Source organism: Prionailurus bengalensis, chromosome B1 (assembly GCF_016509475.1).
Source record: "Prionailurus bengalensis isolate Pbe53 chromosome B1, Fcat_Pben_1.1_paternal_pri, whole genome shotgun sequence".
NCBI lineage: Eukaryota > Metazoa > Chordata > Mammalia > Carnivora > Felidae > Prionailurus > Prionailurus bengalensis.
The window spans coordinates 205,595,102-205,662,164 of NC_057344.1; the positions used below are offsets into that span (position 1 = coordinate 205,595,102).

At 58.5% G+C, this 67,063-nt stretch overlaps 3 protein-coding genes and 1 long non-coding RNA gene across 14 annotated transcripts; 2 read left to right on the forward strand and 2 right to left on the reverse strand.

Moving 5' to 3' along the window:
- Positions 1-400: 400 nt before the first annotated feature.
- On the reverse strand, positions 401-12,898 carry TACC3 (transforming acidic coiled-coil containing protein 3). Of its 8 annotated transcripts, none has more exons than XM_043573185.1 (16): positions 12,608-12,898; positions 10,563-10,725; positions 10,252-10,394; positions 8,607-9,539; positions 7,550-7,625; positions 7,296-7,401; positions 5,592-5,644; positions 5,185-5,288; positions 4,783-4,870; positions 4,462-4,578; positions 3,753-3,829; positions 3,632-3,675; positions 2,959-3,119; positions 1,188-1,294; positions 932-1,052; positions 401-619 (listed from the first exon to the last, which is right to left on the reverse strand). In XM_043573185.1, exons 1-16 carry the CDS (start codon positions 12,619-12,621, stop codon positions 554-556), a joined length of 2,373 nt encoding a protein of 790 aa, XP_043429120.1. In that variant the 5' UTR covers positions 12,622-12,898; the 3' UTR covers positions 401-553. The 8 variants fall into 8 exon arrangements, with proteins under 8 accessions (XP_043429120.1, XP_043429119.1, XP_043429118.1 ...); XM_043573184.1 differs by having other exon boundaries at positions 4,783-4,900; positions 12,608-12,739; XM_043573183.1 differs by having other exon boundaries at positions 7,296-7,449; positions 12,608-12,739.
- TMEM129 (transmembrane protein 129, E3 ubiquitin ligase) lies at positions 10,718-18,561 on the forward strand. Of its 3 annotated transcripts, none has more exons than XM_043573192.1 (4): positions 10,718-10,829; positions 15,544-16,018; positions 16,693-16,852; positions 16,975-18,561. In XM_043573192.1, exons 1-4 carry the CDS (start codon positions 10,811-10,813, stop codon positions 17,221-17,223), a joined length of 903 nt encoding a protein of 300 aa, XP_043429127.1. In that variant the 5' UTR covers positions 10,718-10,810; the 3' UTR covers positions 17,224-18,561. The 3 variants fall into 3 exon arrangements, with proteins under 3 accessions (XP_043429127.1, XP_043429128.1, XP_043429126.1); XM_043573191.1 differs by lacking the exon at positions 10,718-10,829 and adding an exon at positions 13,268-13,571; XM_043573193.1 differs by lacking the exons at positions 10,718-10,829; positions 16,975-18,561 and adding an exon at positions 13,253-13,571 and having other exon boundaries at positions 16,623-16,852.
- On the reverse strand, positions 18,515-19,399 carry LOC122479140. The gene is made up of 2 exons (XR_006296240.1): positions 19,289-19,399; positions 18,515-19,064 (listed from the first exon to the last, which is right to left on the reverse strand). It is a non-coding gene; the product is annotated as an uncharacterized LOC122479140 (long non-coding RNA).
- LOC122479139 (stem-loop binding protein) lies at positions 19,240-34,174 on the forward strand. Of its 2 annotated transcripts, none has more exons than XM_043573194.1 (8): positions 19,240-19,691; positions 19,818-19,934; positions 24,065-24,169; positions 26,852-26,911; positions 27,204-27,341; positions 27,983-28,132; positions 29,923-30,004; positions 33,221-34,174. In XM_043573194.1, the coding sequence occupies exons 1-8, from the start codon at positions 19,633-19,635 to the stop codon at positions 33,335-33,337; spliced, it is 828 nt and encodes a 275-aa protein (XP_043429129.1). In that variant the 5' UTR covers positions 19,240-19,632; the 3' UTR covers positions 33,338-34,174. The 2 variants fall into 2 exon arrangements, with proteins under 2 accessions (XP_043429129.1, XP_043429130.1); XM_043573195.1 differs by having other exon boundaries at positions 19,532-19,691; positions 31,604-34,174.
- Positions 34,175-67,063: the final 32,889 nt, after the last annotated feature.

A 67,063-nucleotide genomic window follows, 5' to 3' on the forward strand; every position in this document is an offset into this window, starting at 1 on the left:
GGGTGGGGTGTCCAGGAGGCGGCGCTCGCAGAATCGGCCCACGGGGGCCGTGGGCTCCAGCCCAGGAAACCTGCCTTCTAGCAGATGTCTGTCAACTGCACTAGAGTGCCCGTGACACCTGGCCAGAGTTCCATCTGCAGGGACAGCAGTCTCGCAAGGGACACAGGCTGACCATCACCCAGGCTGTCGACAGTTTGCTTTTCCACATGAGAACCTTCGTCCGTTTGGGTTCTGACCTGTGGTCTCGAGGTGGACACTCAGTCCCCCGTGAGGACCATGGGAACCGAGTGGCCACGTGGAGGAGAAGGCAGGGTCGCGGGGGCGGCAGTGCGGGGTGGGGTCAGCCTCCAGCCGAAGCCAGAAACCTGCAATGTCATCAAAACCAAAGCAACTCCAACACTTGAACTGAAGGGAAACTTTATTAGTCTTCTCGTTAAAGCAATCTAATTTAAAAACGAGCTGAAGTTAAGAAAAAAGAAAGAACACGACACCTTCCACAGACAGACAGACAGACAGACAGACGGGGCAGGGGTGCTGGGAAGGGGCCTCCTGGTCAGATCTTCTCCATCTTGGAAATGAGGTCATCACAGATTCGGGTCAGTTCCTCGTTTTCCTTAGTCTGAAGGAGAAAAACAAATAAACAGGGGTTTGACTTTTTTAATATAAAGATTTTAGTGTCCACATCTAACGTAGAGCTTGAGCTCGCGACCCAAGATCAAGAGTCACGTGCTCCACTGCCACTGCCCAAGCCGGCCGGCCGGCCCGGATCCCTGGGTTCTACACGATTCCCGGGAGTAGACCACGGGGCCTAGAACTAGAAGGCCCAGTGCTAGAAGGGACTGGCGACCAGCCCCTGCTACGGGGCAGGTCCCCAAGCCAGGAGGGCCCCTCCCTTCACGTCCCGCCCAGGGGCCGGGGCCCCGGCGCTCGCCTTCTGCTCAACCGTCTTCTCCAGGGACTGGACGCGCGTCTGCTCCTTCCTCAGGCTGGCCTGGAAGGCCAAGGCCTCCGCCTGGGCCTTGCTGCGCACCTGGGCGATCTCCTCGTTGGCGCTGGAGACACAGAGGGCGGGGCTGAGATGGTCGAGGACCGGGGTCTGGGGGAGCTGGAGGGTCTCCCTCCCCAGGCTGGCCGGACTTTTCTCCACCCATTCCCAGCCCCGCTGGGCCCCTCCCGCCACCACTCACCGCTGGAGTTTCTCCTCCGCGTGGGCCTTCAGGGCCTGGTACCGCTGGGCCTCCTTTTCAATTCTCGCTATGTAATCCTCCACACATCTCTTCAGCGACTCTTCGTTCTTCAAAGAATGAGCAGACGGGAACCACTAACTCTGTTGGAGCCCGTCAGGCCTGGCTTTTGGGGGATCCCGGGTCAGGTGTGGATGCGCCCACGACCAAGGGGCTCTGGGGTGTTAACACAATAGCTCTGACAAGGCAGGCTGCGTGGACACAGCAGCAGGCCTCCCCTCCCGGCTTCTGTGGCTGCCCACGGCCCCCCTACCCACGCCCCTCAGCCTGCCCGGCGCGCAGAGCCCACGGGTACGGCCCCGTCTCTCCGCTGACCACGGGCGGACACCAGGACACGCGGACAGGGCTGTCTACCTAAGGGCCGCGTGGGGACAGCCGTGCGGCCAGTCTTCTGCCTGGTTTCAGGCAACGACAGAACCCACAGATGAGGAGCAGGGGTGTGGCCAGGGGGAAGGCTAGAGGCTGAGGCCCCATGCCCCCGGTGCCCCAGGCCGTCCCCTGGCCCCATGTTTAAGAACAGCGTTAGCTCCTAAACCGTCTCCCGGTCGTAGAAGGTTCTCTGCCGGCTCCCTCCACGCGAGGCGTATGGCCCGACGGCTCTCGGGTCCCCCCCTGCGTCAGGCTGCCTTACCCCACCGCCCCGGGCCCCCGCCCTGGGGGCTGCAGTCAGGCCCCCGCACCCCCTGTGCTGGTGCTTCACGGCAGCCGGGCTCAGCCGTGTCCCCTAAGTCATGCTCCGCCTTAGTCCTGGGCCCGAACCTCCACCTGGTCCTTTCTCGAGGGCTCTGCCGCAAGGACGCTCGTAACTACGGGGATCAGGCGCCATCGGCCTGTGGCAGTGCCTACCTGAGGACAGTGCGGGGGTGGACAGGCCTGGAGGGGAGGAGGCAGCTGGGGGGTGGGGGTACCGGCCCGGGTGGCTTCCCCCACCACAGCTGAGAGGTGCAGGCACACCCCACCCGGGTCCCTCCCCTGCCACCTTGTGGGTCTGTGTCTATGGACTGTGACCCTGGCTCAGGTGTTTCCAGTCTCCCGTGCTAACTATCTAGTCAGCTATCTTTCAAGCAGTTTCAAGCTTTAAGGACTTTCTTCTGCACAGCAGGAACACCACCAGCTGCCCCAGAGTCATGGTGAGACAGCGTGAGCTCGGCCTGGTCCCCGTCCTCCAGGGCCCTTCAAGTCCCCACTCCTCACGGCAACAGGCCCTGCCTTTCAGCTCTCTGTGTGGCTGGCTCCCTCCTGCCCGGCAGGTGGCAGCTTTCAGGCCCCGTCCGGCCCTCCTCAGGGGCCTCAGGCTACCGCTCCCACCCCCGACACAGGCCGGTCCCAGCGTCTCGCAGTCACCGGGCCGTCCCTCTTACCATGCGGGGGCCTCCCTCTGCCCTCCCGCAGGCCCACCGTGCCCAACGGGCCAGGCCCTCCTCCAGAAGGCAGCCGCCTACTCCTTGGGGCCCATGGGGCTCTGCCTCCAGTCTGGGCCCCTCGGCGCCCCTGCTCACGTGCCCGCACGTCCCTAGGCACACGGTGGACTCCCCCACCTGGGCCCACCGGCGAGGAAAGACACAGCCCGGCGCCCAGCTGAGTGATCTTTGTGGCGAGACTGCAGCTTCCTGGACAAGGTCAGGACCCAGGACAGGCCTGGTCGGGGGCTGACCACAGCCCCCCAGGGACCCTCTGGGGGAGGACAGGCACATGCCTGCTCGCCGCCACCTACCGTGCGGTACCCCTCGATCACCTCCTTCTGTTTCTCGAACCGCTTGAACAGGTCAGAGAAAGACTTTTCCATGGAGCTCAGGTCTGCAGTCAGCTGCTCTTTCTCCTTCAGAATCTTCTCGATCTCAGCTTTTGCGAGTTCCTTCTGTTTCTGAGCCTCCTCTTGAGAAAAGAGGAAGGGGCACTGGGGATCAGAGGAGCACAGGCGAGGGCAAGCAGGGGTGGAGGGGTGGAGAGGCAGGCGACCCCACCCATGGTCCCGCATGGTCCCATTAGTGACTGGGCGACTGGGCCCCTCTCTGGGGTGACCTTCCAGAGCAGGGCCTGGGGGGGGCACAAGCGCCCGGGAACAGCCGTTGCCTCCACAGCAGCCGCGGGTCAGGCGACAGGAACCTAGGGCCCCAAGGAGCCTGCAGCCACCGGTCTGTCCCCACTGTCCCCACTCCACGGGGCTCAAGACTCTGCCCCGGGTGAAGACTGGTGCCCCCTCCGAGCCCCGCCTGACACACAGCCCCCTGGGGGTGCAGGGGCAGACCGCAGAGACAGTGCCCAGGGCAGCGTGCTGCCCTGATGCCTGCAGGGGCCCCAGGTACCTGCCCAGGGTCTGGCCCGTTCTGGGGCTGACCAGCACCAGGCCCGCGGTACCGCCGGGGCTGCAGGGTGCCAGCACTCACCCATCGCCTGGTACACGATCCCCTCGAACCCGTCCATTATCTTCCTGCGGGGAGAACAGACGTGCCTGTGGCGGCCCGCAGTGGGTAGCCCGAGCTGCGCGGAGCCGGCCACGGGCCTTACCCCATTTCCAGGTTTTTCGCGTGGAGCGTCTCACACCTGCTCCTGAGCAGCACGTTCTCCTGTCGTGTGGCTTCCACCTGCACAGACCACACGGCAGGTGGTGAGGGGTGAGGGTGAGGGTGAGGGTGAGGGGTGAGGGGGGATGGGCGGTGGAGAGCCCTGCAGGGGCGAGGCCAGCTGGTACCCAGGGAGAGTACAAGTCCCCTGGGGGCATCGTCTGTCAGAGACGGGCGGGTCCCCCTTGGTGGGTAGGCACATAGCAGGGGTCCCCGCGGCCCCCGGGAAGTATGCCTGTTTGTGGGGGATGCCTCCCGCTATAGGCGAGACTGAGAGAGCAGCCAGCAGAAGGGACGGGGCCAGCTCCGAGCAGGGCCAGGGGGCCAGAGGACTGGACGGGCCGCCGCCGCTGGCAGACGATGTCCCCATCTGGGCCCCGCACGCAGGCCTCCCAGCAGAGGCCTGGCTAAACACTGCCCAGGGGACGGTGGGGGCAGCGAGGGGACTCGGGGGCTCGAGGTCCAGCGGTCCTGCCTTACGACCCCTGGGGTGGCTCAAAGCAGTGCCCTCGGAGGACACCCGAGACCCTCCGTGTGCAAACAGGTGCTCTGTGAGATGCCGGGTGGGAACACGGGAGCCCCAGCAAGCCGGCACCCACGACCCTCCCTGCAGCCACACGGGGGGAGCCGGCCGCCCCACGCCTCGTCCTCACCGCTGCGTCCATGTCCTTCTGGCTATACTGTGGCACCTCCACGATGGAGCCCACGATGGGGCCCGTGGGCAGCAGGGGACCCCCAGGCCCGAAGATGCACGGAGGGGCGTCCAGCACCTGCGGGGGTGGGGAGAGGGGACACGGCAGCTGGGCCACATGCTCTGACACGCACCTCCAGCTCTACCCTGCCATCGGGGGAGAGGCCCGCAGAGGCCGGGGGCCTCTGGTGCCGCACGGCGACCAAGGGGCCCTCGCCGCCCCCTCCCCACCCGCCCAGCATGAAGTCAGGCCCTCGACAAGATGCATTCGTGCGTCGCTTACGGCAGCGCCCGGGGCTCCTAGGAAGTCCAGGTCCAGCAGCTTCGCCTCGGGCAGGCTTCCCGAGGACGGCGCAGCCACGTCCTGTGTGCTGAGACCCCACAAGGGAAGGGAATCGCACCTGCTTCCCCCAAAGCCCAGAGAAGAACCATCCTCGGGTTCATGGGTCGCACGGCCTGTTGCAAGTGCTCAGGCTCGGCCTCTTGACGGGCACGGGGACGCGGGCACCGCACAGACACGGGACGGAGAGGGCGCCCGAGCGCCCACAGAGCCTCATGAGCAAGGCCCCCCGGCCGTCCCGCCCGCACCTGGCGGCTCCCGAGGCCGAGCCACAGTGTCCCCACTCGGTCCGGAAACCTCCCCTGCTGCACGGAGCCCACGGCCACGGTGGGGGGCGGGGGCTACCTGCTGGCGTCCGGGGCCGCGGGCACCGGTCTCTGAGGGCTGTCCTTCAGGAGCGGGTCGAACTTGAGGTACAGGGACTGTTTCCTCAGGGCTGACTCCTTAAACTGAAGGGACGGGCACGTCAGCGGGGTCGCACAGGTCCCCGACAGGGGGACTGCGGCACACCAGGAGCCGCCACCCCCCGGGCCAAGTTCACGTCCACACCGGGGCCCGAGACGGGGCCCCGAGGGGCCACCGGGAGACCCGCGCGGCCGTCACGACACCGGCCCCGCATCCCGGGAAGGTGCGGAGGCCGCCGGTGCTCGAGCGCAAGGACCCGCGTGACCTCGGGGGTGCGACAGTGGCACAGGCCGCTCTGGGAGAGCCGCGCTCGGGGAGAGGCTGCCGGGGCGGCGCCGGGGACTCACCGAGGAACTCCCGAACTGCTCCAGATAGTCCACGTCGGCCCCCGTGCCTAGAACTGAGAGGTGGCGCGTCGGCGGGGCGGGCCACCCGGGCCGTGACCCTCCCCCACCACCCCTGCGGCCGGGAGCGACCGCCCTTCACGTCGAAGCGGGGTTCCTGGCCTCTAACGGCGCCTGGGGCCACGTCACGCCGCTGGGCTGTCCCGTGTGCCGCAGGGAGCAGAGTGGCAGCTCTCCGGGCAGGACAACCCGGGGTTCCCAAGGGACCGGACCGCCCAAGTCGGGAACTGCTCTCTAGAAGCACTGTCCAGACTCCTGGAGTTCCTGAGGACATCCCCCCCCGTCCTTAAAAAGCCTAAGGGCGCCTCACACCACACGGATTAACCCTCATGAATCGAAAACCCAAACAGAACAACGCGAAAGCCTTAGGAAGCCGGTGGGCAAATCCTCAGTGTTGGATTTGACCATGGTTTCCCAGACCTCAGGCCAAAAGCACCAATAGCAAAAGAAAAAACAGATCAGACTTCCAGGTCAACGTTTGTGCTTCAAAGGACCGAGAAAGAAAAGACAACCTCCAGAAAGAACATTCTCCAAGCCCTAGATCTCACAGGAAACCCTTAGCGGGGACAGGCTTGAAACCCTGACTGGGTAACAAAGAGGAAGACAACAGAGTACCCAGAGGCCTTCCACAAAACCTGTGAGGGGACATGAAGAGATGCCGGTCCCCAGAGAGGCGCCGAGGTGGCACCTCACCGCCCCCAGGACGGTGGGCATCGAAGTCCGAGACGCGCAGGTGCTGACGGGGACCCCCAAACACCGCGGCTGTACGGTCGCCAAATGGTGCCGCCCCTCTGGAAAGCCACCCGGCGGTGGCCCCGGCACTTTCACACACCGCGACCCCGGACCCGGACCCCTTCCAGGTTTACGCCCAAGAGAGGCGGAAAGCTGACGTCCACACGAATCCGTGTACACGGATGTTCGCGGCAGCCTTCTACCAGCCGTCCAGAGCAAACGGCCCACGCGGCCACCGGCCGTTGAGTGCTTTGCAAGCGTGGTCCATCCACACAGCGGAACGATCTCGGCCGTGACAAGGGCGCGCCGACACCCACTACAACGTGGATGGACCTTGAGAACGTCACGTTCGGTCAAAGGAACCAGACACGAGGCCCCGCGTCACGGGACTCCAGGGTCCCCGTGGGGACGCGGGCCTGCCCTAGCCGAGCCTGTCCGCGGTTTCGGGACCCCCGTACGGTGAGGACCCTCGATCATCCTGCCACAGACGAGCCCTACGTGCCACTGCCAGTCTTCCCTCTGCCCGGAGGCTAAGCAACCGAAATGGAGACCCCAGCAGGTTGTGTCACGTCTACTAGGGCAACTCGATCCCACCCGTGTTGAAACTTCAGAGCTTCCGGTACATCAGCCTGGGTGCTCTGTCCTAACAGCAACTCTGCAACCCTGTGAATCTGCACAGAACCTCCTGCGTGACTCCCGCCTACTCCCCTGAGCCTCCGACCTCCGTTCCTAGAAGTCCTTTCGGTTTGCAGCTGTGCCCCGAGAACGACCGCCTTCTGCTCAACCCGAAGCCCCTGCGTGGATCACTTAAAGCCCAGGAGGAGAGCTGCTGGGAAGCCGCCGCCAGGTACAGGCACGGACGGAACGGCAGTCCGCCAGCAGGGACAGACCAGTGACCGGGGACAACGTACGTACCCTCAGCGGGGTCTCGGAAGTGCTCCTCATCCAGGTCCGAGGGGGGCTCCGGCCCGTGCGGAGGAGGGGGTGGCACTGACGCACTGGCACGGCCCGCGGCTCCCTCCTGGAAGGAGGGTGGCTCCGTGGGGGCACCCTGGGGCAGCCGAAGGTCCTGCACGGGACCCCTGCGTCACCCAGTCTTGTCTGGGCACTGTGTCCCACCCGGCCCCCGTATGAACGTGATGACAGCACACACGTGCACGCGGCCCTACCTCGCCCCCTGCGCCTGGGGTCCCTGCCGCGGTCTGCGTCACGGGTATGTCATCTGCTGAGGCCGAAGGCACCTGCCTGAAGAGATGGGGTCAGCCGGGCCTGCACCCCTGTCCCCCCACCAGCCAGGTGCAGGGGTGAGGCCTGCAGCCTGGCCCACCTCAACTGCACAAGAACCACAAACCTCAAAGGACACCCGGGCCAGGAGCTCCAGGGCTGTTTCAACTCAAAAAGCAAACCCCAAGCCTTCATTTTTCACTAGGAAACTGGCAAAACACACTGGAGGGAGGGGAAGTGGGTGCTGGGGCCGGGAGGCCCTCCCGGTGTGGTTCCAATACCGGGCAGGTAGGGTGCACGTGCCAGAGGGGCAGTCCCCGGATGCCCACCAAGGCCGTGTGTACAAGTGTGGGGGCCGGGCACCAGCTAAGCTTCCCTCGGGGACCCAGCACTTGGTGGCCACTCAGCAGCCGTCCCCAGAGAGTGCGAGAGAGCATGAAACACCACCCCAAGTGTGGATGGCCACTCCACCGGCTTTGGAAGTAGACAGAACTTGCTAGAAATCTTTCTAGGTTTCCAGGTTCATTACAGATAATGCTCATAAGAAAGCACAAAGACTTGGGGGGAAAAAAAAGTGCCTGGTTGGCTTTGTCAGTCGAACATCTGACTCTTGACTTCCATTGGGCTCTGCCCTGAGTGTGATGCCTACTTAAGAGTTTCTCTCTGCCCCTCTCCTCCTCTGCTTGTGCACACGCTCTAAAATTTAAAAAAAAAAAAAATTGAAAAAAACAAAAAAGTAGCACAAGAGTTGCCCACACCCCTGTGGAGTGGACGGAACGGGGCACGGCTGTGCACTCCCCTCTGTGATCTTTCACCAGCCGTTTAAGGTGGCCGTGAGCCCCCTCCTCAGTCTCAGGACCCACGACCGGCAGCTGCCTTGTGCAGCCTATGTATGCTCCGAGGCCCCTCCTCGGGGGCACGTGTAAGTGGCATCTCTGGCCTGGGGTCCTCTGGTGTGCTGAGTGACCGGCCACCCCACCGCCACCACCACCAAGTACTCACTGGCTCAGGGGGCAGTGCCCTGTGGCCTCCGGGCCGGCCTGCGGCTGCTTGGTCACAGTCCCTGCGGGCCTGCTCTGGGGGCACTCTGGGGGTAGGGTCTCTCCTCCACTTTCAAATGGATTAAAGTTCGGGTCATCCAGCTTGCTCCAATCCAGGTCGTAAGACCCCCGGGGGAGGGGAACGGGCCCCTCACCTGCCTCCTCGGGTGCCTTTTCCTGCCTCGGCTCTGGTATCCTAGAGGGAGGTTTAAGGCTGGGTCCCTTCCCCGCTTTCCCTCTGCTGACGGCATTGGCAGACAAATCAAATTCTAGCCCTGTGGGCCCGCGCCTCCAAGAGGCACCCTGCTGGCCGTCGGCTTCTTCCTTCTGAGGACTTGGGGATGTGGCCCCTCCAACGTTCAGGGGGCCGTCCAGGATGGTGTTCCCAGGACCAGAAGTGCCTTCAGGGCCAGCGGGGGCCTCGCCAGGCAGGTCTTCGAGGGGCCCTTCTCCACCTGCTCCTTTGAGGAGAGTAGCAGGGGGCAAAGTAGCCCCGGCTGAGGAAGCAGGGACCTGGCTGGAGCTGTCTCTGGCAGCCCCACGAGGACCTTCCGTTCTGTCCTGGAGAGCCATCTGGGAAGGGTCTTCTAGGATTTCTGAGGTGGATATAATACTTTTCTCGAAGAAACAAGAACAAGCATTTTCCTCCAAGGCTTGCTCAGGGCTCCTAGACGTTTGTCCTAGAGATGCCACTTGATTTTCAAGACTTTCTGGCATCTGGGGAGAGCTTGAGGGACCCAGGCTGGCCAGGGGAGCAGAGATGGGTCCACTGGAATACGGCGTATCTTCAGAGGCTGGTCTCACATCCCCTGGAGGCAGGCTGGCATTGCCCATCAATGGTTTCTGGACAATTCCATTGGTCATTTTGGTGTCAACTTCCTTGGTGAACTGTTGGCTTTTTAGAAACAAACTTAGTTAACGCTAAGAAACCTGTGAGCTTTTTCACTAGATTTTAGTAAGAAAACATGAGCTAAAGACAAGAAAAGAATGTTTAGTCGATCTTCTTCCTGGGATTAACTTTCTCAAGCGTTTCCTCGTAAGTCAACACTGCCGGGCCAACTAGGTCACGTGGGTTTCTGAGAGACGTAGACAAACGAATAGTCACAGTTAAGGTTTTCTGTGCTAGCCTATCTTCCCTGTTCAGCCGGGACCACTAGCTACGTAGTCAGGGACAGGGCACAGGTGGATCAAGGTTTTTCACTGCAGAGAAAGGCAAGGTCGAGAACTCTGCCCGCAGACACAGCAGGGTTTGACAGCGAGAGTGTCCAAGCGGACGTGCAAGCAGAGAGGTGACCAGGGGGGTGTGAAACCAGGAAGAAGCCAGAGTGTCCTTCCTTAAAGATGCGATCAGACCTTTCATGAAAGAAAAGCCCAGGCCGATTTGCTGGCGAAGGCATAGGAAGGGAGCAGCACGAAACTTAACCTTATCCTAAGCGTTTCATTGTCTGCTCTACTACTAACAGATGACTCCCGACGCGAGCGCGCTGCGCACCGCACTGCACACGCTTAGAGAGGAAACCAGGAGGAACTCGACCAGACAGAATTTTCCTGCCGCGTCTGCTGGAGTGGTTGCGAACGGCAGCACGCCAAGCAGCACCGACACTTACTTCTGTTTCTGGGCCCAGTTTTGGTGAGAATTTTCCAGCCCAACAGTGTCCTCCAGAGCAAAAGGAGCCTCGGGCTTGCTGCTCATGCCAGGGCTCAAGATGCGGTGCGTCTGTGGGTCTCGCAGAGGAGTCTGAAAAGTCACCTGTTGGGGAAGGAGGAGGCCCGTTCAACAGCTGGCGTCTTCACCACTCTGCCGGCAGTGCCCCCCCCCCCCCCCCCCCCGCCCACCCTGACGTGCCCAGGAGAACGAGTCCCAGGGTGGCCTGACATGTGACACACGGTAGATGTGACGCAGGCAAAACGTGCTTACTTTCGTAGCTTTGACTACGCTCTTGGGTGGCACATTTTCTTTCTGGGACAGACGAAGCACAGATAGTCTTCCGGGAGGTTCTGGTGGCGAAAACAGGAACTCACAGTTTTCTGCACTTTTGTCACCAGTGACGTTCTCATCGTTGCAGATCTGCAGACTCATCCTGGAAAAGCAAACAGTGCGTGTCAGCGTGAGGGCCGTGTAGTCCGGATGAACAGACACGACAACGAGCTAGCCCTGCAAGGCCGATGTCCCCTTCCTGCGCAGGTGGGTCACCTCTCAGGCAGCACATCTTCTGCCAGGCAGTCCTTGTGCTGCGTCAGGGGACCTGCCGCCTCCCAAGACAAAGAGCTAGAAGGGCCTTCGGCCTGCAGCGCAAAGAGGAAGAGTCGGGTTTTCAAAACAACTTGGGTTTTGTGGGTAAAAGTCAGAAGACGGGTGTGCTGGCCTCTCAGAAACCTGGGTCTCCCCTCAGGCCTCTGCTGAAGGCACCGAGGCCTCAGCACAGCTGGAGAAGGCTGCCAAGCTAGCAGAAAACAGGAAAGCAGAGGGGTGCTGTGACTTCTCTTCCACCACAGGCCGGGAATTGGGGGTACACCAGGGCCAAGGCCCAGAGGAAGAGCGGGACGAGGCAGCGACCAGCAAGGTGAAGAATTACTTGGTAGGGGTTGAGGAGCTTCTACATTGAGACTTGGGAGTCTAGAGACATGCACCAGGGACCTCCACTGAGGCCCAGGGGGCTCTAGAACAGTCCCACTCTGCCCTCCCAGGGTCCTCATGATGGTTACCAGCATCACACTCCCAACCCAGGAGTCACAGGAGGACCTAGCCAAGGGAACATCACAGGTGTTTTGCTGGAGGCTGAAGCTTGAAGAGCAAGGCCAGGGTGGCTGGAACAGAGGGAGCAAAGGTGGCCTGGAAAGAGGCGAGGTCAGGGTAACAAGATGCCCTGGAAGATGTGGGGATGGGGCCGTGTGTGTGGAGGTTGGGGAATGGGCAGGAGGGAAGCGTGGGGTCAGAAGCTCCTGCAGACGGTCAGGGGTTGAATGATAGGCTCTGGCTTGGCCAGCAGGCCCACGAGGCACTTGGGAGTGGGAGAGAACCAGGAGGCAAGGACGACTCAGGTCTTTGGGGAACAACCGGGGAAAGCAAGAAGGGGGCAGGATGGCTGTGGGGTGAATGAGGGAAGGGTCTAGAGGACACCTTTCTGGCATTCTCTCCCCTGAGGGAGGTGGCGAGACCTTGGCGGGGTCTGTCGGGTTTGGCTTCCGCTGACGATGGCCGCCGGGAGCAGAGGCCGCCAGCCCAGACGGCCTTGTGAGCTGAAGTGTGGGGCAGGAAACGGGGGGGGGGGGGGGGGGGGCGGAGCTGCGTCGAGCAGGTGGGGAGAATCGGCAACGCCGGGAGGGCTGGAGCCTAGGTTTCTGCGGCAGGTGCAGCTGGAGTCAGCCATGGCTCCCAGGTGGGGTGTGGAGAAAGCAGCACGAAGCTGCCCCGCAGAGCCGGGAAGGGCTGGAGATTGGGAGCCCAGTCTCGGACACCACGCGGCGAGCCGGTGGTGTTAGGGGTGGGAGGTGCACATTTGCAAGGCACGCCTACCGGTGGTATTTGAGGCTGGACGAGGTCAGGGGGTGATGGGAGGGGAGGCCAGCGGACCAGGCCGCGAAGGACCCTGACACATGGACCTCCCAGAGGGCGACGAAGGAGCAGGGAGGAGCCCACCAGGCGTCGGGAAGCGGGGAAGAAGTCAGCCAGCTCCACTCCCGGGCTGTGACCGGAGACCAACAGGACACGCGGGCTGCTAGGGGCCCCGGCAGGAAGGTGCCCCTGCAACGGCGGCCGTAAAAGCCGGCGGGCTGGGCTCAAGGGTGAAGGGGTGCCGTGTGGACAGGGGACACGGGAGCCTCCGGAGAAGCCGGAGAGGGAGGAGGTCCTGTCAAGGGCGGGCGTAGCCCTGCTGTCGCGGAGTCGGGAGCCGGGGCGCGGGACCGGGGGAAGAGGCGGGGATGGAGCCCCAAGCCCAGGACCCCGCCGCCGCCGCCTACCTGCCGGCGGCCATACAAAGCCGAAGGAGCGGGAGGCGCCGCCGAGTCCGGAACACCGTCCGCCCGCCGCCGATTCAAATACCGACGGTTGGCGCCCGCGGCCAATCAGCGCGCGGCCGGGGGCGGGACGCACGGGGCGCCGGCGGCTCCACTTCCGGGGGCGGGGCACGCTGGGCGCCGGAAGCCGCCGGAATCGCGGCTCGTCTAGCTTGCGGAGGGGAAGGGAAGGGTTGCTGGCGGGCGGGGAGGTGACCTGGGCTCGCCGTCGCCCGGGGATCTCGGGTTCGGCTACGGACGCGATTGGGTTCCGCGGAAAGGCCAGGGCATGACAGCCATTGGCCCAAGCCGCAGTTTCCCCAGTTGTAAAATGGGGCTAGCTGAAACACCGCCCCCGAGGCGGGTCGTGGGATAGAGCCAAACCCTCGCGAGGACTGTCGCGGACTCGCGACTTCGGGCTGTGCTGTGCGGGGCGCTGCAACTCCACTTCCCAGAGTGCCCCGTGGTAGACCTGGTGGCGGGACTCCATTCCCCAGGGGGCCCCGCGTCGACGTGACGTCTTCTAGAGCGTCCCACGCCGATCTGTGGGTGGGGACCCATGGCCCAGAATGCCCTGCGGGCGGGGACACCATCTCCCAGAGCGCCCCGCGCCGGCCGGCGCCCACCTGCCGGCGCCCACCGGCTCGGAGCTGTCGGGTCTGTTTCCCGTCGGGTGCTGCGGGCCTCTCTCCCTGACGGCTTCTTGGCGGCCGCGACAGCGCGATGGACAGCCCGGAGGTCACCTTCACGCTGGCCTACCTGGTGTTCGCCGTGTGCTTCGTGTTCACGCCCACTGAGTTCCACTCAGCCGGGCTCACGGTGCAGAACCTGCTGTCGGGCTGGCTGGGCAGCGAGGACGCCGCCTTTGTATCCTACCACTTGCGCCGCACGTCCGCCACGCTGCTGTGCCACTCGCTGCTGCCGCTCGGTGAGCAGGCCGGACCCTCCCCCAGAGAGTCCCCGGGGCGGGGCGCCGACCTGTGTCCCCCTTGGTGGACAGAAGTGGCCCCTCGGGCTCGCGGCCGAGTTCCGGGATCCCAGAGGTGGCTGGGCCGCGCGGGATTACCTCCCTGTGGAGAAGAGTCGGGGGAGAGTGAGCGGATCCCCGGTCGCCCCGAGCTGGGGAGAAACGGCTGACCCCGAGGGCCGAGGCTGTGGGCCGGCCGCCCCGTGCGCTCTGAGCCGGGCCTCTCGCGTCCGCTGCTCCCAGGAGTGGAGAGGGAGGGGCTGGCGGCAGCTGGTCGCTTGCAGGTGGCGGAAGTGTAGGCTTAGAATACTGGCGGGGAGCATAGTGATGCTTCGCCCAGCCAGGGCAGGTCGTGAGCTATTACGTGAGGCGGTGAGATTCCAACGGAAGGCGGAAGTGAGAAGGAGGCAGAGATGGGTAACCCCATGGGGGTGTCACAGGTGCAAAGGGCTGGGGCAAGATGCTTACACGTTGCCCAGGGGTTGGGCTGGGCGGTGATCCAGGTGCTATCGGGCCTCTCCGAGGCTTGTTTGCCAACTGGTCGGACACCGGGAATTGGCTGGAAAGCCGGTTGCTACCTGTGTGGGGGTGAGTTGTCTGGAGGATACAGAGCAGAAGCAGGTCTGGAAGGGCAGGTGGCTGGCTGGTAGGGGGCCCTGCCTATGGCTCTGTGGACTCCGGAGTTTCTAGCTGCCAGCAGGGCGCAGCAGCCTGGGCTAGGTGTGGAGAGCCACCTGGAAGGGGCTGGGCTGAGGCCAGGCATGAACAGGAGAGCTGCCTGCCTAATGGGGAAGGTGAGCAGAGGGGAGCCCATGGCAGGATGGAGACTGGGTCTTCGTGGTGAGCTGGTGGTCTCCATGACCAGCTTGGGCTCCCCACCTGCTGTCAGGGTAACTGTATGGCTTTCCCAGCCTGAGACCCCAGTACCCCTTAGTACCCCTCAGATGAGGAAAGTGCAGTTCAGAACTTGGGCTCCTGGGAGGGTCGTGGGTTGGATTTCTGCCCCGGGAACTAAGGACCCCCACAGTTTTCTGGAGTCCCTTTATCTACACCTTTCCTATAATCTGTGAGGAGCTGAGCCGTCACCATGCTGCAGACGGACAGAAACCAGAACTTGGGGAGCTGAGTGACTCATGCAGGTGGAGGAGATGATGCAGCCTGGCCTTGTGGCCAGTCCTGGAGTCTGTCTTTTAGGAACTTGTTTTGAAAAGCTTTGAAACGTTATTGTGTATTACCTGCTGCTACCTAGTAAGTTACCTTAAATGTAGCAACCTGAGCAACAGCAAACAGGTTACCATTATTTCTGGAACGTTAAGCGTGCCCACACAGCCCTTCACTATTTACTTTGTTTTGACATGCACATTGGCCCGGATCTGGCCTGCAGGGGCCCTGGAGCGTCCCCACGACTTTGTGCTGTGCGCCGTTATTCTTTGCTTACTGTTTGGCACAGGACCTCTGTGCTCCGGGATGGGCCACGCTCTTATTTGCCTCCTCAGAAGGGGTGGGGTTGAGAGGCCAAGGTCCCACCCCTGGGAGGGCCAGTGTGCAGCTCTGCCATGGGGGGGGGGACACAAAATTCTCGTATTCGTTTTGGCATTTTTAGTTTTTCCTATTTCAGTAATTGTGCACTACTTATGTAAAACTGAAGATGTAAATTAAAAACGTATTTTCCTCGTTTATTTTACCGTTGTCGTGGGCAAGGGTTGAACTGGGCCAGCCGTGGAGGCAGGTAAGGCTCGCCTGCCCTGGGGTGCCATGGCCTGGCTGTGGGAGCCGACAGGGCAGAGGGCCAGGCCCGGGGCTGGGGCTGAGGGGAAGCACCCCTCCCCCCTGGAGGTACAGGGACAGCACTGTGGCCCTTGGTGGGCACTGGGAGGGGAGAACAATGGCTTGGCAGTCCCGATTTCTGCTGAGACCCTCCCATCCTTTGTAGGGTACTACGTGGGCATGTGCTTTGCAGCTTCAGAAAAGCAACTCTACTCCCCCAGCCAGGCCCCGGAGACCTGGCGGCTCTTCCTCCTGCTGGCAGTGACCCTGCCCACCGTTGCCTGCACCCTGATCTACTACTGGTCCTGGGATCGGTGGGCCTGCCACCCACTGGCCCGCACCCTGGCCCTCTATGCCCTCCCGCAGTCAGGCTGGTGGGCCGTCGCCTCCTCCGTCAACACCGAGTTCCGGCGGATCGACAAGTTTGCCACAGGGGCACCTGGTGCTCGCGTGATTGTGACGGACACGTGGGTGATGAAGGTGACCACATACCGTGTGCACGTGGCTCAGCAGCAGGATGTGCACCTGACCGTGACAGAATCGCAGCAGCACGAGCTCTCACCAGACTCCAACCTGCCTGTGCAGCTCCTTACCATCCACGTGGCCAGCACCAGCCCTGCTGTGCAGGCCTTCGACATCCGGTAGGTGTGCCTGTGGCTAGGGTGAAAGTCTGGTGCAGCCAGAGGCGGCCGGTGCCCGGGTTCCAGTCTAGCGCCTCTCTGGGAGGCCATGACGGATAGAGCGGGCTCTTCTGGCCACCGCTCCAGCGGGACCCTCCCTCCGGGCGCCTCTCCCCCTCGCGCTCCCAGGTATTCTCTGCTGCTTTTTCCATGCACTCTGAGCTGCCTTCCACAGCTCTTTTCGGGGGAGCACACTGGGGACATTTGGGGGTGGTACAGGACCAAGGCTTGGTGGCTGCCTTGGCTCTGGGGCCCAAGCTGGGGTCTTCCCATCCCATTCAGGCTGCAGCCAGTCTGCTGTCCCTCTCCCGGGACCCACTTTGGGCCTGACCCCGTTGAAGGTCAGGCGTTCTGTGTTACGGCTTAACCCCCCCCTCGGTCCCTCTTTGCCCTTGGCTGCATCCCTTTGGGGCAGGTGGGTGGTGCTGGTTTTGTGGGCTCTGGCTTCAGGGCTGTCTTTGCTGGCTGGTCTTCATCAGGCAGCTGGGCTGTGTCTGAGCCCCCTGGCGTTCTGGGAGGTCGTGGGTGCCCTGTCACCCTAGAGGCGCCTTGGCATCCCCATTAGGAACGAAGCCCCGCCCTGCAGAAGGGCCTTGGTTCGACGGCCCCAGCCCACCAGTCCCCACCTTGTGCAGGCTGAACTCCACGGAGTATGGCGAGCTGTGTGAGAAACTCCGCGCGCCCATCCGCAGTGCGGCCAACGTGGTCATCCGTCAGAGCCTGGGCGACCTGTTCCTGGAGACATTTGCTTCTCTGGTGGAGGTCAATCCGACCTACTCTGTTCCCAGCAGCCAGGTGAGGGCCGGGCGGGGTAGGTGGACTCCCACAGGCCAGGCTCCCTCGGGGCCGGGGGGTCGGGGGTGGCCCCACAAGGCTGCGCGGCCACACTGCTCGTGACCCTCTGGGCCCGCCCACAGGAGCTGGAGGCCTGCATTGGTTGCATGCAGACGCGTGCCAGCGTGAAGCTGGTGAAGACCTGCCAGGAGGCGGACGAGGGCGAGTGCCAGCAGTGTTACTGTCGCCCCATGTGGTGTCTCACCTGCATGGGCAAGTGGTTCGCCAGCCGCCAGGACCCGCAGCGCCCTGACACCTGGCTCGCTAGCCGCGTGCCCTGCCCCACCTGCCGTGCTCGCTTCTGCATCCTGGATGTGTGCGTCGTGCGCTGAGCCGGCCGGCTGGGCGAGGGAGTGGCCTTGGGGACCCCACAGCCACCGTGAGGAGCAGCCAGGCCTGCAGGCCCGTTTGTGTTGTCAGCCAAGGGTTCTTTTTCCGGCATGACGTAGGAGGAGGGTTTTTGTTTAAAAAGGAGGTTTTCTGCTGCAGCTCTGGCAGTGACCGTGGGATGGGGCTTCTGTGCCTCTGCTTCCTTTGCTTCCTGTTTCACCAGGTGGGACAGGTGCTGGACACAGAATTCGGTGCGGTGTGGGGCCTGCTTCTGGAGCATTCTGAGGCCACCTGAGCTGTCTTCTGGGAGACCGGGAGTCTGCCCCTGTGGCTCTACCCTGAACCACTTGCCTTAATTTTATGCAGCACACTTGCCTCTTAGTTACGTACCAGACCCAGGTTTATCTAAACTGGTTGCAGTCTGTCCTCCGGGCTCCCGTCTCCAAGCTGGCTGCTGGCCTTGTGGTGTTGTGTCTCCTCCGCACCCCACCAGGCTGCTCTGATGATCTGGGGGAGAGTCTGACGGTGCAGAGAGAGGCCTGGGGTGCAAGTCCAGGGCGAGAGCACTGTCTGGGGCTTCCTGGTGGCTGTTCCTGGATGGGGTGGCCCCTACCTGCTCCCTGCCTGGGGGAGATCCTGGGCTTCCTGTTAGAGGCTGGGTGAGGGGCTGGCTTCTCTCAACTCCCGCTCTTTAGTTGCATGCTTGTGGGGTTGCCTATCTCTTGGAGAGGCATGCACCTCCCTGCCTCCTGCTGCCCCCATGAGTCCAGGGAAAGGCTAAGCTTCAGACTCCTGGTTAGAGGGGGCACTGAGCTGAAGACACCCACAGCGACGTCCTACGTCCAGGCAACAAGCTTGTTGGGACACAGCACAGGGCCGGCCAGTAGGGTCCTCCTGTGTCAGAAAGGGATGTGTGCCTCTTCCCAATTTCTGGTGGCACAGTTGAGAGGGCAGTCCCGGGCCCAGCTCTGACAGATGTGGTTGCCGGAGGGGGTCCTCGCTTGGAGCCCTCACATTCGTAGTCCTAAGCCCCCTAAGCCTGGCTGTTTTAAGCAGCGGTGATGGACCCAGCCGTTGGACTTGCCCAAGGCCACACCGGAACCCCAGGGATTTGGCAGTGGAGGTGGCTCAGTTTTGTGGACCCCCAGGGTACTCTGCAAATGAAGGCTGGCCATCAGAGGGGAGGACAAGCCTAGCCTCAGCCAGCCCAGTTTCCGGTGCTGCCAAAGGAGGGCTAGGTCAGGTTATTTTTATTACAAAAGAAACTTACTTAGTTTTATAAAGATAAACGTATTGTAGCTAAGCGATACGGTATTTAATAAAATGATAGTCTGAAAACATACCGACTTAAATGGAATACTTTTTCTTGATGTTCGAACTGGTAACGGGGAGAAGCCAGCTGAGAAGGAGCAGCACTGTGCCCACTTCAACGTACCCGTTTTTGCTTAAAATGAGAAGGGAGGCAGGCGCTGTAGGAACCTTACCCTCCGTTTTTCCCGTTGCAGGCCAGGGTCTCAAGAAGTCCGTTTCCAGGGCTCCCAAGGGGGTGGGCCCAGCAGTTCTGGGCCTGCGGTTCTGGGGAGGGGGTTGTGGCCAGGGCCCTTGGGGTCAGCGTGCAGGCACTCTAGATGTAGGGGCCCCCGCGGGAACGCTGTGGTGGCCCAAGGGCGTGGGTCCTGGGTGAGGCCTCCAAGCGCAGGGGTCGGGGTCATGGAGGGCCCGTGGAGCACGGAGGGGGGGAGGGGGAGGGTCAGAGAGCCGGAGGCGGCGCTGAAAGCGGCGGAAGTAAACTGCGCAGCGGGGAGGACTGACGGGGGCCAGCGGCGCCGGGCCGGTGCGGCGGCTGTGGGCCGAGACCGCAGCGTCAGCGCAGCCTCCCTTTCCGGGTTCCCGTTTCCCGCCAGCGCAGAGACCGCCCCCGCGGGGCCGGCCAATCAGACCCGCCGCCTGCCCGCACCCCCTCCCCTCCGGGAGCGCCCGCGTCGCGCGCGCGCCCCAATCTCCCGCCAAGACCCCCTTCCCCCGCCCGCGGAGGCGCGGCCGCTCCAATTCTAGGAGGGGGGCAACCTTTCTTCGGGCCTCTCCTCGTCCACTCGGACGGCGTCGGTCCGCCGCCTCCCCGAAGGCAACGTCGGGGCTGCGGGCCGGCGGCGCCCCGCCCAGGGTCGGGCAGCCCGCGGAGCGGGTTCTGCCGTCTGGACTCCCCCGCCCGCCCGGGCCCGATGGTTTCGCCCGACGCGGCGCGCGCGGGAGCTCGGAGGGGCGGGGCCGCCGGCGCATAAAGGCGGTTGGGGGCGGGGCGCGCGCGCAGAGCTTGTCAGCGCCGGCGCGGGAACGGTCGTGGCCTCCGGCCCCCGACCCCCGCCCGAGGACGCAGCCCGGCGCCACAGCACCCCGCCGCTGCGCTCGATATGGCCTGCCGGCCGCGAAGCCCCTCCGGCTGCGGGAGCCGCCGCGACGGCGACGCCAGGTGAGGCGGGCCGCGCGTCCCGGGGCGTTCCGGGCGGGCCGGGCCGGGGCGGGGGGCGGCGGGGGGCTCGAGGCCGCTCCCCCCCCGCCCCCCCCGCCCCCCACCGACGCGGCCTCTCGTCCGCAGCCCGCCGCCCCCCGCGAGGTGGAGCCTCGGACGGAAGCGCAGAGCCGACGGGAGGCGCAGGAAGCCCGAGGACGCCGAGGGCCCCGCGAAGCCGCCGGGAGACTGCAGACCCGACAGGTGGGCCCGGGCCCCAGCGGGCTGCTTCAGGCTCCTGGGGTCCCCGTCCTGATTGGTTAAGACGCCTGGGGGGACTCTGTCCTGACTGCCCAAGGTACCTGGGGTCCCCCCGTCCCGACTGGTTAAGGCTCCCGGGTTCCCCGTCCTGGCTGGTTATGAGTACCTCGGGGTTACCGCCCTGATCCGCTCGTGGTGTCTGTGCCTCGCGTTAGTTGATTGTTTAAGGGGCTTGTGGCTTTGGAGTCTGATTAATTAGGGTGCTCGGGGGGGTGGGGGGGTCACAACTCTTTGAGTGGTCGCGCTGCCAAGTCCTACGACACTTGGGTAGTCACGGCGAGTGAGGGTCACTGCACCTGGCTAGTCATGTCGCCTCTGGCGTAGCGCCTGACTAGTTCTAGTGAAGGCAGCTGTCGCCCCAAACGTTTGGTTAAGGTGCCCGCATTTTCATTATCTGTGTGAAGCACCCTGTGTCACGTGACCGAGGTAGGTGACGTTCCCACAGGACCTCCGGTGATAAGTGTCAACAAAAACGGGTCTCGGCCTCAGCCAGCGAGCCTTCCTGTGTTTCAGGGACACTGGGAAGCTTTTAGCACGTCTCAGTGCAGCTGGTTAGGTTGGGTCTCAGAAGACTCAGCTTAGAGAAGTTGGGCGGCGCACCGCAGTGAAAACGGCGTAGGTGCCAGGCCGCAGACCGAGATTTGAGTTCCAGATCCTTGTTGCTTTTTAAGTTTTATTTATTTAGAAAGTTTTTTTTTCTTTCAGTGTTTATTTATTTTTGAGACAGAGAGAGACAGAGCATGCATGGGGGAGGGGCAGAGAGAGGGAGACACAGAATCCGAAGCAGGCTCCAGGCTCTGAGCCATCAGCCCAGAGCCTGACGCGGGGCTCGAACTCACGGACCGCGAGATCGTGACCTGGCTGAAGTCAGACGCTCAACCGACTGAGCCACCCGGGCGCCCCAAGTTTTATTTATTTTTGAGAGAGAGAGAGAGTGCGTGCATGTGAGTGCAAGTGGGGGAGGGGCAGAGACGGGAGGGGGACAGAGGATCTCTGCACTGACAGCAGAGAGCTCAACTCCGGGGCTTGAACTCAAGACCTGTGAGATCACGACCTGAACCAGAGTCTGCACCTCTAGATTCCTCCTCCTCTTCTTCCTCCTCCTCCTCTTTTTTCGGGCACGTTTTTTATTCTCTGGAACATCAAATTCCTCCCTTCCTCCCTAGAGCCTTCTTTTCATTCTGATGACTCCAGGTATTTTCTCTCTGAATGAGCCTTTGCTGCAGCATTCACGTGAGTTGTTTCTAGAGCGCGTTGTGTGCTGGGGAGGTTAGGACACCTCGGAAACCACGCTTTCATTTTCCTTGTGCCTGTACTCTGATGCGGGTGGCTCAGCTGGTCAGGGTATTTCAGAGGGACGGGGTGTGGGTGGAGACAGGGCAGGGACGAGGGCTAGGGTGCTCTTGAGAGGCCACAGGGAAGGAAGGCCTTTGTTGGGTTACCTCTGTGTGGTGACGGGACAAACCGGCCCACAAGGATCCGTGTGCCAAGGCCCCCCCCCACCCCCCCCCCCCCCCCCGGGTGGGGATGCGTTTGGCCTGTTTGAAGCCTGAATGGAGGGGGACAAGGTGGGCGGGCTGTTAGGTTGAGGTGGAAGGGGATGGTGAAAAATAAAGATGGGAAGAAATATGTGGTTGACATTCTACTTTTTAAAATCTAATTTTATTAAAAAAAATTTTTTTTGATGTTTGTTTTTGAGAGAGAGAGAGAGACCATGTAAGCAGGGGAGGAGCAGAGAGAGAGGGAGGGAGACATGGAATCCAAAGCAGGCTCCAGGCCCGGAGCTGTCAGCACAGAGCCCGACGTGGGGCTCGAACTCACGGACTGCGAGATGATGACCTGAGCTGATGTCGGACGCTTGACCGACTGAGCCACCCAGGCACCCCTCACGTTTGACCTTTTAAGGCAGGATTCCTGATGTTTGCTGATGGGTTGGGTGCAGAGAGGGGTCTAGGATGACTCCAGTGTTAGCTGTGAACACCTTTGTTTCTTGTGGAACCGTGTGCTGAGGTGAGGAGGTTGTGGGTAGAGCAGAGCTGGCATGGGGGGGAGTCCATAGTCAGGCCGAAGCTTCTCCCGTGAGCAAGAGAAGGTGTCAGGAAGGTATTGAGACCTGAGGGTGTGGATGGGGAGGCCACGCACGTTTTGCATAAGTGTGAGTTCTATGCTTTTTAGAGACTTAGGACTAGAAGAGATACTTGGGAAGTGGTCTTGAGTGGGGGAGAGGCCCTGGACAGGGCTGGAGTGGATGTGAGCAGAAGCTGTCAGACATCGTTGAGGTCAGGGTCTGAGTCCTCCAGTGGTCTCCCATTTAGCTGAGGACGAAATGTTAAATCCTTACGTTGCCTTAAAAGTCTTTGGTGTCCCCGTGGGTTCCCCTGTAGCTCATTAGCCACGTGGGCCTCCTTATTCATCTAACGTGGCAGAAATGCCCTCGTGTCTGCCCTTGGCAGTGCTTTTCTCCCCGGTCCGCCATGGTGAGGAGTGGGGAGCGCATACAGGTGCCTGCGGTAGCTCTGTCGTGGGATGCGAGAAGTTCCTGTGGAGGGAGGTTAGCTTACTGTGTAAAATAGGCTTTGTTTTCTGTTCCAGCACCTTCCCAGAAAACGTGTTTGTTCTGAGATAGGGTAGGTTGGTGACTATGATGTACTTAATCTGAAAAATAGGCTTGGGGTGCCTGGGTGGCTGAGTCGGTTAAGCATCTGACTTCGGCTCAGGTCACGATCTTGCCATTCGTGGGTTCGAGCCCCGCGTCGGGCTCTATGCTGGCAGCTGGGAGCCTGGAGCCTGCTTTGGAGTCTGTGTCTCCTTCTCTCTCTGCCCCTCCCCCACTTGTGTTCTGTCTCTCTATCTCAAAAATAAATAAATGTCAAAAAAAAATGAAAAGAGTCTTCAGTTCTGTAAGAGACATTTTCTTTTTACGAAAATATGTGATGTAGCAAAAGGTCATTTGTAAGCACCCTTTAAAAGTTCAGGAAACTGCCATGGTGGAGACCTGAACCCTTGATAGACTAGTGAGAAGTCCATGTCCAGCTCTGGACAGTCCCCCCATTTGATTCTTCTCTGTGTCTGGGATACGGTTACTGAGTCACGTTAACTTTTGGTTCATTAATTTGACTTTAGACACTGCCACGCATTTTTAGATTCTGGAAATTTGCTTTTAGAAATCTAATTTTAGTTTTTCTAGGTGAGGAAACCGTAAGAGAATAAACAATAATTGCACAAAGAGATTATTCGCTCGTTACCGCAGTTGCGCTTCCAAAGCACGCTGTTTGGTTTGCAGCTCAGGTACCGAAGGCTGCTTAGAGCTGTAGCTGAAGTTCGCGTCCAGCTTGGCTTCGCCCGTGGTGGCCAGTAGAAAAAAATCAGTTCATGTCTAATCTACAGGTGATGGACATACCAGCAATTCTGACTGCCAGATTTCAAATTCCCTAATTTGACCAAAGATTTAACTTGGCCGAAGGTTTCCTTGATCTCTAGATAGAACTGAACCCCTAGTTTACGCTTAACCCAACTCTGGGGGGGGGGGGGCACTGTTATCAGTGCGCTAAGTTCTTGTAGCGGGGACTCCGTTGTAAATTCTTACCCTCTTGTTTTAATTATGTGCTATATTCCGAATCATTACGCGCATCTGAAACTAACTAGTATGCGCTGTTTATTAAGTACCTTTCACGTGCTGGGCACTTTGCTTAGTACGAAGTATTACCTGAGGGTTTTTTAAAATGCTGAAAAGTAGCTTCTCGTTTTACAAGTAAAGGAAATTGCATTAGGTGCCGTTCTCAGGGCTGAAGATGCCTTGTTGACTTTGCCTTCCCCCCAAGTAGACTTTTTCCTCCTGATTTAGCCAACCCTGGCACACGGTAGGTGCCCAGAAGTTCGATAAGTGAAGCCCAGAGAGGCTTTCAGTAAATTGCCTAAACTCAGTGATCTAGTGAGTTATGGAGCAGAGATTGGCCCAGAGCCCTTTCCCTTGGCACCCTCCAAACAGCACGTGAACGTTCCCTGACGTACTGTTTGAAAGGAGACGGAAAGCGTGTGCCGTGGTTCACATGTACGTTTTTATCTTATTGCAGTTTTACCACTCCCGAGGGCCCCAAACCCCGTTCTAGATGTTCAGACTGGGCAAGTGCGGTCGAAGAGGATGAGATGAGAACCCGAGTTAACAAGGAAATTGCAAGGTATACGTTGCAGACCGTTTTGGAATGTTGTTTATTGTGCTTTCAATTATGTGTTAAATCTGAGATGTGTCTTAGAATGATGATTTTTAAGAGTTTGGTCCCCACACCACAATGTTAGCAGTACCTGGGAACTTCTTAGGAGTGCACATTCTCAGGCCCCACCCCAGACCCGCTGAATGGCAAACTCTGGGTGGGGTCCGGCCAGGTCTTGAGGAAGCCCTCCAGATGAGGCTGCTCGCCAGAGTTTGAGGACCCCTGCCTTAGCGGCCGTCCCTCCACCGTGATGCACTCTGACCTACCGCGTTGTGCTCTGCCACGCCAGCGAAGTGTGTTGTCTGACACCTGGCTCAGATGTCAGCTTGGAAGTGGGAGGGCGCAGTGCGGGGTCCCCAACTGGGGGCCTCTAAACCCCTTGCAGTTGTACCCAAAATTCTTGTGTGTGTCCCGAGTTCTCACAAAGGCCAAGCCACTTCCTGTACTCTTAAACACCGTTTATTTCTCTTGATTACAAATTCTGTCCCCCCGCCCCTCCCTTGATATATGCCATCCACCCCAGCTGAATGAATTTTGAGTTAAAATACTGTGGCTCATGATTAGCTGGAGAATGTTAAACTGAGTCCATTGGTTCTTAATTCTTATGAAAATGTGTCCTCTCTGCAGAGAAGCAGGGCCACATTGCCTGTTGCACGTCTGCAACAGAGAGGGAAACACAGAATCTGCAGCTTGATGGTATTTCTAGCTGCCTCCTTAAGAAAGGCACAGGCAGTGTGGGAGCTGGTTATGACCACACGTGTTGTGTGTGTGTTGGGGGGGCAGTATACCTCTTGGAAAGGTGAGCTGGAAGTTAACAGGTATGGCTCCAGTGTTTTGTATCCAAAAAAAAAAGAAAAAAGATTTAATGTTTATTTATTTTAGACAGAGAGACAGAGACAGAGCATGAGTGGGGGAGGGGCAGAGAGAGAGGGAGACACAGAATCTGAAGCAGGCTCCAGGCTCCGAGGGGTCAGCCCAGAGCCTGACTTGGGACTCGAACCCATGAACTGAGCCAAAGTCGGACGCTTAATGGATTGAGCCACCCAGGTGCCCCTCCAGTGTTTTGAATTAGTTGTTCTATTGACGTAGATCTCGATTTTCCCAACTGTAGAGCTGGGATGTTTGATTTGGTCTGTGTAGTTTCTGTGCGATGCTCCTGAGGTTTATAACAGCTGTCATGGCCTCACCTGTGTGTCCTGACCCCCCCCCCCCTTCTCCCCTTGCCAGGGACTGTCCGCGGCCCTCGTGCTATGTGTGGAGATCCTGGTCTGTCTGGACACTCCTTTGGTGGCCCCTTCTCCTCAGTTGTCTCACAGGCCTGCCTCTGAAAGTTGTTCTGCTTTGCAGAACAGGCCTGCTCAGTTTTGGGCCACTCTGTTCCTGGATCACACCTTTCCTGATGGAAGGCTGCTGCTTTAGTAAGGCCTGGGTGGTCTGAGCTGCCGATGGTGGTGGCCCGCTGTACGTTTTACGAGAATTCAACTCACTGTGCTCTCAAGAGGGTAACACATACCACACACCAGCTCTCTGAAAATTGGGAAGTGAGTTTTAGTCCTACCTGAAGCCAGTCTTTTTCAACTAGAGTCACAGAGAGTGAAGCCCTGGAGAAAGTGATCCGAGGGCCTCCTCTCCGTGTTGTCACAGGCTGGTATAGAATTGATGTTTCCTGGGTTCACAGGAAGTAAACTCATTCATTACTTCCGGTGCCCAAACTGCTGGATGCCTCAGCAAACTTGGGGGTGGGGATTTTGGAAGGAGATGCAGTGATGACATACTTCACACAAATGAGCTTCTGGTTTGAGGGGGTTCGTGGTTTCAGTGGTAGATTGTGTACAGTCCTTGGGCCGACGTACCTGGGCAGAGCTGGGGTTTGGTAGTTGTTGCGATGATAGAAGTCAAATGCCTGGTGAAGTTTGCGGGGAACACAACGGGGGGGGTGGTGCCGTTCTCCTTCCAGGTATAGGAGGAGGTTCGCGGGACTCAGGCACACGCGTCTTGTTAGTAACTAACTAGTTGTGGTATTAGAAGTCAACTTTTTATTTCAACTTTTGTTTATTTTCTTTGAAACTGGGCTCTTACGACTTAACCTGAAACTGTTAGGGACTTTATTTGGTTCAGAGAACCTCTGCCTTACCACATGTGGTGCCCAAGGGCATTGAGGCAGCTGCTCATAGAGCCTGGTTGCCCTAAGCACTTGGTGTGATCTTGGTGTATAACTTCTCTTCTTATGAGAGAAGATGACTGAGGGAGATTGAAAATAAGCCACCCAGGGGCTCCTGGGGGGCTCAGTCGGTTGAGCATCCGACTTCAGCTCAGGTCACGATCTCGCGGTTCGTGAGTTCGAGCCCCGTGTCGGGCTCGTCAGGCTCTGTGCTGACAGCTTGGAGCCTGGAACCTGCTTCGGATTCTGTGTCTCCCCCTCTCTCTGCCCCTCCCCCATTCATGCTCTGTCTCTGTCTCAAAAATAAATAAAACTTCAAAAAAAAAAAAAAATAAGCCACCCAACGGTGCTGTTACCTGTACTCATTAATCCAGACTACACTGCTCAGGAAGAAGACCTTATTCTTGGGGGCTGTTTCAGTTCTAAAAGCATCGTATTCAGTTAATTCAGTTATGCCTTAAAATCAGTGATGTTTATTTTGCTTTCAGATATAAAAGAAAACTCCTCATAAATGACTTTGGGAGAGAGAGAAAGTCCTCGTCGGGAAGGTAAATGCCACGTAAAGGTTTCTTTTTTAATTTGATGGGCCTGCAGTCTGTTAGTAGAAACAACTGTGCATGAGGTGCTGGTTGTCTCAGTGGCATGTACTGGGTTAGTCCTTTCCTCACTGCGTTGGAAGCTGTACCGATTGTGTAGTAAATTCCCACACACACAAAGATTTCTAGACTGTTTAAGATTAACGTGGTTTGGAATCCAGAGGACAGATGTTCTTTCATGGTTGTGTTTCACCGTTTTCTTACGTAGGGATCTTAAGGTGTGTTCTGTTCCTTTCCTCTTCAGTTCTGATTCGAAGGAGTCGGGGTCCGCAGCACCAGCTGACTTAGAGACAGATGAAAGCGTGCTCATGAGGAGGCAGAAACAGATCAACTACGGAAAGAATACCATCGCCTATGACCGCTATATTAAAGAAGTCCCAAGGTAGTCCTGTCTCCCTGGCACATCCTGATGGAGCACGGGGCTTTGCAGCCTGGATGGTTACTTCAGGGGTGAATCTGAGTCTGGGCGTAGCTCACGTCTGCTGAGGAGCATTGAACAACTGAGGCACTTACATGAGTGAAGAGGCACGGATGGGATCCCCAGGGACTTGAAGATAAGAAAATACACTGTATAACAGTTCAGGGTGTTGGAAGACATTTCAGGTCTTACTTCACGTCAGACTTCTAGTGGTCTTATAAATGTAAAGCTATTAACATGCATGATGGGGGAGAAAGTAAAGTTCGGGTTGCAGGTTGTGAAGATGTTACTGGAGGAAAGCATGAGCGTTGCCTCGTTTTGTCCAAGCAGCACGCTCTTCCTGCCCTGCTCCCTCACACGCAGGTTGCAAAGCTTAGAGCGTCGATTTCTCAGTGGGACTAGGCTTCAGATGTAGTGTTTTGGAGCACACGTAGCAGAAGAATAGTAGAATCAAAGGGGCAGTGCTGTTGTATACGTTAGTTTTGCTCATTTTATAGAGTCTCCGTTGATCTGTATTTTTTGGTAACTCTGATCTCATAGTTTGGCTAACGTTCAAGCTGATGTGGGCAGAGTGTGTGTCGGAATAACCGCCCTGTTTCCTGCAGACACCTTCGCCAGCCTGGCATCCATCCCAAGACCCCCAACAAGTTCAAGAAGTATAGTCGGCGATCGTGGGACCAGCAGATCAAACTCTGGAAGGTGGCGCTGCATTTTTGGGATCCTCCACCTGAAGAAGGATGTGATCTGCAAGAAATGTATGTCTTTATTGCACTCTTGGCCTCTGTTTCTGCGACGTGTGCAGTGACCGATACCGCTTGATCACCTGTGTGGCACGCTGGCCTCGTACTAAGTGCCCCTGGAAGTTTTCTGAGAGCAGAATAGTCCGCTGCCCCGGCCTCATGTCTGTTTTCCCCATGCACACGTGTGTGCCGTTGCGTGGCTGCACAGGTGGTGGAGGGAAGAGTACGCTTCCTGGATTTACTTTTTGTAGCTAGAGAAAGGAGAGCTTGGTAATAATAAACCTAGTGATATGTGGGCTGTGGTCTGTTAAGTTTTAAACTCAACATTCTGAAAGGTATTTGAGTAACTTATGTTGAACTACGAAAATAAAAGGTCTCTTTTAGTCCAGGAAACCTTTTATCTTTTTCCTGTTGATTTTCTTTCTTTCTTTTTTCTTTTTAAGTAGTCTGCTTGTCTTCTTCTTTTTTTTTTTTTAATGTGTATTTCTGAGACAGAGAGACAGAGCAGGAGTGGGGAAGGGGCAGAGAGAGAGACGCACACAGAATCCGAAGCAGGCTCCAGGCTCTGAGCTGTCAGTACAGAGCCCGATGTGGGGCTCGAACTCAAAAACTGTCACCTGAGCCGAAGTCTGTCGCTCAGCCGACTGAGCCCTGCCCCAGGTGCCCTGCCCCTGTTGATTTTTAAACTGGAGCCTCGTTGGAGAGGCCTGAGGCCTGGGGTTTTGCCCTAGGGTCGTGTCTAGGGTTAGGGTTGGCTGTTGGACAGGGAGCTGGAGACAATGGTCTTGTACTTGTACCCCCTTGGAGCACCTCTTCTCAGCTCCCTCCTGACCTGAGCCTCTCCCTTGCTCAGAAACAGATTTGTTCATTTAGCAAACACGAGAGTTTTTGCTTTTTTTTTTTTTTTTTTAATTTTTTTTTTTCAACGTTTATTTATTTTTGGGACAGAGAGAGACAGAGCATGAACGGGGGAGGGGCAGAGAGAGAGGGAGACACAGAATCGGAAACAGGCTCCAGGTTCTGAGCCATCAGCCCAGAGCCTGACGCGGGGCTCGAACTCACGGACCGCGAGATCGTGACCTGGTTGAAGTCGGACGCTTAACCGACTGCGCCACCCAGGCGCCCCGAGAGTTTTTGCTTTGTGCTGGGGAAATTAATGAACTCATGTTTGAAATGATTTTTTAAGGTTTTGTTTATGTGAGTGCTCTCTGGACTCCATGTGGGGCTCAAACTCAGAAGTCTTCTGCTGCTCCGGCTGAGCCAGCCAGGAGTCCCCGAGATAATTTCTAACATGGCTTTACAGAGTTGGTCTCACAGATGTCACCCTGTCGTACATTTTTTTCCCACTGTGCCGCTGTTGTTCTGTGCTCTTTATGAGTGGAAAATTGGAAACATTAGTGATCATCTGCTGTATGGTTTGTTCTGGTGTGCACCGCCCCCACTGCCTCCCCACATTGGGCGTATTATTGCTGCTTCTACCCGGTAGGATGCCCTTGGGGGTGTAAACAGTTGCACCATAGTTGGGAGCGGGCAGGTTGTGTGCTCTGAGCCAGGTGGATGTCTCCGCTTGCAGTGACTGTGGCCAGTTCTCCCTGTGCTGGTTGACTGGGCAGCACTGGGGCAGGGAGGGTTCACTGAAAACTGTCTCGATGCTTTCAGGAGCAGAGGAGACACGAGTGACCATTGTCAGAGGGCAGCATGGTGTTGATTGTGCTTGTGTTTAGTGAGCAGCCTTGGAGCACCTCCCTGCATCACGTGCCTCCTGGCTTTGGTGACTGACTTACCTGTTTGATTGCACTTCGCAGACATCCTGTGGACCTCGGGGAAATGGAGACTGAGTCCGCAGAAAGCAGCTCTGAATCCCAGACAAGCTCTCAGGATAACTTTGTAAGTACCTTTTCTTGGTTTCCAGTTAATGGTTGACAATGTGTGCCACTTTGTAAACTGACATTGAGGCCAGAGTTTGATTTTGCTGCTTCTGAGTAAGGGGCTCCTTATCCCTTTCTCCTGTTGTCATCAGAGTATCAGATTGAGTGGAGTCCCTCTGTATTGGCCTAGTTAGTCCTACCATTTTCATTTTATTCTTATTTAATTAATTAATTAATTTGAAGTTTATTATTGCTTCTCGGCCTTTTGGCTAAGATCAAGTATAAAGTTTATTTTGAGAGAGAGCACACGCATGTGTGGAGAAGGGGCAGAGAGAGAGGGAGACAGAATCCCAAGCAGGCTCCATGCTGTCATCACAGAGCCCGACACAGGGCTCGATCCCAGGAACTGTGAGATCATGACTTAAACCAAAGCCAAGAGTTGGGTGTTCAACCGACAGAGCCACTCAGGTGCCCCCACCATTTTCAGTTTAAAAGTAAAAAGCCAAGGGGCGCCTGGGTGGCGCAGTCGGTTAAGCGTCCGACTTCAGCCAGGTCACGATCTCGCGGTCCGTGAGTTCGAGCCCCGCGTCAGGCTCTGGGCTGATGGCTCAGAGCCTGGAGCCTGTTTCCGATTCTGTGTCTCCCTCTCTCTCTGCCCCTCCCCGTTCATGCTCTGTCTCTCTCTGTCCCAAAAATAAATAAACGTTGAAAAAAAATTTTTTTTTTTTAAAGTAAAAAGCCTTGGGGCACCCGGGTGGCTTCATTCTCGGTCAAGTGGTTAAGCATCCGGCTCTTGATTTCGGTTTGGGTCATGATCTCACAGTTCCTGGGATCAAGCGCCACCTTGGGCTCTGTGCTGACAGTGCTGTGCCCGCTTGGGATTCTCTCTGTTTCTCTCTCACAATGAAAATAAGCTTTAAGAAGAAAAACGTAAGGCTTTTTTTCCCTTTGGTTGCAGTGCTTACGTAGGTCTTGTCACAGGCATTAATTTTAGGCTGTATACAGTTTGTGCTGGTGATTTGTTAGTACAAGAACCGTTTGCTAATTGTTATAAAATAAAGGTGTGTTTTGGGCCTAGGGTTTCCCCCATATTTTCCAATTTTTAAAAACGATGTGTTTTTGGAGGAAAAAACTACAAAGACCAAAAGCAAGATATAAAATTATCTCAGCTGTCAGTTGGGTAGTATTGATTGGGTAGCTGTTGGTTGGGTACATGTTCTTCCAGAGTTTTCTGCGCGTATACAAGCAGATATACGCACGAGCAGTTATGCTTTACGTGAGGTCATCCTGTGTGAGGTCGTCCTGCACTGTGTTTGAACAGTTCAGAAGCCTATAAAATAAACGTGCATAGTTGCCTTTTTTCCCTTCATCTGTGTCACCTCCTTGGTAAGCCCAGCATAGGTCCATCCCGTCTTGTGGACCCTCTGTTGACCCACTCTTTGTGACCGTGAGGTGAGCAATAAGGCAAATGTCAAACAATAGAAGACTAGCAAAGTCATGTTTCTGTCATAAGGTTTTTGAAGACTAATGATGCGGGAAATTGTTGAGATAAGTAAAAACAGGTTACTTAATGGTAGAATGATCCCAGTTTTATGGGTATTTATTCACACGTATGCAGGACTAAAAAGGAACCCATGAAAATGTCAACTGGTGATATCCTTAGTTTGGATGAAGAGGAACCCTTGTCCCAGCTCAAGAAACAGATTCTGAACATGCCACCTGCCAAATCAGAAGTTAGAGGGAGATGGCTCAGGCCCAGGGGACAAGGGGAGGGGGGACCAGACCGCAAAGATCAGGGGCAGGGGTCCTCCTGGTGGGAGGTCCTGGGGGGTCCAGGAGGAGGTGGTTCAGAGATGGCTGGGTTTGCTAAAGGAAGAGAAGCCTGGGCTGGGTACCTTATTTCATGCTGTGAACACCCAGAACTGTGTGTATCCCTTACCCACTCCACCAAGTCTGGACACAGCCACGGTGTCACTGTGCTCAGGAAATGCCATGTTGACAGAACACTGTCTCATCAGCATCCACATTTGGGTTTTCTGGTTGCCCTAATGATGTCCTTATTATAAGTGGTTTTTTGTTTTTGTTTTTTTAAATCCACAGTTGAATCAAGGACTACTTGTCTGAATTGCCATTTCTTACATGTTCTTTAACTTAGAATAGTCTTCCTGCATTTTCCCCCATGACCTTGGCTTTTTGGGGAGATTCAGGCTAGTTTTTATAATGCGGAATTCCTCATTTGGGAGTTCTGTTTCTTTAAGGACTAGATTCAGATCGAACCCTTTAGGCAAGAATATGACCATGGTGGGGGGTGTACCCAGGCGCCCCCCCAAAATAACTTTTTTTTGTTTTAACTTTCATTTACAACTTTGGTTTAAGTTGGATGAAACATTGGACTTCAGTGGGTTTAAATGCCCTAAACTGTAAACTCTAAGGTTTGATTGTATGACCTTGTAATTAAACTTTTTTAACGAAAAGAGCAACGCCTGTTTATTGAAGCAGTTCAGAAATGTATTACACACCATTACCAAATCAAGTGCCTTGAGAGCCACTGTTTGCGTTTTGTCTAGCTTTTCAGCATCTGTTCTGTGCTTGTAAAAGATGCACGTGGGTGTTCATATCTGGACTTTTTGTCTTACCCAGTGCCTTGTGTATGGTACGTAACGGTCCCTTTGGCAGCACAGTTATTAGAAAGAGTGAGCGAAGGCAAAGAGCTTGACGTGCGTTTTCTCTCACTTGATTCCCAAATGTGGGTGTAGGAAGTGGCCCCCGTGTTGGGGGTGAGGTGGGCTGGAGAAGGAGCAGCCAGGACAGATCCTCCTTGGCCGGTGAGCACGTGCCCTGCGGTTTGGTGCGATTCTGCGTCACAAGGCACGGTGCGTGGGTGATGGTAGGCTGAGTCCACTCTGCGGCCCCCTAGGGGTCAAAGGGCCGGGGCTCGGACGCCTTAAAGGCGTCAGCTTTTAGTCAGCCTCTGGTGGGGGTTGCTTAGCGGGTAGGGATTTGACAAATCCACCTCCAAGAAAGTGTGATGTTGCCTGTGAATTTGAAGTAGGTGATGGTTCGAATTCTCTCTCCCAAGCATCCTAGCGCGCATGGACTTTCGGCCTCCGGAGCCGTGGGCTCAGGAGGAGGCAGGCACCCCCTGCCTTGGGGCGCACAGCTTTGGGTTTGGTGCCAGCGGCAGCGAGACCCACGTGTCTTGGGGGCTAGCCGTGACCGTGCTCCTGTTTTCTAGGATGTGTACTCTGGCACACCCACTAAAGTCAGGCACGTGGACTGCGGAGTGGAGGACGAATTTGACTTGGAAGCTTGTTTAACGGAGCCCTTGAAAGATTTCTCAGCCATGAGCTAACTGGTGCCACCTAGAGGCCACTGGGAGCGAGAGTTGCCTCTGCCCGGCAGGTTGGGGACCGGCCAAGCATGTGTCCTGCATTTGTAACCGGATGGCTTCTGTTCATAGTTCATTATCACATTAGCTCATGGTGAACTGTTATTCTTGCCTTATTTTCTTAAGAAGCGTTAATTTTATGTATAGTGAGTGTATTTTGCATGTTTTAAATTGTAAATGGAACTAAATCCAAGGAAAATTGAACTTGAAAACTTAATTGCTTAATCTCTGCCATTCTCCAAGTTACCCTGACAAACATACTTTTAACTGGTTCTCCACCAGTAAGTTAGACACCCGGTCTCCACTTGTCAGGTGGCTGGTTTGGGTTTAACCACACGCTCACAGGACCAGTCTCATGGCGGCTCTCTTTTCCGGTAGCTGACTGAGTGTTCTCATAATTGGATAACTTGAATATCGTTACGGAAACTTAAATTTTGGGTCTTTTGTCAGTATGTCAAGGTGTGTTTTTTTGCCTCATCCAGAGCACTGAATAGTCAAAGTTACTAAATTGAGCCGTTAAGTTAATGGATTTTATGTAAGTTATACAATCTTAATTTGGTACTTGTAAATAGCACTAGGGAGGCCTTCCACCCGTAACACTCCAAGAGTAAGGCTGCCAGCAGAGGGGCTCAGAATGGATGTTTTTTTACAATCAGTTAATTCACCATGTAAAGTTGCTGTAAATGATAACGTGTACAGATTTTCTGTTCAAATACTCAATTGTAAACTTCTTGTTAAGACTGTTATGTTTCTATTGCTTTTGTATGGAACGATATTGCAAAAATAAAAAGAAAAGAACCTCGTTCAGCTGATTTATTGCCAGCTAGGCGCCTGCTGAGGTAATTCCCGCGTTCGCGTTTGGAGGATCTAAGTAGCTATCTCCTTGTCACGTGACGCTGGGGGACGGCACATGGGGGTGAAGGAAGCCTGACCCAGGATCAGGAAACTACCCGGTGAGGAGGGGACCTCATGGGTTTGGAGCTCTTGGGGCATCTCTGTCAGGCTGGAACCATCCAGACCTGATGCGGCAGGGCCCGGCCGCGTTTGGCGTGTGACCGGCGGATGTGCAGAGAAGCTGGGGGACCCAGGTTGGACGCTTACAGGGCACCTGGGGTGTCGCGGCCTTTCCCTCTTTCCGAGACAGACCCAGGCTGCACGTTCTACCCTGGAGCGGAGCGGGCAATGGACCTGGGTTTCGAGGGGTGGCCCCCCCTGCACGTACTCGGTACTTGTACACTTGAAATCCTGGAAACTCTGTCTACGGACCTTGCTGTTCGGCCATGGCCACGTGCCCTAAGGATGGTCCCTCAGAAGTGATGCTGGGGGCGCCTGGGTGGCGCAGTCGGTTAAGCGTCCGACTTCAGCCAGGTCACGATCTCGCGGTCCGTGAGTTCGAGCCCCGCGTCGGGCTCTGGGCTGATGGCTCAGAGCCTGGAGCCTGTTTCCGATTCTGTGTCTCCCTCTCTCTCTGCCCCTCCCCCGTTCATGCTGTCTCTCTGTGTCCCAAAAATAAATAAAAAATGTTGAAGGAAAAAAAAAAAAAAAGTGATGCTGAACTTGCTTCACGCCAAGGAGGGGTTTTGGCAACTTTGTTCACGGTTTTTCAAAAGGGCAGGAGGCCCTCTTCGTGCCCTTTGTTGAGCCCGTGCCGTGTCAGTTCTAGTAGACACTGGAGATGTGCAGGAGACGGGGTGCTCCAGAGTCTGCGCTCACACTCCCATGGGGACAGAAGATAGCAAATACGGAGTCGGGTTAAGGGGTGAGTGGAGACGGGCAGGGGGCAGGGGGATGCCCGGGAGGTGGGAGGTTGCCATTTTTTTCAGGCTGGGTGAGAGATGCCCGACAAGGTGGCGTGTGAACAGATGTGCTCTCCGGGAAGAACGTCCACCCCAGGAGGCAGCAGACGCAAAGGCCCTGAGGTAGGAGTTTGGTGTATAGACTGTTAGCAAAATCCTCACGTGTGGGACAGAGTTTGTAGCTGGTCGGGAGCTGGCGGGACTCTAGGGAGGAAAGTTCTGGGGGCTGCCTCGGGCTGTGGGGAGACCCAGTGGGGGTGGGTGGGAAGATGTGAGAACGTTAAGAACCGGAGCTGAGTGGGTCCTGACCATGTGGCAGCAGTTCAGCGTGGAGGTGGAAGATGACAGACCGGCTGGTCCAGACAGGATTTCGAGGCGGTGCCAAGGGCACCTCTGCGTCCTGCCACCGAGGCTGGAAGGCAGGGGTGGAGCGGGAAGCCGGTGACGGGGCTTGGGTGCACGGGAGCGGCACCCCTTGGCCGCCTCACTCTCCGCCTTCCCGGTGGCACACGGGGCTGACGTTCAGAAGTGGCTTTCGAGCAGACGTCAGCGCGGGGTGGCCAGGAAGGTCGGGTCTGTGACGAAGCTGTGGGCGTGCGGCGTGAGACCGCCGAACGGTAGGACCGAGGCGCTCCGGAGCTGTCCCTCTGCAGACCCCCGAGACCCAGGGGGCTTGTTTTGAGGAGACCTGTGCTTGTGGCTCTTGTGTAAGGAATCGTACCCCAAGAGGTTTCCCCGGAGACCCGGAAAGCTTTTGAGAGAATTGGGTTGTTAGAAAGCCGCGAGTTTGGACTGAGAGGCACGGGCAGCAGGAAATGAAAAGGGGCCTTTGGATCCTCCCGATTCACCTGGCAGGAGGCGGGCGGAGGAAGGCTCACGGCTGCAGAGAACACACGCTGCCTTTTGTGGGAAAGCGAGAATTCACAGGGTGGACCCGGCAGCCCAGAGGCAGAGCCGGGAAGCGTGGAGACCCCCTGACGGAGCGGGAGCCGCATGGCTGGTGGCGCCTGTGTCTCCACCCGCTCCGGACGGGTCCGGCCCGGCCCGCTGCTGTGCGGCGTGTGTGGCGGGGGCTGGGGATGGCCGGCAGAGCCGACGTCTCTCTAGCTCGGAGGCCTTCAGACTGAGAGGCCCTCTCGGGGAGGAGATTCGGGCCTTTGTTTGGGCTGGCGTGGGAGGAGGCGACTTGGAGGCCTTGAGGGGACTGTCCCTAACCTGTGGCCAGAGGGTGGACGGAAGTGGCCTTAAACGAGGGCGAGGAGGCCGGTTGGCTGGAGCCGGGGTGTTGCACACGTAGACTTGGGCTTTACTCTTGAGTGAGGGGGGCAGCAGGGGACGTGCCCTCTGATTTAGGTTCTAGAAGAATCATTTTGACTGCTAGCTTTTGCTTTGCGTTTGAATTCTTGGGGTGCCCTTAAGCGGCAGGGAAGTCACCTTTCAGGCTTTAGTTCTTGCCTTTTAATGCTGTTAACATAATCTAGTATTTTCTGTACGAGGTTACAAATAACCACCGGCTAGAATTGAGTCGTCTTTATTCTTGACTTTTGTACGTCGAACCTAGAAGTGTCAGAACTAAATTAAGTTTGTCTGCCATGATTAATTCCAGGCTGATGGCTATCTCGTTCCCATTGGTGACTCATTTCCCTATCTCCCCAGGCAGAGATGGGGTCCGCTTATCAGGGCTGTCATCCTCTGTCCCCAACTTACTTTTTTCCTGCATTGTGAACCATTCTTGTTTCTTGCCGGTCTATCTGGATCCTTTCCCTTTGGTAGGAAGACCTCACCGGAGCCCCTCGGGTGAGTCCGCAGTCTGCCTGAACCCAAAGCCTGCGCTGCTGGCTTTCTGGACCCATGCGGGTGGATCCTCTGGTCAATGGAGTGGTTACAGGGTCTTTTTATTCCAGGTTAGCAAATCTGAAAAGTCTGCTGGGCAAAGTCCTGTCACAGTACTTGGCAAACTGAAAATGCTTTGGCAAGTTAATAGTTGAGCTGCCCTCTCTGAACCTGGATTGGCTGGGTGGGAGGAAGTGTGCCTTTTTAAAAAAGTTGTTTTAATGTTTGTTTTTGAGAGAGTGTGGGTGGGGGAGGGTCAGAGAGAGGGAGACACAGACTCTGAAGAGGGCTTCAGGCTCTGAGCTGTCGGCACAGATCCCGACACGGGGCTCGAACCCACGAACCACTAGATCGTGACCCGAGTTGAGAGCAAGAGTCGGGTGCTTCACCGACTGAGCCACCCAGGCGCCCCACCTTTTTGATCCTAAAGCCTGCAGATTTTATTCAAGGGTGGTTTTCGTGTGTGTGCCTGCCATGCGTGTGTGTGTGGTTTCGTGCTGTGTTGTGGCCGTCTTGTTTGCTTTCTAATGTGTAGGCCCCGCTTGGACCTCCGCCACCTCATAAAACTCCCATTTCAAAGACGCATATGAAATTTTCCGGGAAAATAATCCCCTCAGTGTAGCACAGGGAGCCAGCTCCCCAGATAGCGGCACTAAGGGCTTTGGTGGCTGGAGCTGCAGCAGAGGCACCGACTGTGTACGTGTCCTCAGCTCTCCGCCTGGCCTGGCCCGTTGGGGGCCGTTCGGTGTGTGCAGTGGGGGCGGGGCGCACACCTGCCACCCGGTCCCAGCTCTGGCTTTTCCAGCTGTGGGGCGGGGCCTTCATGCCCCCATCTATAGAACTGGGGTAACAGCGCCTACCTCGTAGGATGTCTCTAAGGATTAAAGGAGACAGCGGGTGCCACATGTTTAAGAATCTGCTGTGGTTGCCGAGGGACCCGTTCAGTGCATGCCCACGGCCCCGCACATTGGCTCATTCCTTCGCTACCAGTCAGAGCGAGGATGGTCATCAGGCAGGCACTCAGGAAGAGGGACGTCGATTACAGAGACGTGCTAGCCCTTTCTTGGAGGCCGAGAGGTGGTCGGATGTGCCCAGGGAGGGGTCCTGGAGCTACTCCCTCAAGTGAATGCCAGGCCACGTGAGCAGCAAGTGGCATTTCGCCCGGTGGCCCTGAATGTGATTTTGAGAGTGGTTTTCAGTGTGATGGCCATTAGTGCACTTGCCGTGCTGCGTAGGGAAAAGGCAGAATTTGAGTTTCCTGAGGAACTTCCTCCCCCTCCTTGGGCAGAATTGCCAGGGTGGGGGGCCTGCCGTCGACACAGGCAGGCCCATTGCTGCACAACGGATTTCCCTGGAACTTGGTGGATCACAAGAACGGTATCTCAGTTTCTGTGGCTTAGTTGATCCTTTCGTCTGGTCTCTTGCAGGACTGCAGTCAAGATGTTGGCTCGGGCTGGGGTCTCTTCTGAAGGCTTGACCGGGGAGGGATCTGTTCCAGCCTCACTCTCGTGGCCGTTGGTCAGAGATGGCCCTCTGTTCCTCGGCATGCGGGCTTCTCCACATGGCAGCTTGCTTAAAGCAGATGCCAGCCCAGATGGGAGTCACAGGCTTGTATCGCCTACTTTTGGAAGTGACAGCCTGTCGCTTAGTTTAAGAAGCAAGTCACTGGCCAGCGGGCACTCTGGGAGAGGGGATCGCACGAGAGTGGGTCGTTGGAGCCGTTTTAGAAGTCTGCGCATCCCAGGGGGGCTTGCCGGGCAGGTGGACAGCCACGAGCCACAACCTAGATCTCACATTTGTACAAAGGCTCACTTAAAATGAGCCACAGACCTCAGTGTAATAACTTGTAGGAGGTCATTGGGACCTGGGGCTGGGCAGAGTTCTTAAGTCTTGACCCCGAAAGCGTGATCCATGAAAGGAAACATTCTTCAGATACACCTCATCAAAACTAAAAGCTTTTGCTCTGTGAAAGACCCGGCTGCAGGATGGAAAGAAGAACTGCAGACACACATCTGGCCACACATCTGCCCAGGGACTGGTGTATGGAGAATATAAACAGTCCACGCAAAAGTGAAAGACGTCTAATTAGAAAGTGGGTGAGGGGCACCAGGGTGGCTCAGTCGGTTAAGCGTCCGACTTCGGCTCAGGTCATGATCTCACAGTCCGTGGGTTTGAGCCCCGTGTCGGGCTCCGTGCTGACAGCTCAGAGCCTGGAGCTGCTTCGGATTCTGTGTCTCCCTCTCTCTCTGCCCCTCCCCTGCTCGCACTCTCTCTTCTCTCCCCTTCTCTCTCTCTCTCTCAAAAATAAAAGTGGGCTAAAGGGTGTAGAGGGAGGTCTCCCCGAAGGGGCGCACGGGGGAGAGTGTGCTGTGTTCTGGCGTTTTTCCCAGAAGCGAGAACACACATCACACAAAAACCTGGACACAAGCGTTCATATCCCCAAACTGGAGATGACCCAGATGCCCTTCAGCGGGTGAATGGGCAAACCCGGGAGTGCCACCCGGGCGTGCGTGGGTCCCCACAGGGACCGACTGTCCGTGCCGGTGTCCCCGTTGTGAGAGAGACTGCTGTGATTTTGTAAGATGCTATCCTAGGGGGACGTGACCGTTCACGAAGACCTTCCTGAAACACAGGATTTGAAAGCATGCCACGTTCCTGAATATATTCGTCCAGAATGGCCAACCCCAAGACCTATGCTTGTAAAATTACTAGACTTGAAAGAAAGAAAGAAAGAAAGAAAGAAAGAAAGAAAGAAAGAAAGAAAGAAAGAAAGAAGAAAAAAAAACCTTTGGACATCTTGGAAAAAAAGCACATTGCTTACAAGGGAAAGCATTAGATGATCATACTTCTTGACAAACGTGCTTTATGCCAGGAGAAAATGGAGTAGTAGCATGTTTAAGAGATTCGAGGAAAGAAAACGTGTCCCAAGGATTTTATATCCAGAAAACTTTCTGGCGTAAAGGGTGCAGAAGGTCACCCACGTGGGAGAAGGCCGAATTCCGAGAACATGCTCCTGGGAGCCCTTCCCGAGGAATGTGCTGGAAGATGGGCTCCGACGGCTAACACGATCAGGGATGTGGTTTTCTTGGCGATCAGCGTGCTACCCGTGCGGTTGGCTGGCGCGCCAACACAAGGTGAGGAGCCTCAGCTCAGGTGCAGAGGGTGAGCACGTTGGAGGGTCCTTGCTCTGGCAGCCGCTTGACCGGACGGAGCGGGGAAGGCGGACCACGCGGAGAAACGTTTCACGTTCGTAGTGACCCTGTCGTGGGTGTCGGCACTCCTCGCACCACTGGGAAAACCCAGGGAGACGTTACGGGGTCTTCCGGCCCCCACGTCTGCTGTGCCCTCCGTGTGGGAGGAGAGACACAGGTACCCGGAGGAGAAGGGCTTCCAGAAGGGCTCTGTGGTGTCCGTGTGCACGGAAAGCGTCAGGAAGTACCGTGGTGTTTGTCGCGGCCAGCTGGGAATGCCCCAGATGTCCTCCCACGGGTTCTGGACACGCTGTGCGTCAAGGCGTCGTGCAGCCTGTGTCCAACCCATACTTCCCTCTGCTCCGTATCTTATCTGTAACCGGCCACCAGTCTGTTGGGCGTACGTGGCCACATGTCCGTAGTCTGTATCTCCTCTGTATCGTCTTTGTTTCCCCTCCACCTCTTTCTGCCGAAAAGCTCTAGAGACAGTGACCAACCCAGCGCAGTGACCATCCTTTGCCCCCGTACCGTGGTCTCGAAATACCGTCGCTCGCTCTGAGGGCCTCTTGGAAAAATGGCTCATCCCAGGGGCGGGGCGGGGTGTCCGTGATGAGCCCGGGCCTGCGTCCCACCGACCGCCCCACGGTTTGAAAGTCCAGGAGGGTCACACCCACAGGACTCAGCAGTGACCTGAAGCGATCCCCCAGTGCCCCAAACTGGGACAGTTTGATCTCCAGTGGGGACAAGAGACGCAACGAATTAAAACCCATCGAAATGTTTTAAGTTAAAGAGCTCATAACGATATTTTGGGAAAAGCCAGAAATGGGTCCCTTTTGGAAGACGATGAGGGCCCTGGGTGGGGGGGGGGAACCACCTGTCTCTGGCCCGACCTAATTGAGCTGTGCCACGGGGTCTGCCCGACTGCTGACCCTCCTGACCGGGTCTGGCCCTCCGTTGTGCACGTGTCCGCTGGATGACCTCTCTCGGGGCCCCTTGGAGACTGACACACTTACCCTCGAAACGTGCCTGCCAAGACCAGAATGCGGGGACACTTGCTTTTGCCTCTGTGAATCTTACAGATGACAGTCGTCCCCCTCCTGAGTCACCGGCGGCCCCGCCAGATCTAATACGAGGTTAGCTCTCGGGGTGCGTGCGAGCCCTTGGGTCTCACTCCCTGCCCCTCTGCGTGTCCCCTCGCTCTTTGCCACCTGGGACTCGGGTCTGGGTTTTCAGGGAGTGACCACAGCTGTACACATCGTCCATCCGATGCCCCGTCAGGAAGTTATCCTGAATGAGACCAGGTGGCACGGAGTGGCCTGCTTCCTTTGTGGTCTTGAAGTGACTTCTCAGTTTGGGGGACGCTCTAGTGGCCCTCCGCCACCTTCTGACGGGGTCGGCGCACGGGTTGGAAAGGGACCCGGAGTGTCAGCACGTGTGACTCGCACAGGCACCGGCGTCACTGGCTGCTCGGACCCTGCGGCCGGTGCCGGCCTGCCGTTCGAGCCGCCCCTGCTTTGAGCGGAGGCCGACCCAGGCCCTGGACCCAGCTGCCAGCAGGCAGGAAGTCACGGGGAAGGAGGTCGTGCCGGCCTTTGCCCAGAGGACGCGGCAGCCACGTGCTGACCTTGGGCCTCTCCAGGGACAGGCCCTGTGGTCCCGGTCCGTCACGGTACAAGAGAAGGGACGGATCGCACCTCTGCGGGCCCGAGACCCCAGGGCGACATCAGGTACAGACACAGGCAGTGTCTGGGCTGTCACCTCCGGGCCCTCCAACTGTTTGTAAAGGCCAGGGAGTGAGGATTCTGGAGCCAGGCTGATGGCGACTTGGCGAGGTGGAGGGTGTGCGCCTCTTACACAGCCTTGAGATCGAGTCCGCGCTCCGTGCACTTTGCTTGTTTCAAGTGCACGCACGGTTCAGCGGCTCTTAGCACACGCAGGACTGGGGGTGCAGCAGCGCGACCTGGCCCCTGCCTCGCCTCCGTGTGGCGCCTCCGTGTGGCCTGGGTCCCCCGTCCCCGCTGCTCAGGGCGCTGCAGCCCCCGGCCTCCCCCTCGGGTCTGGGCGCCGGCGGCCCCTGCGCAGGCCCACGCTGCTCGCTCACCAGGCACGCGGTGGCCCGTGAAGGCTGTCGGGTGCAAGTAAGGAAAGCGGAGGTGATCGTGCGGGGGGTGCAGGGGCAGGGCTGCCCCACTCACGCCCGGGGAGCAGCCAGCCCAAGGAGGCCTCAGATGTCTATGGATTTCAGTGTAAAACAGATGGGAGAAGGTGCTTTTGGGGAAAGTTCGCATGACCTCTGGGATGGGGAAGGGAGACGCGCAAGGCAGGAATGAACTTAAAAGGAGTTTCTGAGGACGGCCTTCGGCCGGGAAACGGGGGTGGGGGGTGGTTTGGGCAGGAGGGGCCACCACCCTGGGCGGAGGGAGCGGGGTGAACCCTGAGCCCCAAGGCGGGGCAAGAGGAACAGGCAGGAACCAAGCTGTCGGGACTGGAGCCCAATGGAAGCTGCACAGCTTGGGTCCAAGACCCAGCCCTTCTTCCCAGGGCTCTAATGCACACCTGTCTCTGAGGGTAATATCCCCGCCCCTCCTGTTTATGATTCAGTAATCGTAAAGCAAGAGAAACGGAAGCCAAGAAAAAAGAAAAAGAAGCCACATCATTTCTTTACTACGTAAGTATCAAAAATGAGCGGGCGTCCAGCTGTGGGACATTCTGGAGAAGGCGGAACCACAGGGGCTGCGGGGGGAGGGGAGGGGGGAGGAGGGTGACCAGCTGGAGCCCGGGGCATTTTTAGGGCAGCGAAGCAGCTCCGTGTGGCGCCAGGGTGGTGGGCGCCTGCCATCATGCGCTCGTCCAGACCCGCGGGACGTGCACCACCAAGGGTGAGCCTGCCGTGGACTCGGGGCGATGACGACGCATCAGCTCCAGCAGGTGCACCGGCTGGTGGGGGTGTGGATCGCGGGGGAGGCTGTGGGGGGGCAGGGGGCGTGGGGCATCCCCGTGCCTCCCTCACGTTTGCCGTGAGCCTAGATCTGCTCTCAAAATAGTCTGGAGAAAAAAAATGAATGAACGTTGGACACAATAGAAAAGCCGGAGCCGATAGGTCAGGGGCACCCACAGCATATAAGCTGTTTTTTTCCCATCGTCCTCATCCGCCAAGAGCACCTCCAGGCTGCTTTCTAAAAAGCTGTGTGAGAGAAACCCGGCCAGTGAGGCGCCCGGAGGAGGGGACCCCAGGGGCACGCGAGGTCCTCTCACCCGGCCAGGTGGCCACCATCTACACCTGAACCGGGCCCTCTGGGCATTGCCGCGGGGCTCGGGGCGCTTGCCTTGGCCAAGCCGGCCGCCCAGCAGTGAGCCGGGGCGCCCGCTCCAAACTTGCTCTCTTCCTCCCGGCAGGGGCAGGGGTCTTCGGGGCGGTACTTTGAAATCGTAAATATCCTGCCCATCCGTTGTTTTTAGCATCTATGTTAGGGTTCTCAAGAGAAAGAGGACCGATAGGACATGGGGAGACATGTACATATATTCCAATATCTGCCCCTTTTTCATACGAGAAGATATATATGTGTTTATGTCAGACAGAATCTGCCCTTCTGTGACTGGCTTATTTCACCGAGCACAATGTCCCCAGGTTTATCCGTGTCGTGACGGGTCTCAGAATGTCCTTCCTTTTTCAGGCTAATATTCTGATGTATGGATGGGCCACATTTTGTCCGTCCATCCGTCCATTCATCGACCCATCGATGGGCATTTGGGTTCTTTCCACCTTTCGGCTGTTGTGAACAATGCCAAGAATAGGGTACAAATATCTCTGAGACCCAATTTTAAGTTCTTTTGTGTTTCTGCACCCAGAGGTGGACTTGCTGGGTCGTGTGCTAATTCTGTTTTTTGGGTGTTGAAGACCCACCCTGCTGTTCCTTGCAGCTGCCTTTTCTTCTTTTATTTTTTAAGACTAGGCAATTTTACTTATTTATTTTAATGCTTGCTCATTTTTTTTTTTTTTTTTTTTGGGAGAGAGAGAGACAGAGCATGAACGGGGGAGAGGCACAGAGAGAGGGAGACACAGAATCGGAAACAGGCTCCAGGCTCCGAGCTGTCAGCCCAGAGCCCGACGCGGGGCTCGAACTCACGGACCGCGAGATCGTGACCTGGCTGAAGTCGGATGCTTAACCGACTGCGCCACCCAGGCGCCCCAATGCTTGCTCATTTTTTAAGAGACAGAAACAGAGTGTGAGCGGGGGAGGGACAGAGAGAGAGGGAGACACGGAATCCGAAGCGGGCTCCAGGATCCGAGCCGTCGGCACAGAGCCCGACGCGGGGCTCGAACCCACGAACCGCGAGACCGTGACTCGAGCCGGAGTCGGACGCTCAACCGACTGAGCCGCCCAAGCGCCCCTGCCATTTCATTTTGAAAGCAGTGTTTTTTTGAAAAGCCACATTTTCAGTTTTGAAAAAGTTCAACTTTCCACTTTTTTTTTGCTTTATGGTTTGTGCCTTTCGCGTATTTTTAAATCTGTGTCTGTTACTGACTCCCTGTTTATTCCTGTTGTAGTCAGAGGGTACGCTCTGTGGGATGTCTGCCCTTTTAGGAGTGTTAGATTGTGACCTCGCGTGCGGTCTGTGCTGAAGAATGTTCCAGGGGCACTGGACAGCGCGTTCCACTGTGGCCGCCCTGTCGATCGGGTGAAAGCAGCTGATGGGGCTGTCTGTGCGCTGCTTCGGCGTTGAGGTGTAAGGTCTACAGGCTGAGGGGTGCGGAGACCTGCGGGTAAGGTCGTAGGTCTGGCTGTTCTGTCACCCCTGTACCTCACAGGTTTTTAAGCCCTGATACTAGGACCTGTCTTATCCTTGGAAAGTGCTTGCTTGTTCCCTGGTAACACTCCCTGCTCTGAAGCCTACTTAGATGCTAACGTATCTACTTGAGCTTTTCTTCTTTTCCCGCCACGGTAAACAGTGTATTTTCCTACCTCAGTTGCTCACGGGAGGGGGAGAGGAATGAAACGTCATCGGGGGAAGCACAGACGAGCTACTTACTGAGATGAGGAAAATTGGCAGTGGCTGCGTTTGTGAGGCAGGCATGCCGGGCAAGTGCACCAAAGCAAAGCAGTTCTTAGCAGGACAAAATAAGGGGGGAGGAGCACAGATGTGTTGATGATGTCTTTTTTTTTTTTTAATTTTTTTAAGGTTTATTCATTTTTCAGAGACAGAGTGCGAGCAGGGGAGGGGCAGAGACAGAGGGAGTCACAGAATCCGAAGCAGGCTCCAGGCTCCGAGCCGTCAGCACAGAGCCCGACGTGGGATTCAAACCCACGGATGGTGAGATCATGACCTGAGCTGATGTCGGACGCTTAACCGACTGGGCCACTCAGGTGCCCCTATAATTTCTTTTAAGTTTATTTATTTTGAGAGAGAGAGAGAGAGCGCGCGCGCAAGCGAGCACTGGAGGGGCTGAGGGACAGGGAGACAGAATTCCAGGCAGGCTCCGCAGGCACGGGGCTCGAACACACGCACCGCGAGATCGTGACCCGAGCTAACGTCGGACACTTGACCGAGCCACCCAGGCTCCCCTAGATTTGTTTTTTTTTTAAAATAGCATTCCTGAACAAGCCTGTGAGAAAATCAAAGGAAACTAATTACAGCGAGCATCTTTAACGAGATGAGCAAAACCACACAGATTGGGTCTGAAGGACGCTGACATTCAAACCGATGGATCTGCTCACCCCCCCCCCCCCCGCCGTGCCTTCCGCCAGCTGGGTCCACCGGGTGTGACCGTGTGTGCAGGTCACTTGGGAGTCGTCTCGCTGGCGCTGCCCCAGGTGCCTCGGCTCCCGTCACCTCCACACCTGCGCCCGGCTCCCTCCCCACTCGCCCGGGCCTCTCCGGGTGTCTCTGTGTGTTGACAAGGTGTGTCTCGGCCTTTTACTTGGTGCACGCGGTTTGTGCGTGTTCCCGCACAGCGGGCTGGCCGAGGGTGCGCCCCGTGGCGCTGTGTGAGGCGGGGGTCACCGGCTGGCACTTGCCGGGGACCCTGCGGTGGCGGGTGCGATGTGGAGGACCTCCCCCTTTCTAGGCCCGGCTGGGGCAAAGCCCCCCATTCGCTTGCCAGCAGCCCGCTGGGGTGCAGGTGTCTGGACGGTTGTCTGTCCAGCCGTCTCTTACTGCAAGAGGTGAAAACTGTCACGGAAAGCTTCCCCTTGAGCCCCGGGCCCCACGCTTCACCTGCCTGAGGGCCTTGGCGGAGCTCCTGCCCCGCGGGCTCCCAGACGGGGACCCTTGCTGCTCCTGGGTGTCCCTGTCCCCACGAAGGTCCTCCTGTCACCCAGCCCGTGCGCACTTCCCCGGAGGAGGGCCTTCCCACACTCTCTGCCAGAGCACAGGACGCATTCTGCAAACCAACGGCGCACAAAAGGCCCAGAGCCCAAAGCTCTACGGGCAGCGGGCCGGGAGGGGAGGCCCCAGCGTCTCAAAGGCGCAGGTGCAGGCATGGTGCCCTGGCCCCACCCGAGCCCCCTCGCGGTCCGGACGACGGCCCGCTTCCCTGGCCACCCTGGTGTCCGTCGAGGCTGCTGCAGGGCCTGAGGGGGACCCAGACCCAGGCTGGTTTCCGGGCCCGTCTCGGGCACACATGTTGCAACCTCTCCATGAGCCTCAGTTTTCTCATCTGTAAAATGGGAAGAGGGCATGCCCAGGATTGACGTGAGCCTGAGGGGAAAGACTGGACGCAAGGACACTTGACGGGCCACCAGCTTGCATCGGCACGGTAGGCTGCTCCCGTGAGCACCGGCCACAGCAAAGGAGGGCCGGTAGGCCGGGGCATTCCCCGGGCAAGCCTCTCCCTTCTGGAGTTTTGCTCCTGGCTCAAATGAGGAGTTCTGTTTCCGCCCTCTGGTCAGAAAACCGTTTAGGTCCCCTGTGGCATTTCTTTTTTTTTTTTTTTTTTTTTTAAACGTTTATTTTTGAGACAGAGAGAGACAGAGCATGAACGAGGGAGGGTCAGAGAGAGGGAGACACAGAATCTGAAACAGGCTCCAGGCTCTGAGCTGTTAGCACAGAGCCCGACGCGGGGCTCGAACTCACGAACTGTGAGATCATGACCTGAGCCGAAGTTGGAGTTGGCCGTTTAACCCACTGAGCCACCCAGGCGCCCCCCTGTGGCATTTCTAACAAGCTTCCCTCAAAAGTCTGGTCTGACAGGCGCTCTGGCATCACAAGTTCAAAGGACTCTGGCAAAGCTGTGTTCCACGTCTCCTTAGAGCTGCCCCGTGACATTAGCACATTGAAGGCTCTGATAAGTCCTGTAATAAGGAAGTCGGTATAAAGTGGAGTTGCCAAGTGTTCCCCGCACTTATTGGACGGCAGGACCTCTTTTGTGAACACCTGTGGACAGTACGTGGAATGAATGCCTGAAAATACTGTGCGTCTTCACCCTGGGAGAAGAGGGGGCAAGTCACTTGAAAGGCTACTGGGCCTCACATCCCCGTCTGCACCTCCCGCTGGGTCCGTCACAGACTTGTCTGTGAGAAGTAGGCTGCACAGAGGAAAGTGACCCGACTCCTGCTTCCGGCTGAGTCGTGGCCTTGGCAGTCTGAGCATGCGGTGGAGCCCGGCGAGAGCCGTCGGCAGGCTGGGACATCTCCTCGCCTGGCGAGGCCTCCGTGGCCTGTCTGTGGGGTCTCCCAGTGGGGGCTGCTGAGTGGTGGGCGAGCTGGCAGCTGAATGCCAGGAAGGCTGAGGGCTGCGCAGAGGGGGCACGGGAGGGGGATTGTGGGAGCCGTCCTGGCGGCGGCTGCAGCGGCAGCGGGGTGTGGGGGGCTCAGCTGAAAACGAGGGCTCGGCCCCACTCGGCTCCTCTCAGACCCCGGCCTGCAGGGTCCTGGCTTCCTCTTCAAATAGGGCTTTTAATTCCTGTGTCAAAGGTCAAGTGAGAGGCCATCCCCTTAAGCATGGAGAGAATTACGAAACCGTGTCAACCTGTGAGGACATTTATCTTCTCGGAGAAAGTCGACGGCCTAAAAAGTCACTTTAAATGTGGCTGAGGCTGGCTGCCTCCCCTCGGAGTTTCCATCAGTGCCAACTCCCCGATGGGACAGGAGGCAGGCAGCAGGGCCAGCAGGCTAACTCCGCCCACCAAACCTGGAGCGCCCTGGCCTAGCCTGCGGTCCAGATTCCGTCCAGTCTGCAGAACTCTACACGCTGTTGTGTCTCCCCTGGGTGATGCTGTGGCCACAGAGCGTGGCACGTGTGGCACAAGAAGCCTGCAGCCCTCCCCCTATCTTGGGGAAGCCAGGCCCCAAGGCCCAGCCCCACGGGGGTGAAGGGAGGGGAGCCCCTCCTCTGGCTTCACCCCAGCAGGGCCACATTATTCAAAGGCCCTTCCTCCAAAAAGCAAAGCAAAATAAACACCACATTTTATGGCCGCGTTGGTCTAAAGACAAATAGATTAATACTATATATCACAATTTATTTTTTATTTATTTATTTATTTATTTATTTATTCAACGTTTATTTATTTTTGGGACAGAGAGAGACAGAGCATGAACGGGGGAGGGGCAGAGAGAGAGGGAGACACAGAATCGGAAACAGGCTCCAGGCTCTGAGCCATCAACCCAGAGCCCGACGCGGGGCTCGAACTCACGGACCGCAAGATCGTGACCTGGCTGAAGTCGGACGCTTAACCGACTGCGCCACCCAGGCGCCCCTTTATTTTTTTAAATTTACACCCAAATTAGTCAGCATATAGTGCAACAATGATTTCAGGAGTAGATTCCTTAGTGCCCCTTCCCCATTGAGCCCATCCCCCCTCCCTCAACCCCTCCAGTAACCCTCAGTTTGTTCTCCATATTTATGAGCCTCTTCCGTTTTGTCCCCCTCCCTGTTTTTTATTAGTTTTGTTTCCCTTCCCTTATGTTCATCTGTTTTGTCTCTTAAAGTCCTCATGAGTGAAGCCATATGATTTTTGTCTTTCTCTGACTAATTTCACTAGCATAATACCCTCCAGTTCCATCCACGTAGTTGCAAACGGCAAGATTTCATTCTTTTTGATCACCGAGTAATACTCCGTTGTATATATATACACCACATTTTCTTTATCCATTCATCCGTCGATCGACATTTGGGCTCTTTCCATACTTTGGCTCTTGTCTATAGTGCTGCTATAAACATGGGGGTGCCTGTGTCCCTTCCAAACGGCCCACCTGTATCCCTTGGATAAATGCCTAGTAGTGCGATTGCTGGGTCGTCGGGTAGTTCTATTTTTAGTTTTTTGAGGACCCTCCATGCTGTTTTCCAGAGGGGCTGCACCAGCTTGCATTCCTACCAACAATGCACACAATTTTTTCTCTGACCTAAAGTTTCAGTTTTCTCGGGACTTCCCTTTGTTCCCAGCTCAGCCTACTCATCTGTAACACGGGGACGATCTAATACCGTCCCGTGGCTAATGCCTAGTGGGAGCCTGACAGGTGACACTGCCATGACACAAAACCCACGGCCCATGGGAACACGCATCCCATCGCGTTGGACTCCCACACGTGGGCACCAAGACCCAGTGGTGACCTCCGGGCTGCCACTCCGTCCCCACAACTTTGTCCCTGGCTGCAGGAGTTTTACGTGACATCACCAAGCCGGTGAGAGACATTAATATGGCACAGACTGTCTTGTTCCACTGGAAGCCTTTAGGGTTTATCCAGATAAGGGCTGAGAGGGGCAGCCTTCTCGATAAACACAAAGGTGCCTTCGGTGACTCGAGGTGGTCGTCAGGGGTCAGGGCGAGCTAAGACCTCTCCCGGCACAGGTGCCCTCAGGTATCTGAGCCCTGCTCTGGCCTGGGTCACTCAGCCACTGGCCCTTGGCCTCCCTGGCTGGTGCTGACTGAGTCTCGGAGGGCCGGGAAGGACAGCAGTGAAGACCTGTGGCTTTGCAGGCCTGCCAGTGGAGATGGCCTGGGCACCTGCGTGCCAGCACCTACCCCCACGGCCCTCAGGTGTCGCCGGTGCTGCCCCTGCACCAGCCACACGGGCACTCCTGCTCTTCCAGACGGCCACAGGCTGCATCTTTCCCAGCCTGGCACAGCCGGCTTGGCCCCAGAGCCTGTACAGGCCAGGCCCTGCCTCGCCAGGCCCAGAACCTGCCTCGCCAGGCCCAGAACCCACACCTCCCCTTGCCCAGTCCCACGCTGCTGGGAGGTTCACGCTTCCACCCCCTTTGGGGACTTCCTAAATGCTGCTCCCTCTTCTGCCCTGTTGATGCCTTCTACCAGGGGCCTCCTGCATCTGTCTGGCCTCAGGGCCTGCACAGGGCTCGGCCAGTGGCGCCCCCTCCTCAATTCCGCCCCTGCCCCCAGGCCGGGGTGAGCACACCAGTGGCAGGCGGGCAGCTTCCTCTCCTCTCCTCCTCACCAGCCCCAGGTTAAGCTCTGGACCACTTGGTCCCAAAGGCCTCTCCCAGCCCTAGTGACTCCTCCCGGTGAGGAGTGTCCTCCCGCCTGTGCCCTTTGAATGAAACCCACAGAGGCATCACCTATGCAGAAGGGCAGGAGCTCCTGGCCGCCCCTGAAGCTTGATACAGCGCCTGCTATGGGGGCCTGGGGCAGTCAGGGGCCGCCTCCGACCAGGCAGGGACCCCTTCTGGGAGGGTAGGCGTTGGCTGGCCGCCCAGCCTCACACCCTAGAGACCCCCAGGGGTCCAGACACAGCGGGCCATTGTGCTCAGGCTGGCGGGAGCCCCGCTTCTCTCTGCCGCTCACACGGGGCAAATCTGGACGAGACCCGAGAGGGCCAGCGCCTTGCCCAAGGTCACACCGCGGGTCGCAGGCAGGGCAGGGATGGGTACTCAGGCTGCGGCCTCGGCGGCGTACGGTCCGGGAGTGGGGACCCTAAATGGCCAGATTGACGGCGGGGTCAGACCCTTCCCGCTGGCCCTGATCGAGCGCCCCCTCCTCCGCCGCCGCAGGTCGCCACCGCCGCCAGGCTTCGCCGCCGCGTCCGGCGACCTCACCTGCAGCGCAAGCTGGCGAGCGCGCGGTGGGCGGGGCTCCGATCTGAGGGCGGGGCCAGGGTGGTGTCCTCGCCGGCGGCGGGCGGAGCTGAGGGCGGGGCTCCGGGAGGCCGCTCCCGCCCTCCTCGCAGGTCCGCCCAGACATTGCGTGCAGGCCCCGGCACCCGGGCGCGCGGCGGGGGCAGCTGCAGCGGCGGCCAATGAGATGGGCAGGAGGGGCGGGGCGCCGGTCGCGCGGGTGTTCCGTCGGGGCTGAGGCGCTGGGTTCCCTGCGGGAGGAGCGCGGCGGGCGAGGCTCCTGCCGGGTGTGCGCGCCCGCCCGCGTGTGCGCGCCCGCGCGTGAACTTGCGCCCCGCGGTCCCCGCGGCTGTCAGCGCGCAGATCCCGGCCGGCGCGGCCCCGTGCTTTCCCAGATCCGCGTCAGCGTCGAGCGCTTTCGCGGCTGGACTCGGAGAGCGAGGCGGGCGGTCTGCGAGAGCGCGGGGCCTCCGGGACTCGCGACCCGGCGTGGGGTCTCCTGCCTTGCGCACGGGCCCTCAGGCCAACCCGGGTCCCCCGCGCCCCTCCCCCACCCCGCCCTCCGGCTGTCAGGGGCCGCGCTGCCTCTTGCGGACCGGACACGCGCGGCTCCGGAGGGTCCTGCGCCCCGGGGCTGGTCGTCTTGTAGCGAGAGGGAGCGGGAAGGTGGACGTGCCAACCCGTGAAGGGAGGGGAGCCCGGGGGCCTGGACGGCCACCCGAGCGGATTCCAAAGCCGCCTGCCCTGCGTAGACTGGCCAGGTGTGAGTCCGGAGGCTGCGCGGTGAGAGCAGGGCGCCTGGGCGGGTCACTGTGCTGCCGGGCCCTACCTGTGTCCTACCCGATCACGTCTCCCGCGGGGCTTCGGGAACTTTTGCATTTCGTGGGGTGCCTCTGCTTGGTCCCAAAGCCGCCCCCACGTTACATACTTCTGCATTTTCTTTCTGAAACTCAAACTCGACCCCTCCCTTACGTTTAGAGAGGTCTCTGGGCACCAAGAGCTTTTGAAGATGGGTTAGTTTGGGTTCATTCCACCACGTTAAGGGATTTGAGCTCATACATTCTGCTTCTTCAGACAGCTGTCACCTCACAGCCTCTTGAGTGTGTCCCTGATCAAAGCAGGTCCAGGAAGGGAAGGGAAGTTGCCCTGAAAGAGAAATAAAAGTAGAAATTGTTTAGAAACAGTGGCTTAAAAGAAAATTGAGGCAGTTTGTGCAGGAATTCTAGACAGTGATTCTTTCAGACAATTCTACTTCCAGTCTTCATATTATTTCCCAGGTCTGGTGCCATCGTCCACCTCCTAAGTCCCCTTTGTGCTGTGAGCAGTGGTGGGGTCAGTTGTGGCGCCCTCCCGTGGCTTGAATGATTCCCCTGGCTTTCCTCGCTGCCCCATGAGCTTAGAACTTGGTTCTGAAGTTCTGTCCCTCTGTCGTGCCCTGGGATGGCACTTTGAGGGTCACACTGCTAGGGGGGCAGCGTGTGGTGGGAATGGGAGCCGTCAAAACGATTCTGCCCTTTGGATGGATCATTATATTTTCTTGGCTTGCGTTGGATTTGGGCACCATGGAAAAGAGAACAGGTTCTCACTGTTACTGGAAACATGTAATGGAGAAAACACCAAAGTTATTGTCATATATTTTTTTAAGTGGATCTATTGGGACCTTTCTTAGTTACACAAGGAGATTGTCATCCTTTTACTGGTGGACAAAGGGACCAGGAGAACACGTAGAGATAGTTTTCACAGGTGCCTTGCAAAATTCTAAAACAACTTTTTTTTTTTTTTTTTTTTTTTTTTTTAAGTAGGCTTCATGCCCAGGGCAGAGCCCAGTGCAGGGCTTGAACTCATGACCCTGAGATCAAGACCTGAGTTGAGATCAAGAGACGGACACTTGATTGATTGAGCCACACAGGTGCCCCGAAAACAACTTTTTTAAAAAACAGCAAATTGAAATTTTTATATACACCCTTTTGGCTTTTTCTGAAGTGATATTTCCTAAAGAAAGTTGTTTCACAGTCTTTTGAGCATTTGTTTTTTTTTTTGTTTTTGTTTTTAATTTTTTTGGGACAGAGAGAGACAGAGCATGAATGGGGGAGGGGCAGAGAGAGAGGGAGACACAGAATCGGAAACAGGTTCCAGGCTCCGAGCCGTCAGCCCAGAGCCTGACGCGGGGCCCAAACCCACGGACCGCGAGATCGTGACCTGGCTGAAGTCGGACGCTTAACCAACTGCACCACCCAGGCGCCCCTGAGCATTTGTTTTAAGTGGCCATATTTAAGTGTGTCCCAGGGACCTGGGCATTTTCACATGTGTTATGTCATTTAATTCCTTGTGGCCTCATCAAGCGGGCGATTCTTTACTGTTTTCAGTGCAGAAAAGTAGACCCAGAGAGGTGGAGTCACCTGCTTAGGAGATCCCAGCGAGTCTGAACATGGTCTTTCTTCCAGCCAACTGGAGCCCTCCTTATGGCCTAGCTCTCAGAATGAAGTTACTTGCTGTGGCTTTTCTTCTTCCACGTGGGACAGTTCCCACCTATTGGTAGACAGGGGACAATGGTAATCTCTATTTTAAGATGTGAGTTTTCTTTCCTTTGTTGATTTGCAAAGGTATCACTTCAAAGACGTTTTCGTGCACCTTTAAGTTATGCGTTCGGCTGTCCAGACCCTCTTGTGGGTGTTAATGTTAGCAAGGTGTCGCTTCATTAGGACGGATGACTTTTTTCTCTCTCTGCTTTGAAGTCTTTACAAAAAGATTTCAATGGTCTTGCACAGTTTATCAACACCACCGGCTTTGTGGCACCAACACAGAGCTTTAGCCCAGGCTTTTCTGGGAGCCGCTGGTATGGCATCCAGATGTGTCCGTTCAGGAAGGCTCTGAGCCCCTGGGACGGAGCCGTGCCCCTCTGCTCCACCGATGGCGACAGCTGTGATTTCGCGGTCCGCAGTAACCGCCTGCGTGGCTTATCCCCCCCGCAGCGTGAGTGTGAGCACATTCCTCTCCCCTTCCCAGCATCTGTGTGACGCAGGAATGAGGCTTAGGTCTGGCTCCAAACTTTGGCTCCATTCGCTTTGTTAAGTGTCACTGCTTTGCTTATTTTCACAGCATTACCAAAGCCTCCAGAGTTGGTGGCTTCAAACAACAGTAATCGTTCATTATTGCTGGTGGTGTCAGGGGCCCAGAATTCCCAGGCAACTTGTCTGGCAGCTCGGGTTGGTCGGTGGGGGGCTGGGGCTGGAGCATCCCTTGAGGGTGTCCCCGCTCCCGTGGGTACCTGGGGACCCGCGCTGGGAGCAGCGGCGGCCCCGGGCTCTCTACCTCCCCAGAGTGGTGGCTTTGGGGCGCGTCCTGTAAGAGAACCTGGCGGTCGTAGCGCCTTTCCCACTTTGGCCTTGGAAGTCGCCTCACCTCTGTCCATGTTCAAGGGGCCATGTTCAAGGTGAACTGCCTCATGTGGGAGCCGGGCGGAAGGCTCTGTAGCTGCCTGGGCTCAGACCACACACGGCTGCTTTCCCGCCAGACCGCGAGGTGTGCTCTCTGAGAGAAAACTCGAGACCTGGGCCTGGATCTGCTGTGTGAGCGGTGAGCTCCTGAGTCTGCAGGGTGCTCCTTTAGGAATGCATGCGGCGAACAGCGTCTGTGGGCTTGACTGTTGTCTCTTTCTGTGAAAACCCACCCTGGGCACCTAGTGATCTGGGGCTGTAGAATGGGCCCGGCCCTCGCCTTTCATTACTGGGGATGGTTGCTGACCGTGAACTCTGGGGCGGGCTCCGGGCACGACAGGCTAGGCAGGTCCTTCAGCTGTTCTCTGATTTTGTGCTTTGGAAACCAGCCTGGAGGAGCTGGGGTGGGCCGTCCAGAGCCCGGACTTGAGCTCAGGTGTCTGACTTGCAGCCAGTGAGGGGGCCCAGGTGGGGTGCCGGCTAGGCCTCTGCCTGGGACTCAGGAGGCAGAGAGGGGCTTGGTCCGTCCGCCAGGCTCCCGCTGCTGGGGGCCACCTGGAGGGGACTGCGGCCGTGTGAGGCCCCCTGCGGGGAGGCAGTCCCCTCTCCCTCTCCGCGTGAGTGGAGAGCCAAGGTGACAGGCACGGAGGAAGCCTCCACCCTGACCTCAGAGACCAGGACAAGCAGAGAGGATGGGGGAGCTGAGCCGGTGCAGCAGTAGCTGCTGAGGGGCGGGGTGTGGGCGTCCCCTGCGCCCAGGTGCCCTGCTCAGGAAGCCGCCACCCACACCTGAGCGGGGCTGGGGGTCCAGAAGGACTGAAGGGTGGCCCCAGGCCTCTGACCAAATGAAGCGTGTTGGTCGAGTTTCATCATTCTTTGGGGGCGTTTGGGCAGGGGTTTGCACTGGGCAGAGACTGTGCGCGAGGAAAGCGGGGTTATTAACTTTGGGGAACTGAGCTGGGAGTGACGGCCTAGTCAAGGGGTCATGTAGCCATTTGGGGCGGTTCGGACGTGTGGGACCTGGTATAGGGACGTGTTGCCAAGATCTGCACCCTCTTCTTCCTCACCGTCTGGAGAATGTTCTGGAACGTGCAGGGTACCATGGTACACGGGTTATTAGATGTCGACAGAAGTAAGTGCGGCGCTGAGGGGTGAACGCGGCCACGGAGCGGAGCTGGTGGCGCGGACCCTCCGTGGGTGAAAGAAACGGCGGGATTGGTGTTTAGACCGCGCGTTGCCATGGTAAAACATCTGTGGCTTATTAGCAGCTGAACTGTGTCACCTAAGGGTCCAGATGTTGACGCCCTCACTCCAGTGTCTCAGAGTGTGACCTTGCCGGGAAATGGGGTGCCGCACCAAAAGTGGGATGAGAAGGAGGAGCCGGTACTGGACGGGGCGGGGCCCTAGAGGAAGGGGTGTGGCCACAGACACAGGGTCCTGCCCCCACTGGCCCTGGAGCCGCCAGAAACCCCCGGAGGGCCGGGGTCACGGCCTCCCAGCGTCTTCGCAGGGAGCGTGGTCCTGCCCACGCCTCGACCCCCACGCTGTGGCCTCCGCGCCGCGACATCGAAGCTCTCCGCTGTGCTGAGCCGCCTCCTCCGTGGCCCTCCGATACGACGTCCCCAGGGCACTCGTGTACCTTTGCAAGTGCTGCCTCTGACTCTGTTAATCAACTGAAACGGACAAACAGAAATAGAGCCCGCTCGGGTGCCCTTTTCGGAGGTAGCTTCCCAGAGAACGAGAGCGGCCGCAGAAGCCAGCTAAGGAGTCCCAGTGCACGCGGGGGGCTGGCGTCTGCACCCGGGCCGAGTCCGCGGAGAGGGCGCGTCCCACAGCACCTGGCGTGCAGCCACGGAGGGAGGAGCCGGGTGTGTAGATGACGCGCCGCGGGCCAGCCTGAGGATCGTGGCCTCTGTCCTCCGGCCACGGAGGGGGTTTCCGGGGCTTGGGGCTCCGGCTTGCTTCCTTTTGGGCTGGTGGGGGGGCGCCAAGTGCCGGGAAGGGACAGCCCGGCCCCCGGAGGTGGGGTGCAGTGGGCGCGGTGGGGGACCCCAATCAGTGGTCTGCTTGCACAGAAGGACCAGCGCCTCTAAGGCGGGTGCTGTGTGGCTGCAGGGGTGAGACGGTTAAGGGAGGACGTGGGGTCGCAAAGGACGGCTCCCAGCACGCGGAGCCACAGCGGGTGTCGGAGCTCACGGGGGCTTCCAGAAGTGCCCAGGAGCCCAGACACGCGTCCTGCGTCGGTCCTCGTAGCTCTCGGGCTGGAGCCCCACGCCCGCGCTTCACCCCTGTCTGTCCGTGAGCCGGCTGGTTCTCTCACCGGCACCCGTTGTGTGGGCCCCGAGCCGAGTCTGGGCTTTGCCTCCCTCTTCCTGGCACCTCCCGGTCAGCGTCGGTCTCGGCTTCCTTGTCTGAGCCTCTCTGAGCCCCCGAAACTGGCTGCCCTGCTGCTTGCTTCCTTCTCCACACCTGCCTCCAGCGGTCATTGTTTGTCTCGTGCCTTTCCCGATGGCAGCACACGTGTCCGCAAGGCCAGGTCGCCGTCCTGAGCTGCGCCGTCCCTGGCTTTTCCCGCGGACCGTGACTGCATCACACGTTATGACCGTGACATCCCCTCCTGATGGTTTGATTTCTTTTTCTTTTAATTTTTTTTAATGTTTATTTATTTGTGAGAGAGACAGAGCACAAGTGGGGGAGGGGCAGAGAGAGAGGGAGACACAGAATCCGAAACAGGCTCCAGGCTCCGAGCTGTCAGCAGAGAGCCCGACGCGGGGCTCGAAATCACAAACCGCGAGATCATGACCTGAGCGGAAGTTGGACGTTTAACTGACTGAGCCACCCGGGCGCCCTGAGGGTTTTCTTTTTCTTTCTGTGTGGACGTGTGGTGGGCCTGGTGGCCTTTCTGGAAATGGCTGTCCTTTGTCCACCATCGGTCAGCAGGGAGGCCAAGGCTTACACGGAGGAGCTGGCCTGCCCAAGTCCCTGGGGAGCACTGTGGGGACACCGTGGGGGACTGTGGGGGGCCTGAAGGTCCGTGGGAGTGCCGTGGGGGCGGTTGTGGGTCTGTGGGGTGCCATGAGGGGCAGTGGTGGGGGCCGCAGTTCCGTGGGCGTACTGTGGGGGATGGTGGGGGCCATGGGGGGGGACTATGGGGGGGTGGTGTGAGCCATGAGGGGACTGTCGGGAGAACATGGGAGAGCTGTGGGGAGGCTGTGGGGGATGGTGGGGGCTGTGGGTAGACCGAGGGTGACCATGGGGGCCCCTGGGGGACTGTGGGGGTGCTGCTGGTCTGTGGGGAGGATTTGCAGCTGCCGAGAGACAAGTAGGGATCCCTGATGGTGTGAGTGGCTTGTGTGTTGACGGAGTTTCCTGGTCGTTTCGGGGCTGCTTCCTCATCGTGGGTCTGACCGTGTCTCAGGCTTGGAGAACTCCGGTCACCTGGTCCGCTCGCCTGGGCCAGGTCCCACCAGCTTCACGCAGCCCTGCTGGGGGGCCGAGGCCCGGGGGCGGCCGTCTGTCTCTGCCCAGCCGGACTGCTGACGAGTGTCTTCTTTCTGAGTCACGAGGTAACTCTGTCCCTTGTGGGAAGCAACCGGAGATTTCCTTCTGATTGTATCTCTGTTTGGAAGTCACAGGACATGACCCCTTAGGAAGCTGGGCGTAAGCGAGGTTACGTGCTGGTGCAGGTTGAAAGGCGACCAAAGCAGAAAGTCAGAAAAAATCGAGCGGCGCCGCTCCCGGACCCCCGCAAGATGGTTCTGTGTCCCCACAGCATCCGGGGCTTGCCCGGGGGCCCAGCCAGATGGCGGTGGCCCGTGTGCAGCCCCCAGGTTGCGGGCACGGCACCCCTGGGGCTGGGCTGGGAGAGTCGGCGGAGGCAGAGCAGTAGAGGCTCGCCAGGGGGCCCCTCAGACTCCACGGGGCAGATCGCAGCCAGGACACGGAGCTTGGTGGCCCCGAGCCAGAGGGTGGGTCCAACCTGCCTTGCTGGCACCGGCACCTAACCCAGGCCTAGCGCCCTCCGGGAACCTGGCCGTGGGCCCGTGCGTGTGGCACTGTCCACGTCTTCCCGGAAGACGTGGCCCGTGGGCTCCGCGGCCGACCTGAGCGGGGAGCGCGGGCGCGGTTGGTGCTGACCAGGGTGCCGCCACGTCCCCGAAAGGCGTGAGGCTTTGTGTCAGGCCGCGTCCCGTCCCCCCTCAGTGGTCAGGGGCCTCGGCAGGGCAGAGAACCTGCCTCGTGTCCTGCTCCCCCTGTCTCCTCTGTGGAGGTCTTGAGTGGAGGACGGGCTGCTGGAAGTCAGGCGGCCGTGGGCACACGTGGCCCTGACGCAGGCCTGGGTGCAGTCGGCGCCTTAGGTCCCAGGACGGCGCAGGGCCACCCTCGGCACCCCTGCCAGGCGACACCGTCGCTCCTGTTGGGGCCGGACGAGCAGACGCGCCCGCCGTGCACCGTGGTGCCCCGCGGCTCCAGCGTCTGGGCTCCGGGGTCCAAGAGGTGACGCCACGGTGGTGGGAGCGCCCGCCGCGGGAAAGCCCGGTGCCAGCCTGCCCGGGGAACGCCACGTTGCCAGGCCATGCCCTCCCCGGGGTCGCCCTACCTCGCCCACGGTGCCCCAGCTATCTTCTGCCGGTGGCGGCTTCCTGGCTGGCGGTGAGGGCACCTCGGCCCCCCTTGGCGACCCGTAGGGCCCTGCGCTCTGACCCCGTCACGGCACCCGGCGGAAGCGGGCACGTCCCTGCTCTTGACCCGCAGCACCCCCTCGTCCACCCCGCAGCCGGGCCGGTGGCCGGGCTCATCCGGGCGAGGGCAGGTGACAGGAGGGCACTCGCTGGACTTTCTGCAGTGACAGGGGTGAGGCTCGTCTCCGGTGCGGTGTGCTCGCCCCACTGGCACCGCCCGCAGCTTGGGGTGAGATCCGACCGCTCGGGGCAGTTCTGTGGCCTGGGGCGCCCCCGCGGCGAGAGCTGGTGGCTCAGGGAGGTTCTGCCGTGCGATCTGGTAGCCAGCCGCAGGCCGTGCTGTGGCGCTGGTTTCCTCCGGCGTGAGGATCTCTGCCCCTCGGAAGGAGGTGGGCAGCCCAGGAGTGCGCTTTGGGCTTCGCTGGGTTGAGGTGGCTGCGTCCCCAGCACTAGCACCTGTGGCCACGCCACCTGCCGGGCCTGGCAGGGTGTGGGTCGCCCTCAGCCCCTTGTGCGTGTGCGTGCGTGTGCGTGTGCGTGTGCGTGTGTGTGTGCCTGAGCACACACCTGTACACACACCTGCTGCGTGGGCAGATGCGCGTGTCGGGATCCCGGTCCCACGTGTCCCTGTGGTTCTCGCGTCCCCTGCCCTCCTGGGGGTGGGACAGCCGTGGCAACCCATCTGTACAGGGGGCCGGCGTGCAAGACAGGGCGGAATGGGGCTCAGCGGTCGGGTGGGCCGGCCCAGCTACACGCAGAGGGCGGGCTGCAGGGTCGGGCCAGGCGCGGCACGGCGTCGCCGAGGAACGAAGCCCAGGACGCGTGAAGCCTGTGGGTCTCTCCGAAACGCTTCCCTTGGTCGGTGCGTCGCCGTGGCCCGCGCCCCGGTCCTAGAGCTCCGCCCGGCCCGCCCCAGGCTTCCGCCAGCCCCTGTGCCTGAAGCGAGGTGCTTTCCCGAGTCCCGCGAGCCACGCTGGCCGACCACGGGGCCCGGGGAGGGGGTAACAGGAACCCCGATTCGCAGCTGGTCGGTAGGGGGCGCAGGAGGCATCTGAGGAGGCGGAGCCCTGAGCCTCCGGCATCTGCACTAAGCGCAGCGTCTGCAGAGAGCGGGACAGCTGGCCCTGGTCCACCTGGAGGCACTGCTGCTCCCGAGTCCTCACTCTTGGTGAGCGATCGCTTCCACGGGAGACGTGTAGGATTTTCTATTTTTATTGGCAAACCTGTGTTTCAGAGTTGAAATTAAAATGTCGTTACCGGAAGTGAGCAAGTTAGCCACGGTGCCGGCGGAGTCTGGCAACGGGTACCGGTTTTTGTGAAGCGTGTTTTCACGGCTTTCGGAAGCTTTTGTGGCCGAGAGATCTTCAGCCGCCTGCGGTGTGATGACAGCTGCTCCGCGTCGCGTGGCTCCCTGCCGCGGGATCCGTGCAGCCTTCCTGCCGGACTCGGCTGCGGGCCCAGCCCCTGGCGTCCCGTCGGAGGCGGAGGGTAATGGTGGTGGGGGGCGCTCCCCCGTCGCCCGCCGGCGTTCGGGGTGAGGGCGCCGCGCCTCGCCAGGGAGCCCTCCACTGCCGCGGGCCTCCCGGGCTGACCTTCCGTCTCGTCGGGCCTGTTCTCGTCCACACGCGTCAGGGTCACGGATGGAGCGGCTCGTACCCACTCTTTTATCGTTTCTGCTGTCGCCTTCCCCGAAGTCGGACGGACTGTTTTATAGGAGGTTCGTCTCATCGACTCTGCGTTAACATCTCAGTCTTCTTACTCGATCGTTCTCCTGTTTTGTTACTTACCTGTAGGTGGAAGGTGATGCACGTGGAAGCCGTGGGCAGAGGTGGTGGCAGTGCCGTGTGGCGATACCCCGGGGGGGGGGGCGCTAAGCCTCGGGGTCACACTCTGCTCCCCATTTCTGAGAGAGTGCCAGGGTCAGGTGTGGGCACCAGGGTCAGAGGTCAGGTGTGGGCATTGGGGTCAGGAGTCAGGTGTGGGCACCAGGGTCAGGGGTCAGGTGTGGGCATTGGGGTCAAGAGTGGATCCTAGGGTCAGGTGTGGGCACCAGGGTCAGGGGTCAGATGTGGGCACCAGGGTCAGGGGTCAGATGTGGGCACCAGGGTCAGGGGTCAGATGTGGGGACCAGGGTCAGGGGTCAGATGTGGGCACCAGGGTCAGGGGTCAGATGTGGGGACCAGGGTCAGGGGTCAGGTGTGGGCACCGGGGTCAGGGGTCAGGTGTGGGCATTGGGGTCAGGGGTTAGGTGTGGCCACTGGGGTCAGGTGTGGATGCCAGAGTGAGAGGTCAGATGTGGGCACTGGGGTCAGGGGTCAGATGTGGGCACTGGGGTCAGGAGTGGATCCTAGGGTCAGAAGTGGGCACCAGGGTCAGGGGTCAGGTGTGGGCACCAGGTGAGGCTCGGGGTGGGACCTGTAGGGCCCGGGTGGCTGAGGCACCAGGAGTGTGGCAGCCCCGGGCGTGAGGTAGGGGAAGGTTGTGGGAGCGGGCACCCATCAGGCCCACCATGGCCTTCTCCTGCGGGGTCAGCATGGATATTTGAGTGGTGACAAGGGCATCCCCACAGGCTGCCCCCTCTGCCCCTCCCCCCCTCCCCCCCCCCCCCCCCCGGCAGCCCAGCAGGTGCTCTGTGAACGGTGGGATGCGGGGGGTGGGAGGCGCCCGGTGGTCCAACCTCTGGCGAGGTCTGGCTGCCCTCGCTGCCAGGGTCCCTCCAGGGTCCCACCGTGTCTGTTCAATGGAGCTGCTTCTTGAGAGGGGCTGCCAGGAGGGTGTGGTTTGGGACCTTGTGAATCCGAAAGGGTCTTCTGTCTTGTCTCTGTGGGGCTGAATCCGTGGGAACAGCTTCTTTCGGACTCTGGATGCCTTCAGGGCCGAGCGCTGGGCCCCCTGCTTCCTCTCTGGGGTTTCTGGGTGACAGACCGGTGCCGGGGCTCCGGGCTCTGCCGGGGGCTGTGTGGGGGGCTTCCTGGATTATCTGGGGCTGATTGGTGGCGCAGAGGTCCCTGGCGTCCCCGGTGTCCCCGACTCTGAGATTGGGCCCCTGCTGACCCTCGCATTTCCTGTTTCTCTGTTTACCTTCTGTCTTATTTGGGGGGCGGAGCCTTCGGTCTGGGGGTGATTCTTCCTCCTGCACTGCCTTCCCTCCGGACCACCGGCCTGTCTCCGTGTTCACGTGCGCCTGGGCACCTGGGACATTTGCTGGGACATTTGCATGTCTCCTGGTTTCCCACCAGAGGCTCTGTCTTGCGGCCCTTTGGCCTGAGCTTTTGGGGGGTGAGCTGGGTTTCCCGCCTCCTGGGAGCCCCGTGTCTGCATCTCTCCGGGTTTCCTTTGGGGTCGGGCTCCACAGAGAACGTGTCCAGCCCCCTCCTGACCAGGCTGCGAGCACAGTCAGGGCCCCTGGGCTCAGTGTCCCACTCTTGAGCAAGGCTGGGAGAGGTGCTGGCCCAGACGTGGGGGGTGGGGGGGGTCTAGGGATCCAATTGTGTCTCCAGTGAGGTCTCCTTATTACAGCTCCCTCACCCAACACACACAGACACACTCCTGCACACGCGTGTGCCGGCCTGTGCACACGCACACCCTCACCTCCGACCATCTCTGCCCCGACCTGTGGCGGGGACATTATGAACCCCACAGGCCTCGGTGGCCTCGGCTAGGCCGGCCTTCTCCCTGTGCCGTCTGAGGGAGGCACTGGAGTTCGTCACATTGGCCCCATGGCCAAGTGCACGTGACTGCTGGGCTCCAGACCCCCGCCCCGCCCCAGGGCTCCTGCTCAGCCCCGGCCTTCTGGGAGGGCTGGGACCCCGTGGGCAGGGACTGCTTTGGTCCAGCACAGACGCCGTGAGCTTCGCACACATAGCTGGGGCTGTGCTTTGCAGGAGCGCAGATCTGTGTGCTGTGGTTCGGAGACGGCCCGTTGCCTCAGCCGGTGCACCGGGGGTGGGCCAGGCCCTGGATCCTCGCTGAAGGAATTTGGGATGGCTCACAGGGGCGCTTCTGTTTTCCCTGCAGAGTCTCACCAGCTCAGCTGTAGCTGGTGACCTCGGCTTGGGGTGGTGGAGACATGATGGGGGGGGGTGCTCTTGCCGGGCAGGAAGCCGGGGCCTGTCTCTGGGTGCGTCCCCACAGATGGCACACTAGGTGAAGGACTTATAACTCAAAATCTGACTTATAACTCCGAGTCTTGACCTTTGGGTTTGGAAAAAAAATTAATGTTTGTTTATTTATTTACTTATTTATTTATTTTTTAATGTTTATTTTTGAGAGAGAGACAGAGAGAGAAAGAGAGAGACAGAGCGTGAGTGGAGGAGGGGCGGAGAGAGAGGGAGACACAGAATCCGAAGCAGCTGCAGCCCAGAGCCCGACGCGGGGCTCGAAGTCTCGAACCGTGAGATGGCGACTTGAGCCGAAGCCAGACACTTAACCGACTGAGCCACCCAGGCGCCCCTTGAAAAAATATTTTATGTTCATCTGCTTAGATGCAGGTAATAGGAAACCGAGTGATGGTCCAGAAGCAGGCCTGTCCAGTGATAAGGGTCGCACATGTCAGTGTGGCCCCGGGCCAGGTCCGAGTTGGCCTCAGACCCTGGTTTCCTCTCTGCTGTCTTCAGCCACAGGCCAAGGCCCGCCTCCGGGAGAGGTGGTGGCGACGCCCCTCTCGGGCCACGCGGCTGATGCCGAGTGTAGATTCACTGCTCTGCTCGTGCTCTTTTGTGTGGCGGCCACCACGTCTCTTTCACAGATGGCGTGTCGATGGGCTCGTGCCCCGGCGACGGAGGACCTCTCCACAGCGGCTCTCCTGCCCCCGTCTCGTCACTGCCCCGGGGACGCTCCTGCTAGCTTGCGTGTGTGCTGTGGGGCCAGCGCCGTCCACGCGTGGACCAAGGCGGGGCGGGAGCCAGCACGGCAGCGGAGGCGAGGGGCCGCCGCCCCGTCTGTGGCCCTGTCCCGCCGGCCTGCAGAGACCAGCGTGGCCTCGAGGTGGGCCACATGGCTTGCAGGGAGGCGTGAAATCAAGTCCCCCTTGATTTGAATAAAGAAATTACTTCATGAATCCATGTTTTGTGAGCAAGATGTGTGGCCAGTTGTATCTTTAAAGGTTTGAATCAATCGTTTCTCAGTGGCTTACTATAGAACAACCGTGGGGCGCCTGGGTGGCGCAGTCGGTGAAGCGTCCGACTTCAGCCAGGTCACGATCTCGCGTTCCGGGAGTTCGAGCCCCGCGTCAGGCTCTGGGCTGATGGTTCAGAACCTGGAGCCTGTTTCCGATTCTGTGTCTCCCTCTCTCTCTGCCCCTCCCCCGTTCATGCTCTGTCTCTCTCTGTCCCAAAAATAAATAAACGTTGAAAAAAAAAAAAAAAACCGGAAGAGTGAGGCTGACTGTCTTATAGAGCCAAATAATTTCCTTAAAAGAGCTGCTTTTGGGGCACCTGGGTGGCGCAGTCAGTTAAGCATCCGACTTCAGCCAGGTCACGATCTCGCGGTCCGTGAGTTCAAGCCCCGCGTCGGGCTCTGGGCTGATGGCTCGGAGCCTAGAGCCTGTTTCCGATTCTGTGTCTCCCTCTCTCTGTGCCCTTCCCCCGTTCATGCTCTGTCTCTCTCTGTCCCCAAAAAAATAAATAAACGTTGGGAAAAAAAAAAAAGGGCTGCTTTCAAGGAGGGACTCGGGGGACGCTGGGTGCCTCAGTCAGTTAAGTGTCCACCTCCTGATTGGCTCAGGGCGTGGTCTCACAGTTTGTGAGTTCGAGACCCGTGTCGGGCTCTGTGCTGACAGCATGGAGCCCGGAGCCTGCTTCTGATTCTGTGTCTCCCTCTGTCTCTGCCCCTCCCCACTCGTTCTCTCTCTCTGTCTCTCTCAAAAATAAATATTGAAAAAAATATATTGAAAAAAAATAAAAAACAAGACAAAACTGAAAAAAACAAAACAAAACAAAAACCAAGAGGGAGTCTGTTCTAAGGGGGAAGTGCTCATGTACTTGGGTTCCCTGTGGAACTCTTTCTAAGAAGTCCTCCCGCCAAAGAGGGAGACAGCCTGTTTCGGGCCAGGCGGTCGCTCGGGAAGATTTGTGGTGCTGGCCCGGCTGGCGTGGGTTCTGGGCCCTGTAGGTGCCCGTGTGTGGGGGGCCTGTAGAAGCCCCGAACCACGTGGTGACACCTGTCCGGGACAGTGTGGCTGTGGCCCAGGAGGGGAGGCTGACCGCCCGGTCACCGAGGTCATGCCTAGCAGGTGGGGCCGGGTGGGAGGCTGCTCCGGCAGAGGGGTGAGCACATGGCAGACGACGCACAGGTTCAGGACCAGGAGTTCAGGGTCAGGGCCCGGGCTCAGTATTGAGGGGGACAGGGCCGTGGTCGTGCCACGAGTGGTCAGGAGGTAGAGTGGGGGAGCCAGCACACTCCCTCTGCCCAGCCCTGGATCAGGAACCCTACGCACGGTTGGGGTGGGCCTGCTGGGTCTTAGACCCTGTGGGACGGCCGAGGACAGGTGCCACTGAGTGGACAGGGCTCAGTTTGCAGTTGAGGGGAGATTGCCCTGGGAGCCTCTGTCTTGAATGGCTTGGGGAAGAATCGACCCCCCTCCCCCCCAGGGAGTCGGGTCTCAGTGGGACAGCACCCTGGCTCAGCCACCGGGGGCCTGCAGAGTGGGGCAGGCTTGAGTGTGGTGTGTGACTGGCGCACAGGGGACCACGGATACTTTATGTGAACTTGGACACCCATTTCCGGGCCAGTGGGATGCTGCTTCCTGCGTAACCCCCTGGAAATGCTTTATGCCTGTATCTTTTTTCTTTTCTTTAAACATTTTTTTAACGTTTATTCATCCTTGAGAGAGAGGGGCAAGGACGAGTGGGGGAGGGGCAGAGAGAAAGGGAGACACAATCCAGAGCAGGCTCCAGGCTCCGAGCGGTCAGCACAGAGCCCGACACGGGGCTCGAACTCACAGACCTCGAGATCATGGCCTGAGGTGAAGTCGGACACTTAACCGACTAGGCGACCCAGGCACCCCAGCCCGTATCTTTAATGTTGCAGACTTTAAAAAATTCAAAACACCTTTGCTCCCTTGATTTTGAAGAAGATGACACCCTAGGGGAGAGGCCGTGTCCTCCCTGTACGACCCATGCGGCCTCATGGGCAACGTTATGCCCGCCGGCCCACGAAGCATGTGCCCAGGCCCCGCCACGTCAGCCCCTGCCCGTGGGCCCCTCGGGAGCCGATGGCCGCTGAGGGTGAGGGCAGGAGCGACAGAGACCCCACGACGGGGACAGCACGGGGGAGGAGGGCGTCTTCTCTCCCGACTGCTGAGATCTAGACCTGGGGCACATCCAGAGCCACTGAGCCCGGGCGGGCGGGTTGGGTGTCCGGGGGCCGCCTCCTCGTGTCTTCCCGGCGCGTGGAACGTGACGTGTGATTCGGGTCCAGCCTTTCCTAAAGAAGTATTTTGGAGTTTTATGGCTTTTACAGTTCTGGAGAAAGCGGCTCTGCTTTGAGTGAATTCTCACCAAGCGGGAGCCCGCGTGCGGACCCCGGTGCGGGTGTGTGTCCTTCGGTCAAAGGCCTGCCGTGAAGGCGCCGGAGGCCCGGCCCCGCTGCTGGGCGCTGTGGTCCGTGGGTGCCGAACGGCCAGCCTGCCGCCTCCAGCGTCCCGCCTGCCCTTCCGAGCGGCCGTCGGCGGTCCCTGCGCTGAGGGGCTTCTGGCCGGGCCGGGAGGACCGAGGTCCTGGCAGCGCCTGCTCTGTGACTTTAG

Excerpts from the sequence above, each read along its gene's own strand:
- TACC3 (XM_043573182.1), bottom strand. Across the intron at positions 4,579-4,782 it reads TAGGAGCCCCGGGCGCTGCC|GTGCTGGACGCCCCTCCGTG; the intron begins GTAAGCGACGCA and ends CCACCCCCGCAG. Across the intron at positions 1,295-2,958 it reads TGATCGAGGGGTACCGCACG|AACGAAGAGTCGCTGAAGAG; the intron begins GTAGGTGGCGGC and ends CATTCTTTGAAG.
- LOC122479139 (XM_043573194.1), top strand. The coding sequence starts at position 19,633 with ATGGCCTGCCGGCCGCGAAGCCCCTCCGGCTGCGGGAGCCGCCGCGAC. Across the intron at positions 24,170-26,851 it reads GTTAACAAGGAAATTGCAAG|ATATAAAAGAAAACTCCTCA; the intron begins GTATACGTTGCA and ends TTTTGCTTTCAG. Across the intron at positions 30,005-33,220 it reads CAAGCTCTCAGGATAACTTT|GATGTGTACTCTGGCACACC; the intron begins GTAAGTACCTTT and ends CCTGTTTTCTAG.
- TMEM129 (XM_043573191.1), top strand. The coding sequence starts at position 13,367 with ATGGACAGCCCGGAGGTCACCTTCACGCTGGCCTACCTGGTGTTCGCC. Across the intron at positions 13,572-15,543 it reads CCACTCGCTGCTGCCGCTCG|GGTACTACGTGGGCATGTGC; the intron begins GTGAGCAGGCCG and ends CATCCTTTGTAG. Across the intron at positions 16,019-16,692 it reads GTGCAGGCCTTCGACATCCG|GCTGAACTCCACGGAGTATG; the intron begins GTAGGTGTGCCT and ends CACCTTGTGCAG.